This window comes from Neoarius graeffei, chromosome 25 (assembly GCF_027579695.1).
Source record: "Neoarius graeffei isolate fNeoGra1 chromosome 25, fNeoGra1.pri, whole genome shotgun sequence".
Classification (NCBI taxonomy): Eukaryota; Metazoa; Chordata; class Actinopteri; order Siluriformes; family Ariidae; genus Neoarius; species Neoarius graeffei.
The window spans coordinates 4,378,842-4,450,930 of NC_083593.1; the positions used below are offsets into that span (position 1 = coordinate 4,378,842).

A 72,089-nucleotide genomic window follows, 5' to 3' on the forward strand; every position below is an offset into this window, starting at 1 on the left:
GTTTAATTTTTCACCCGTGTTTCATGCTGACTCAGGAACAAGCCTCTATTGTTTCACGTCTTGCACTTCCTTGTTTCTCCCACCTATTTTATCATTCGCAAGTGGCAAGATCAAACAGCACCAAAGAAACGCTGTCTTGTGGAACCTGGGCGTGCTCAATATTTGTGAAAGAGATGAATAAGTTTCTCTGGCCAGAAAACGAGAAGTCAAGGAAACCTTCTGTGATAGGTTCCCCCCCCCAAACTGTAACAAGAAAAGAAATGAGGCTTAATGTTCTCCAGTTCTAACTGCATTAAGAATAAACAGGTACATAGAACCTTAAATTGCTCCGGTCAGGAAACAGTTGTACTGTTCTGTAAAATCTCTCAAATCACCAAGAGAATTAGACTGATTTACTGGAAAACTTAGAATATTGAACATGTTCTTTTGGTGGTCCATCTGATTTATGGAGAAGGGGAGGGTTTGGTTGTCGGAGGAAGTAACCTTTCAACACACAGGAAAAATACAGGAAGTTATTTTTTGGAAGGGTGGATCCAGGACTTCAAGTAAACACTAAATGACAAAAAGTTGTGGAATCTTGACTGCAGATGGAGGAAGAAACACGATGACTGAAACCAGATGCCTAGCGCATCTACAGTCTCTATCACGCCATCTTTGTAGGGACGTGTTGATAGAACACATTCCCTCACCTCTTACCCAAACCATTACAATTCCACTACGTTACAGGCATTTAGCAGACACTTCTGCAGAGCCACACACAACCTACCCAGAGCAGCAGCGCCTTGCTCAAGGGCACTTCAGGCATTCGTGCTGGAAGGAAGCCTGAGAGATGGAGAAATGCTCTGAAAAAAATGTCACCCTCAAAAGAGCAGCAGCTCCGTGGCCACAGAACTGACTGCTCCTGGTGAGATGGTTTCTCCTCGAGTATGTTTTCACAACGGCGTGTACACACACACACCAGCCTCGCAGGTCCAGCCAACTTTTTTTTTTTTATTCATCATAATTAATGAGAGGTCAGAAGAATACAAACAAAGCAATCAGATCTCCGGAACGTCAATGTTGACCATTTTCACTTCATGCTTTAAAAAAGAATTGTGCAGAACTTCTTCGGTAAATAATAAACATTTACATTTAGGTGTTTGGAAGTTTGACAATCTATTTACGAGGCGTCTCTTTGTTTGATTAAATGCCTCGATAAAATTCGTCGGATTTCAAAAGAAAGGCAGCGGCGCAGCTCAAATAAACGGAAAAGGAGTGTATTTACTGCGGCTCTAATGATGTATTTCCTCTCAGTTCAAACAGTCAGTCAGCAGAAGCCTCTCCATCTCTCTCTCTCTCTCTCTTTCTGACACTCACTCACTCACTCATTCTCTCTCTGCTGGGCTTTTGATGTCATCCATTCATTCCTGCTCTGTTTGTACTGCAGTCACGGGGACTTTTGAAGACACAAAGCTGCCTGAACAGCATGGAGGATGATGGTCCACATTGTTTACTTTTGGAATTAGTCACATTTATAATAATTGTATTATTATTGTTTATTATTATTATGAAGCACATCCTGTATAACCTCTGCTTACAATAACAGTATTTAAGGTAAAAATTGGACTCGATCTTCTCTGTTTTTGAGTCCAAACTACTGACTAGAATGACAACGAACCAGTTGAACGTTGAGATCAAAAGCAAATGGTCACTTGAACTCTGTGTGTGTTTAACTGACATGAAAGTGACTTTAATCATAAATGGTCCACTGTAGAACACACGCTGTTCTCATGTCACAATCCTGCGGCTTCCTTAATAAATGGCAAAAAAAAAAGCTCTTCGTTTTCAATAAACCAGGACGTTCGATTGAAATGTGATCCTTCTGTGATCCTTTGGAGTCTTCAGGGTCAGAAGTTGAGTGTTTGTGCTTCAGAAGAAATATTGAAGTGTTTTATTCTGTTTATCCGTCACAGCAGCGTATTTATAAACTCCAGGGTCCTGCGGAACGTTCCACCATTGACACTGGAGGCTCCTTCCTGTGAATGAGCTGTTGCTATAGAAACAGTAACATATCAGAACGAGGGTGTTAATTTGTGACCTGAAACTGTAACTTACAGCTGCATGACTGTCAGAGCTGCTTTTCTAGAAAACTAATCACCTCACAGCCAATCAGAATCCAGAACTCAGTGACGCTGTGGCGTAAGAAACACGCACGATAACGCGGGCTGGAAGAGACTCCACAGGTCAGGGTGGGGTTGAGTTTTTAGATCAGGATGTGGAAAGGTGATGTCTGAGCTCTCATGGTGTAGAAACTTCTGGAAGGTTCCATACATGCCAACCTATACGGAATGTCCGTATTGTATACGGATTTGATTCAATAAACGTAGTATACGGGCGTATAAATAAAGTTATACGGATTCTTTAAAAAAACTTCAATATTTATTTAGAACTATAATCAATTCCCACGATGATAAAAGAGCGGATAACATTTACAAACGTACTGTACACCACAGACAGCCAGTAAAGAGTCTTATGAAATCGCGCGTTATCTTGTGGTAGCCAGACTTCGTTCCACTTTTGATCATGCACACACCGCATTGCGAGAATCCCGCCAATCGTGAAGTCATAGACATATAAACATAGACACCGCCTTCTGCGTAGAATCATACGTCATCCTCGCCGCCATATTGGATGTGGCAAAGTGGAGATTCTTCAACCGTCTCGGCGTCTAGACAGTAGCCGAGAATAAAGATGCCTCATTCATGTGCTGCATTTAACTGTACCAACAGGTTTACCGTCCAAACGAGATCACATGGGATTACCTTTCACAGGTGAGACTGGAAAAATACTTTTCATTGTATTTGGTCATTATAACGTAATTTTACAAACAGATTTTTCTGACTTTGTGGCTAATATGAAGTCTCGTGCATAATAGCCGCTCGGTGAAACCTGTCTCCAAACAACGAAGTATTTCCTTCGTAACTACGCTGATAACACTGTGTTTTTGTCGAACATTGGAGCTTTGTATTCATTCTGAAGGTTTATTGTTATTAATATTGAATAAAAAGTAACTGGGATATATCATTTGTTAATTGTCATTCAAATTTTAGGTAAATTATTTTAATTTGCATCTTATACGGATTTTATAAGGGAAATACGGATTTTGGAGGTTGGTTATACAGGTTTGATTGACCAAAGGTTGACATGTTTGAGGTTCGAGCTGCAAAAGTCAGAAAAAACAAGTCGACTCACACTGAGACACACGAACCTCCTCAGAGAGCGGAGCTTAGAGCAGATCTGGAGGTTGTATGTTCAAGTGCTTTTAAAGCAGCAGGTTTAACTCTGTAGCTCTGTGTTAATGCTCTCGCCTTCTGTTCTTCCAGTCATTGCTTCAAATCAGGTGGTGGTGTGTTTGCCATAATTGTCAGGATGCTGAAATTATAAATATATCAAACACAAGTTTGCTTAGCCAGGCAGTACCTGTAGCCCAGGGGAATTGTAAAGGTGTATGTGGTGCAGGTGGGCTGGGTTTGAGTCCCAGTGGGGGGGCAAAAAGTCTCATCTCATCTCATTATCTCTAGCCGCTTTATCCTTCTACAGGGTCGCAGGCAAGCTGGAGCCTATCCCAGCTGACTACGGGCAAAAGGCGGGGTACACCCTGGACAAGTCGCCAGGTCATCACAGGGCTGACACATAGACACAGACAACCATTCACACTCACATTCACACCTACGGTCAATTTAGAGTCACTAGTTAACCTAACCTGCATGTCTTTGGACTGTGGGGGAAACCGGAGCACCCGGAGGAAACCCACGCGGACACGGGGAGAACATGCAAACTCCACACAGAAAGGCCCTCGCCGGCCCTGGGGCTCGAACCCAGGACCTTCTTGCTGTGAGGCGACAGCGCTAACCACTACACCACCGTGCCGCCCGGGGCAAAAAGTGTGATAGGAAAAAGAAAGGAGCTTATGTGGTAATTAAATGTGAGTGTCTTTCTTTTTCAAAGATGTTTGTTAAACTAAATAGAAATAATTAGTTTAGTGACATGTAGACTATATAATATAGTGTCGAAACAATATCTCATCTCATTATCTCTAGCCGCTTTATCCTTCTACAGGGTCGCAGGCAAGCTGGAGCCTATCCCAGCTGACTACGGGCGAAAGGCGGGGTTCACCCTGGACAAGTCGCCAGGTCATCACAGGGCTGACACATAGACACAGACAACCATTCACACTCACACCTACGCTCAATTTAGAGTCACCAGTTAACCTAACCTGCATGTCTTTGGACTGTGGGGGAAACCGGAGCACCCGGAGGGAACCCACACGGACAACATGCAAACTCCACACAGAAAGGCCTTCGCCAGCCCCGGGGCTCGAACCCAAGACCTTCTTGCTATGAGGCAACAGCGCTAACCACTACACCACCATGCCGCCCGTCGAAGCAATATGATAAAGTAAAATAGTGTGACATAATGAAATAATAAATGCAGTAAGTAAAATATATATTAATTAGTTAATAAATACAGAGACAAGAAATAGCCCAGAGCAGCATAACCCCTCCCTTCACCTCTCCAGGGGGCCCAGGTGGGCCATACTGGCCTTCACTCTCTTTCTCTCACTTTGCCAGATTTAGTGCCCCACCTGGGTCCAGCACCTTCAGCTCACCTGCAGGTGGTCTCGATCCTGTGCAGTTTGCACTGCAGAGGGACACACCCTTAGACATCTGAGCCATCAGTGCCTTTACATAACATTTTATTATTTGGACATTTGTCTTTCACGTTGCATCAAATCCAGGTCATCATTCTGTAAAAGATTACCTCATAAAGTATTCACCTCCAAAGAGCCTTGAACCCTAAACCTCAGGAGATGTTTCCTGCTTACCAGGCCTTCTACTCTCAGTGCCACCAGTTACCCAAACCTTTTTTTCTTCTCTTTTCTTTTCCCTCCTCCATCATAAAGGATTTCGCTATAACACTGATTGATTATAAACTAAAACCTGACCTTCAGCACCATATCCAGGACTGGAACCAAGAACCTCATCACAAGAAACCTGTTAACCTGCTTACTGAGCCACTGCTGCTTGAAAGTAGTAGTTTTTTTTTTTTTTTAAGAGATTTATCTTTTACATGACCTCAGCTGCAAACATAAGTCAGGACAATGTAAAACTTTTCTTTGGGGTCATTTTAGACAACTCTGAGCCAAGGCTCAAACCCTGATCCTCATACAGTGACACCACCTCACCACCCACTGAGCTACTGGTACCTAGTAGCAAACCCTCCTATTTTTTTTTAGACATTTATCTTTCACCTGACCTACAAACAAGCCTAATTATAATGTTAAACTGCATCTTTCTATCATCAAGGCTTCCTGAGTGCTTTCTTGAACCAGGACCTTCACCTCCTCCCCCCACTGAGCCAGCAGGGAGTTGACAGCACCCCATTACAGTGGCATGATGGTGTTGTGGATCACACTGTCTAGATGTCTCAGGGTTCCTGGTTCAGCCCTGACTCCAGGAGAAGTTCCACCTCCTCCACCCCCCCGAAGATCAGTGTTGGAATATGCAGTCATTTGAAATGAGGGCGTGGCTTATTCAATTAACAAAACACATAACGAGAAACATTTGGCGTGACAGAAATCGTTTCGTACATTCCACATTTTTACATCGGAATTCATCGGCTAATGGACAGTTGTGTAGGTGTTTTGAACTCTCGGATATGAACTCACCCCCTGGAAGCCCCACCCACTTCTGCTATCTTACACTTAAAACAAAAAAAAAACTGACAGCATCCTCACTTCCTGTTACAGTCAGTGGAGAATGTTTTGAGTTCTATCAGTGTGTTTCACTTCATTAACATTCAACAAAATCAACTAACTATGTTCATCAGGGAAACTTCTTTTTTAACTTCAAACTTGCTAAATGATGAATCAGGAGAATTTTCAGACACTGATGAAATTTAATCCCTCAAATAAAAGCGATGCCTTTTCACTGCTGAGCCAAAACACATTTCTCACACCAAGCGACCAGAGCGAGTGTGTGTGTGTCCACTTTAAACCTCCACGGTGCTCTGAGTAAACAGTGTGTGTGGCTTTGGGCTACGTGGCAGAGGAAGTGGAGCATCTGGGAGTCTGATGATGTTTGAGATAAAAGGAGAAAAGATCAGTGCAAAATATAAACTGTGAAGGTGATTCGTTGAAGAAAACCTAATGGTATTAAAACACACACACACACACTCACTCACAGAGACCCCCGTTACAAAATAAGCAACAATTACTGAACTGATTTACTGAATTGAGGCAGAAATTTTCCAGCACATTTGGACGATGTGTGTTTTCTTTCCATGAGTCATTTCGGCTCTGTAAGGCGTGCTGGCTTGCTTTGCCCCCTGTGAACTGGCCCAAGGTAGGGAGGGAGGGTGGGTGTGTGTGTGCGCACACTTGGCCAGTAGTACAAAGAGCACAGGAATTGAGAGCCTGTGTGTTAAAACAGCAGCGCAGATGCTTCATCGTGCTTCGGGTTCATCTTCAGCCCCTCGTGACCCGGTAAAGAGGTCTCAGCCTTTCACAGCTCACCGTCACTGGATGTTTCTCGCTTTCCTTGTAGGGACGCGTGTGGGTGTTATTTTCTCGCCTCTGTCCAACTTCACTTTCAAAACAGGACCCTTCGTCGGAGCAGAGACACTTTAAGATCCACAGAACTGAGCACTGGATCATCTTTAGATCTGTAACGATACGATAAGATACGATTTTATAAACACAGACCCAACATGGTGAAGCTCCACAGTTACATAGAGTGAAATAAATTAGCAAATGATTTTCCGATAATTGCACACACTCAGGTCCAGGGCCGGAGTGGGCCCTGTTTTCAGTCCGGGAGTTTAATTCACATTCAGGCCACTTTGAAATGGAGGAGGAATTTGAGTACATTAAAAAAGATAAAACAAATAACTGTTCTTTCACAATGCTTTTTATTTGGTTTAAATTCAGGTAAACTTCACTTCACTTTAACAATATAGGTTATAATTCAAATTAACATAAAACGAAAGATAAAAATTAAGAATAAAAGTTGTTTGTACAGTTATTTAACCAATCAAACTGCTGGTGTTCTACTGTAGCTTCACTACACATATTTAGGATGTTAAAACATCAAAAGCCTCTTCAGCAAAGCACATCTCTCTGCAAGTTTGTTGATCAAATCAAATCAAGTTTATTTGTATAGCGCTTTTAACAATAAACATTGTCGCAAAGCAGCTTTACAGAATTTGAACGACTTAAAACATGACCTAATTTTATCCCTAATCTATCCCCAATGAGCAAGCCTGTGGCGACGGTGGCAAGGAAAAACTCCCTCAGACGACATGAGGAAGAAACCTCGAGAGGAACCAGACTCAAAAGGGAACCCATCCTCATTTGGGCAACAACAGACAGCCTGACTATAATATTAACAGTTTTAACAGGTATAACCCTCAACTGTCCTCATGGGGCCGTCCTTCACAGGAGTGGGGCGATAAAACTCCGACCAGACACAGGGCACCAGGATGGATCAAGCAGGTCTGCTCTGGCTGGATGCTTGATTGGGTGATGGGAGCACACTCCTCGGCAATGATGAGATGCAGATGGGACCCTTAGGCCTGGCCAAGACAATTCAGTTACATTTCACCGGGTCTGGGACATGCGACAGAATGTCTGACGGCCGATTCCCTGCAGGCTACGATAGCCAGTCGAGGTCTCCACCCTCTCCACCAAAAGATTTCCTGTTGACTCCATGTAACTCAGAGGGACAGATTTGGAGTGGGGGGGAAGAGAAAGAAAACACAGGTGGTTAGGTATGCCCAATGTCACCTGAATAAGTAGGAACAGTATACATATTGCACCGAGTACAAGCAGGGACTCCGGCAACTAACTATGACAGCATAACTAAAAGGAGAGAGCCAGAAGGTAACACAGGCATGAGGGAGCCCCGGGACATAAAGCAGCCAGCCACTGCACCGTCAACAAACTCGAGTGAGCAAGCGAGTGGGGACTGACAGCATCCATACATCCCAGTTTACCAAAACACTCTGTCTGAGGATCCTCCAGATCTACACCTTTACCTCATAAACACCATTAACAAAAGGCTTGACTAAACAGATATGTTTTCAGCCTAGACTTAAATGCTGAGACTGTGTCTGATGACAATGATGACAATGTCAATTGAATTGACAATTAAATTATTAGCATGATTTATTCTACGACCTATCATGTTTTTCCCCTCTATGCTATATTTTACATTACAAACGTCGTATCTTAAATAGCCCAACTCTTGTTCATAACCACAATGTGCGCACGCCTGTGGAAATGCATGGTGTGACAGCGAGATGAAATAGGCTGGATGAGGAAATAACGCGCAACAGCACATTTGGGACCTGTTCATCTAAAATTGTTAATAACTGGGATGTAAAGCAATGTCCGGTTCTTCTTAGAATTAAGACATACACCACATCTATACCGTGTAAATTGCGACATTTCACATGACATCAAAAAGCTGAATTGACATCGCAAACTATCGACACATTATAGGCCTAGCATAGACTGATAAAATCGACAAACAGGGTTATCATACTCCATATCTTTCGTAACCTACCAGCTGGTCTTGAGAACATATCTGTCAATTTGGCACATTTTGCTGCCACCTCCTTCCTTTTTTTAAGCTTCGCCCTTTCGGTTCCACCTGGCCTCTTTCTGCCCTCCATCACTGACGCGCGCTGTTTCGCGCCAATGTTGTTTAAGTTCCCCGCAATACAGAGGAGGAGTCTTGGACCAAACCAACTGCAATAGAGGGGAGGGGAGAATTTCCTTATTTGGTAGCGCCTATTTAATCTGCTGCGATGCTGTCGGCGTCTGGGCTGCCATGTGAAAATGCAGAGTGCAGTTGAATTGATGATTAATGCAAGAATAAGATCAGTGACCAAAATTAGTGAAAATTATTTTCCCCATGCTCCAAGCAGGCCACCATTGATGGTTTGGGCCGGGGATGGTCCCGGCTAAATATAGGGCCACCCCGGCATTGCTCAGGTCTTTTATTCCTTTTATACCGCAGCAACGTGCAAATGATTACATTCGGCAACGTGTTTTCCTTTTACAGCTACAAAAACTAGACAGAGAGTGTCATTAAAGTCACAGTGATTTGCACTAGCTGTTACAAACTGGGACGTCTGGTCACCATACCCGATAGATCTGAAACAGTAAGAGATAGAGAACGACGCTTCATGAGGAAAAGTTGCGTCCTGCGGCCCTGAACAAAATAATATAAACAAAAAAAAACTGATTGAAAAGATTATGAAAATTGACAGAGTTATAAGTGATTTAAAAAATCCTGTTTTTCATGGATCATTCCGGATCGGTGATCCAGATCAGCACCAAAAGTCATCGCAAAGTAATTCAGCCCAGAGCGATTCTTCATGTGAAATTTGGTGATGACTGGTTGAAAACTGAGGGAGAAATAGCATCCTAAAAATGTTAGGAGAATAATAATAAAGTCAAAAGATCCTGAGTGAGAGAAACAGTTTGCACTCGCACTGCAAACACAAATGAACAAATTACTTCCTGTTGTCACTGATGTTATAGCAGCAGTAAAGAGTCGATCCCTCACCAGACTCTCTCCTTTATTCTATCCTGAAGTCAAAAAGACAAAAAATACAACGCAGCTTGTCATGTGAGCAAGAAAACGCAAAGCTCCTGAAAACAAAAAAGTTGAAGTTACAGTGCTGACACTGGAGACTCCGTCTGAGCAGGAAGGATACTAAAGCGTGTGCTAGTGCCGGGTTTAATATCCAGAATGTTTGTGGCGTGAGTTCAGCAGGTGATTCGGAACAACGCTGTAACGTCCATGTTTGAGGAGCTCACTGCTGCCCCCTGGAGAGAACAGTGAAGGAGTCAAGACGAAATGAAACAGCAAAAGTGAAACATCCTGAGTGTCCAAGATGGCGGCCGTTATAAATAACTTTCCAGCATTCAGCTACACGGTGAAGTTTAGTGTTTATAGGTGACAGGAATTCCAGAAGTCTCCTCGATTAATATTTAACAGTTATTCCACAAAATTGAGTTGTACATGAACTGATAGGTGACGAGGCACGTAGCATCCAGTTGTCTATAATCCATGTCCGACAAGATTGAGTGGAATAACTGTTTTATTCTATCCACATTCGCTGGATTTGGAGAAACAGAACATTTTTATTTTTTGCAAATTCGATAAATAATAACGATACAAAACATCCAACAAAATTATTTCCGGTTAGAATGTAAACAAACCGGCAAAATGACAGGAACAATTTGTGAAAAATGCGATAATAATTCTTGAAAAATAAAAAAGACACATTCTTACCATCAAATACTTTTATTCCATATTTTGTTGCTTTTTTTGTATTTTGGGGGGTTTTCTTCTTCTTCTTTAGGGCTTTTTGGCAGCTGGCAAACCAACTTAAAGGTGCATTACTGCCACCAACTGGGCTGGAGTGTGGAACAGGAGATATTGGGGGGGTATATATAGACCCCTTCGCATGTTTGTAAACAAACCGACCGTTGCCAGGATGCGCGCGCAGCCTGGACCCAGAAACAATGGCGCTGCCCATAGACCGGCATTATGAGCTGTCAGATTATGCCAAACAATTGTCGTTACAAGATCGAGAATGCTACATAAATAAGTTAACTCTAACAAGTGGACATCGCCAACCGGATCCGCATTTAATTAAAGAGTGGACGGACGATGTTAGTAAGTTCCCTGGTATACAATGGCCAGATATATACTCGTACCTTATTGACAAGACTTCAGTGTACACCCACGAAAAACTTCGTGCCTACAAGTCTTTAGACGCATATGATTATGTTCTGTGCGGGCATGTACAACTTGATTAACAATGGGACATTCATATTCATTTTGTTTTAATCAAATTATGCCAGTGATGTGATGGCAATGTGGCTTTAGCTACAACAGCAAATACCAACACTAAACAGCAATTTGCAGGAGGGAATGGCATGAAAGGAATGATAGTGTAAAGAGTGCAGCTAAGAGAAATCAGAGCTGCGTAAAAAGCGAGAGGCAGAAAGCAGAAATGAAACTGAACGGGGCGGGAGCTAGGTTAGAGCAGTCAGCGTAAGTTGGCATTTAGAGTGAGGGCACACAATTTTACCTTTCCATCCTTGCTTTAAAATTGTGATTTTCGGCATACACAAATAATGATGGCACAAAATCTGGACTGCTTGAGTCAAGCGAGACCTCTCCTACAAACAAAACTGCATGCTAAGCTAAGTTAACATGCTAACAGTATTCATTACATTGTGTAACTATGACCCAGCTAATCAGACAAACGTTACCAAAGTATTTTGCTACATCAATAAGCGAAGACTAGAAAGAATAAAAAAGAAAGATTTAATAAATAGCCTGATCTTACCTGTGATGAAGTGGCGCTGCAAACCCGCGCATTTTTGATGGTGCTTTCATCCCAGTCTACACGTTTGATGGCTTGTAGTCATAGACGTTGGTGATTTTTTTGGAATGGGTGAGATCCTGCTGGAATTCTGAACATTTTAACCCCATCACTGCTACGATTCTGACACCCGACAACACAACAACTAGGCATTTCTGAGTCTTTTTTGGGTCCAGGCTGCGCACGCAATTTCCACTTTCGTATGAATGACGTTTACTGCGAAGGGGTCTATATTCTTTCAGCTATTTCTGTTTCTTTTAAATACTCGATACCAATTTTTGGGGTTTTGTTTTCGAGTAGTGTTTTTATTTCATCCTTGGTTGGTTCAGCAACACACTCCACCATTTTGTTTTTCTCTACTCACGGTATACAAGCGGATATCCTAGTAGTAGAGTAGCCAACCAGAGCGCACGATTGCTCATATCCAGTGAATGTGAATAGAATAAGACATTTATTCCATACCTAAGGAATTCCTTTTTATCCCCATTAAAGACCGAGAGACCTGAACGAAGACTCCGTCTCAGTGATATGGAGAGACGTCGGTGTTTGAGATTGCATCGTGTGTGTCATGAGCTTGCAGCAGGACAATATGTTTTATTTGCTTTCCCATCGCTCTTGGGATGGAAAGTCAAACTCGGCTCTCGTTTCTCAATCCAACAAGATTAACCTCTGGGAGTCAAAGTTAGCAGGAAAGCAGGGGTCAAGCGATGCGGCCTCTGTGTGTGTGTGTGTGTGTGTGTGTGTGTGTGTGTGTGTGTGTGTGTGTGTGTGTGAAAGAAAATTTCTCCACATATCAATGACAATATTATGTCTAAATTTAACCCTCAAGTCAGAGAGATTGTTCTTGGATCTTAAAACGCTTAAATGTCCAAACATCTCGATGTGTAATAATGTAAACATGTGACACACGAGCATGTTTCTGCTCTGAAGTGAAGGTCATGCAAGGTCACTTTGGAGTCACTTTGTGTCAATTTCTGGAAAATGCCGTTCAAGTTGATTCGATTAACGTGAATACACAAGTGAGCAGCGAGGGTCTGGTCGTGCTGAACGAGTCCTCGTGTGCTGCAAGTTTTTTCTCCGTCTGATCAAAGACATGCACTGACCGACCCGGACGGCGAAATCCAATCAATTCGACACACCTTACATCAACATTAGTTCCAAACTCACAGACAGAAAGATCCAGTCTGGTGGTGGGTGTTGATTAATTTCCTTTCACAGCTTTATCAGTTCTGACAGTAGTGTAGTCGTGCTTATATTAATGCGCTCCTTCCTCCGAATACATTCTCGTTTCTATAGTAACAGCAGTATGGATAACGTATGCTTCGTGTCCAAACAACCTCTGTGTAACTGTTGATCTGGAAAAGTTTTCTGTAAATGTCTCATTTCTGGAAGGAGTCTCCACTCTCAGCCCTCTGTAACAGTCAGAAATAAAGCAGCAATTTTACATTTTACGACATCTTCAGGACAGAGGAGTTTACACTTCTGTGCAGTTTCTCGGTAACATACGTAACACGCTGTGGGTTTTTTTTTTGGTCTTATTAACTTCAAGAGAGGGGCGGCACGGTGGTGTAGTGGTTGGCGCTGTCGCCTCACAGCAAGAAGGTCCGGGTTCGAGCCCCGTGGCCGGCGAGGGCCTTTCTGTGCGGAGTTTGCATGTTCTCCCCGTGTCCGCGTGGGTTTCCTCCGGGTGCTCCGGTTTCCCCCACAGTCCAAAGACATGCAGGTTAGGTTAACTGGTGACTCTAAATTGAGCGTAGGTGTGAATGTGAGTGTGAATGGCTGTCTGTGTCTATGTGTCAGCCCTGTGATGACCTGGCGACTTGTCCAGGGTGTACCCCGCCTTTCGCCCGTAGTCAGCTGGGATAGGCTCCAGCTTGCCTGCGACCCTGTAGAACAGGATAAAGCGGCTAGAGATAATGAGATAATGAGATGAGATGAACTTCGAGAGAAATAAGAGAAGCTGGGGAGGGGACGGATGTTCATTGCTGCTATAATGTAACTCAATTAAATGTAACTAGAAACAGATATAAAGTACAAAGTGTCTTTCTTTCTTTCTTGATTAAGGAATAAATTGTAATAATTTGTCGATTACTGTGGTTGAAGAGGGAAAAAAAAACCTAACGAGGACATGCTGGAAGGAACAGCACCTCCGCTTCGTGATGCTGTGCAATTTTGCCGCTGTGCTCAAGGAAAATAGATTTGTTCTCGAATAAATTAAAGGATCAAATATTGAGTTGATGTGGAAACGATGTAAATCTGCATTTCTGTAAGAACCATAACGAGATAAGACTTTGGCTCTGTTCTGTGGAACGGGCTTTATCATTAGCGGAACTGTAAATCAGAGGAAACGCGAGCGATCTGAGAACGCTGTGACGTTTATAGCAGCGCAGTCGCTGTTAAACTGATCGTTACTTTCATGGTAAAAATATTAAGCGCTCCATCGAGTTAACGGTGTTACGCATGAACACACATTACAGAGGCTATTTTTTTTGTGCTGTAAAAATACACCGGGTTCTCAGCACTCGCTGGTTTCTGACTCGTTCTCTGTGATCTTATGGATCAATGAACTTGAAGCAGTGTTTGAAAATCAGGAGATGATTCGGCTGCAGTGAGCGACGCAGCAGGCCGAGGGGAATAATCCCATACCCACATCCGTCACTGAGCTCCATCTGCATGGAGCTGCTGTCTTAAACGTGGGTTAACACAAGGAGGAAGGGAACACGTGCTCTGAGAACCGGCGTGTTTTTACAAGACAGAGTGCAATCACGTTAATGAGGATGAGAATGCCTGGAAACTCCAGAACATACAGAGCTCACATCCCTCTCCGACTCTCCCTCCATCAAGCTGTTATATAAACTCTACAGTGTGCTTTATGAACATTATTAAACAAACAAACAGTCATTATTGTAGGATTTACAGAGTTATTATTGTTTTTAATTTTTTTTTACAAATTAATTCAGAAGAAAACTGCTGATTTGGGAATTAGTGGAATTATTATTATTATTATTATTATTATTATTATTATTATTATACACTGATTCAAGGTTAAAATGTGAGTTTAAAAGTTGATCAAGTTTTAAAAAGTTGAGCACTGAAGTCTCTCAGAGTCCATTTTATCTTATCATACACTTCTTATATTTACATTAATGTTTACATTATTATTGATATCGATTATTAATAATTAAAGTGCAGGGTATAAATATTCAGCTTTAAACTCACTAAGTAGATGTTGTTGTTTTATATACAGTACTGTGCAAAAGTCTTAGCCCCCCCCCCCATTTTTTTTCCATACAATCTTTGTTATAGATTTCTATTTGATGACTTCGACATGAGTGAGTCACAACATTACAAAAACATTTTAGAGTCCAAACGTTTTTTTTTTTTTTTTGGGGGGGGGGGGCGGCTTCCAGCACAAAATTAAATGTTACAGGGAAAAAAAATTGCATCTGAGCAGCATATTCCACAAGAGAGCACTTTTCAGATGAAAAAAAGAAAACATAATGAAGGCTACTGGTGCAAAATGAAGACGTGAGTGTGACGGTCAAAGTGTCCAGAAGAACTGTGGCTGGTTCTGTAAGATGCTCAGTAAAACCTACAGCTCATTTCTGCATAAAACTGCACTCACTGGACCTGATATATATATCATCTCATTATCCCACTTTATCCTGTTCTACAGGGTCGCAGGCAAGCTGGAGCCTATCCCAGCTGACTACGGGCGAAAGGCGGGGTTCACCCTGGACAAGTCGCCAGGTCATCACAGGGCTGACACATAGAACCATTCACACTCACTTTCACACCTACGGTCAATTTAGAGTCACCAGTTAACCTAACCTGCATGTCTTTGGGGGAAACCGGAGCACCCGGAGGAAACCCACGCAGAGAACATGCAAACTCCGCACAGAAAGGCCCTCACCAGCCACGGGGCTCGAACCCGGACCTTCTTGCTGTGAGGCGACAGCACTAACCACTACACCACTGTGCCACCCAGACACACACACACACACAAAGCAAAGGGAATTTCATCTCACACCAAATACTGACTTTGTTTAATTTATTATGGCTTACTGATTACTGTTGAGAGTATTTTTTTTTAAATGTTGAAACATTTCATTGCATTATTTTTTAAGCCATTTGTGGTCCACAGCATTTCTTTACACGTGCCAAGACTTTTGCACAGTACTGTACACACACACACACACACACACACACACACACACACACACACACACACACACACACACACACAGAGCATTTTTAAAGGATTTTCCACTAGGAGACCAACTGGTCTGGGCAATACAATCACAGGCCCCAGAGTCCATGCGGCTGCACCGCTGCGGCATATTCTGTGATGCAAAATGGTTCACCAATCACCGTACAGACAAACACACACACAGTGGCTACACAGCTATCAAGAGCAATTACCAAGCACAAATGTTATGTCAAAGACACTCAAAGTTACACAGTAATGACATCGGATTCTGACATCAGCCATCTCAGTAACCAAATTTTAGTTTTGTTTTTCTTAACCAACATGATCTTGTGTGTATATCTTATAACATAGATCTTCGTTTTCCTTGTTAAATGTAGACTTACATGGTACTTGGTTAATTAATTGCAACTGATTGAACCAAATGATAAGACATAACTTAGTTTAAAATCTGGTCTCCCAGTGAAGCTGGTTTGGCATTGACTAGGAGACCAAATCTGGCCACTGTAACTATGTTAAAAAATGCTCTGCACACACACACACACACACACACAAGTAATTTTTTTCTTGCTTTTGATTTGTTGCAACTTTCAACTTTAAATAAATCAATCAATCAAACGAACTGAATGAGTGAAAAAGCGCGCGCGGATGGAATCACAGGTCGCTGTGTTCCGCCGCCTCACTCACTTTGTTATGCAAATCCAGCGTGACGTCACGGCGAGATCAAAGCCAGGAGGCCCACACACGCGCGCGCGTCTATGTATATATATAAGTACGCGCGCGCTGTCGGGCTGCTCAGTACACGCTTTCCGCGCAGCGCGAGCGCGAGAGACAGAGACACACACACACACACACACACACTGCTCCACACCAGCGCGCGCGGCTCCTCTTCAGGATTTGTTGAATAAAGTGCAGACTGGTGTAACTGGTGGTGTTACTGGTGGTGTTACTGGTGTTTTTCTGGTGTTTGGTCTCCCGGATGTGTTGCTGTGTTGAATCCCGGATTAACGCGCGCGCACCGGCCCGGTTTCAGCCTGGGAGTGGATTATTAAAGCGGGTTTTATTTTCCTTCCCTGGATTTTGTGCACTGAGCGGATTTACGCGTCTCCTCCTCGCGCGCAGCTTCAGCTCCAGCCGCTCGCTGTGAGGTGAGAATAAAGCAGGGCTGTGTCCCAAATCCACACACTGCCTTCCTGCACACTACACTGTCTTATTCCTGCACACACACACACACACACACACGGAGCTCCACAGAGGAACAGCACAGGTTTCAGTCTCAAAGGGCAGCATGGAAGTGAACTGTGCTCGGCTGTGTCCCAATCGACCTCATCACACTCCACACACTGTCTTATTACCGCTTATTACCTGCTTATTACCATACTGCACAGATCAGACAACGCACTGTGTACAGTATATTAACTCTAAAAGTTAAGAATGGACAGTGGGCAGGAACAGTGCATGGCTGTGTCCCAAACCACAACTACACAGTGTCTTATTACTACTTGTTATTATCAGTTTATTACTAGAAACTAAATAATCAAACACCATTTGTCCAGGCTGGGTGTCCAATCTTCGAGGTGAGCGTTAAAGCTGAACTCAGCATGGCTGCATCCCAAACCACAAGCCTCCCTACAGACCTGCACACTCCTCAATTTATCTATGACCTCGCGGTATATTTATCCTGGACCCTCGGGGCGTAAAAAGGTGAGGATGAAAGGGAACGGTGCATGGCTGCGTCCCAAACCACATCCTGCCACAGGCTACTAAATAGTAATTTATAGGGCATTGCAATTAAACTATTACTCTTAGAGCTATTTATACTCCGAAGTGCACTCGTTTGTGGCTTGGGGTGTCAAAGACTGAAAAGTGAACTGTGCATGGCTGCGTCCCAAACCGCACAGCAGCGACTAACTAAATCCACTCAGAATGGTATTTAATGGCTTTTTTTTTTTTGGTGTTTTATGATTATACCCTTTGCATACTATTCATACTATTTAGCGTGGGAGCATGCGGTTCAGGACACAGCCGGTGCTTCTTCCCTTCAATAAGAGCTCATTTTTTACCTGCTCTGTCCCAAACCACACACTAAGACTACAGTAAGTGTACGAGTAACTTGCAAAGCTTGTAAAGCAGTTTCTTATCATACATTAAAGCATTCAGCAGTTTGGCTGTTTTTAAAGATTGATAAAATAAATAAAGGTGTGTGTGTGTGGGGCGGTAGGTGTTTTGCTTAAAAATGGAATCAGGGATGAGAACAGAGTGGAATAGAATATATTTATTGCTCATGGATGTCTCGTGAAATTTGGTTTTCTTTTAAAGAAAGAGAAAACTAGAAAGAAAAATACAGCTACAAATATAAAGATTTTTTAAAATACGTGTGAACAGAATATCATATAAAATCCAGACTCGTGTTTTATCACATTTCGCTCTAAACGTGACGAGAATTTCAGTGCATTTACAGCAGTTAAAAAAAAAACAACAACTTTTGTTTTATTTCGACACGTGAGCTGAAAATGGTAAAGAAGATATCCTGTATAATAATTTTATCCTCCCTACATAGTGTACTAGTAAGTGTGTAGTCTAAATTTGTGGTGCTGGATGAATGGTGCATGGACCCCTGAGTGAAGTTCATTCAGTGGAGAGAGAGACAGAGAGATTTATAGACTATCAATACTGTAAATATTATAAATACTAAAGTGATTAAAATGATAGTCCTGCCTGTTTTGGGGGATTAGTACACCTCACTAATATTACGTCTCGATCTGGTTTATTAATCCAAACCTAAATGTGTGTGTCACTGTTTAACGAGTCCCTTATTCACGGATTGAACCCAGTCAGAGACGGGTCTGTGATAAACGTCTTTCATAACAAGCTGAAAATGAGCCGTGATGCAGAACCGAGCTCCTCACATCTCTGTCCCACACCACCAGCTGCTGAACCATCCGGAGGAGTGTGTACGGAGTGTGCTCAGTGTGTGTACGGAGTGTGCTCGGTGTGTGTACGGAGTGTGCTCGGTGTGTGTACGGCGTGTGCTCGGTGTGTGTACGGAGTGTGCTCGGTGTGTGTACGGAGTGTGCTCGGTGTGTGTACGGAGTGTGCTCGGTGTGTGTAAGTTCCAGATTACTGTTCAGCAATTCACCTTAAAGCACATCTCTCACTCCCTCTGAATTCTTTACTGACTGCAGTGAAAGTGAGCCGACTTTAGGATTATATTCACTGTGCAATTTAAATAAGCGTAAATGCAAAATGATATATCTCAAATTTAAATAATAATTTAAATATGCAAATATGAACATCAGAAGTGCAGAAGTAACATTTTTTAATTTACTTTAATCAAACAAAGTTTTGGGTTTTTTTAAAAAAATCATTCATTATAATTTGAAGACATATAAACTCAAACAGTGCAGAATGCAGTTTTTATAGTTTTTTTGTGAATTTAAATTTTTTTAGGTTTAAACATGGATTTAAACATTTAAACATGGAACTGGTTTGAGTTCAGTGATCCTCGTTTCTTTGACAGTATTTATTTCCAGATTTAATTTCCACCCTTTTGTCCCTCTTTCCCTCAGAGTTTGAGCACTCACTTATTCATTCAGAGGTGATCTCTCTCTCTCTCTCTCTCTCTCTCTCTCTCTCTCATGTTCACTCCCATCACCGAGATCCATATCAGTGATCTATAGGCTGATAATCAGTTTCAGCTCCATGTTACATCACAGATGCTTCGGAATGTTTCCTGATGTGAGGAAACGTTATTTGGGGACGAGATAAACACGGCGTGCTGAGTTTTTGAGATAAGAGCGCAGTGTCAACTCTGATCAGATGATATTGATCTAAAAGGCAGGATTAGACTTTCTCAGAATTTAAACATCTGAACATTTGTGTTTTTCAGCAGGAGAGACTGAAGGAGGAGAAAGAGAGAGAGAAGGAGAGAGAGAGAGAGAGAGAGAGAGAGAGAGAGAGAGAGAGAGAAGCCGTCCGTGTCATGGCCTCTGGTCTGTGATCATCGTCGTGAGCTTCCTTCCCCGAGACGCACCGAAGTCTGAAGTGATCAGGATGAAGAGCGAGTTTGTGTCGTTTCCGCTGTGCGCCGTCACGCTGCTCACGCTGGCTCTGTCGCAGCACTGCGTCGCCATCCGATGGCTGTGAGTGTCTCCGGTTTCCTCTAATCACACGATCCTGTCCTGTTCTCACCACGGCACCTGTGTGGGTAGTGAGTGTGACGCTTACATGATCGAGGTTCCTGATTTCGGACGTGCTCCGTATCCCATAATTCGGAGATGAAAGACAACAGCGAACAAACTTTCAATAGCACGCACTCTCAGAAATAAAGGTACTCGTCCTTGTCACCATGGTGACACCAATGACAGTGGTACTTTTAGTACCTGGTACCTTGAATGATTTTTTCAAGTAAAGGGTTACAGGTACATCACCGGGTGCTCCGTAAATTATTTTACACACAAAGGGAACAGATCCCTCTGACTGAACCACAGCAGCAACAAGCAGGAGTTCCACTTGGTACCTTTAGTTCTGACAGTGTAGTACCACTGAAGTCACTGTAAACTGACACGATTTCTCTTAAAAGTTCACCTTCTGTCCTCACATCATGAAGCAAATGAAGTAAACGATAAACAGATCTAGATCTGCATGTTTACATGACATCAAAAATAACGGACTAAATCAAAAATCACCATAAACAGGGGGTCGAAGTGATAAATCCATAAACACTGAAAAATAATAACTCACGCTAAAGCAAATACCGAGCAGTAAACCGCCTGCTTTATTAGACATTCTTCAAGCAATTAATTAGACACAATATAGTGAACAAGGGATTTATTATTATTATTATTATTATTATTATTATTATTATTTCAGAGAAGATAAAATGTGATGTGGATTATTTTTTGTTTGTGTGGAAAAAAAAGTGCTGCAAGTTGATGAGATTTCACTTTGTGCAAATCAAAATGGTGAACATCTGGAAAGCATCTGATCGCCTTCATGATTTATGACGATTTATAAAAGCAAAACAACGTGAAAAGTTGTGAAGCGGAATGTAAACTGGAATGTTTGTGATGTGACGGGCATCAGGCTGCGAAAGCACTGAGCACAATACAAAACACATGCTGCCATAAACACCTGTGTGTGTGTGTGTGTGTGTGTGTGTGTGAGAGAGAGAACAGAGGAGGGGTGTCTGTGGGTCGCAGCTTATCATGGGGCAGAAAGTGGTGGCCCCTCACTCCTAATCCGAAACAGGCAAAAGGTGCGCGTGGAGCAGGCTGCTTCTCACGAACACTGCTCTGTGTGTGTGTGTGTGTGTGAGAGAGAGACAGAGGCATGGGGTATAAAACAAAAGCAACCATAGATAATGTAAATGATTCCTGTCTTAAGGGCCCTGAGTCGCTGTGTGTGTTCGTGCTGCTCTTCAGCATCCTCATCATTGTTATTCATGTCAACGTTTTTCAAAATTAATGTTTTCTAAATATCTACGCTGTGAGGCCATTTCACGAACGCAGCCGTAATTGTTCACAACATAATGAGCGCTTTCTAAACATTCCAGCTGTTTTCCCCGTCGTTAATTTAACCGCTCGGAATAGTAAAAGTCCTGTCGAGAGTTAAAGCTTTGGAAAAGATTCACATGTCGATGAATCGAAACCTCTGGCATCATCTCACAACCGTTCCGCCAGATCCGCTGGGAACGAGCCCTTCTTTCCACTGGCAATCAGCGTCCCATCCTCTTCCTGCCAGATCTCCCTGCTAACGACGCCAAAACGTTCCCGTTATTATCCCGTGTGCCGGTGACGCCACGTCCTCCTCCTCCTTCCTGCACTTTATCATCTCTCTCATGCGTGACCCAGAGACGTACCGAAAGCAGCTCGAGCTTCGTGTCACACCCGCGTTCGGTGTAAATCACATCTGGAGGATGTTAACGTGACGGGATGCATGAAAACACGTCAGCGTCGAAAACACTGATGAGAAACTAATTATCCATGGAGCTCGGCTTTAACCCTTTCATTAATTATTATCTGTGAAGAGGATTTTTGAGAAAAGATTGAACTTGACATGACGCCTGAAAGGGCGAAGCTTGATCCTGATTGGTTCATGAGTCACCTGTGATAACCAATGAATAAACAGCAGTGATACGTTTTTTTTTAATTAAAAAAAAAATCTGCGACAGCAAATGCGGAGTCATAAACAGAAAATATAAGTACTGTAATAAAATAATAAAACATGGAAAATAACGCTTGATTAGTTATTCGATTAGCTATCGACCAATCAGTAGATTTTCATTCCACATTAATCATATCTGATTTAAGATTAAATAATACTTGGTTTTATTTTCTCTCTCTTTTTTTTTTACATACCTCACTGTATACTGCATTTAATTATTAGGGTTTATTTATTTTTATTTAACTAGAATTTATATATATATAAAATATACAGTACTGTGCAAAAGTCTTAGCCCCTCTAATTTTTTTCATACAAACTTTATTATCGATTTCTATTTTATGACTTCAACATTGAGTCAAAACATTACAAAAAATTTTTAGAGTCCAAACGTTCATTTTTTTTCCAGCACAAAATTAAATGCTACAGAAAAAAAAGTTTGTATCTGAGCAGCATATTCCATAAGAGAGCACTTTTCAGATTAAAAAAGAAACCATAATGAAGGCTGCTGGGTTTTGGTGTAAAATGAAGAAGTGAGTGTGACAGTCAACGTGTCCAGAAGAACTGGGGCTGGTTCTGTAAGACGCTCAGTAAAACCTACAGATCATTTCCGCATAAAACTGACCTCACTGGACCTCAGACTACTATTTTTTTTTTTTTTTAAAGCAAAGGGAATTTCATCTCACATCAAATACTGACTTTGTTTCATTTATTATGGCTCACTGATTGTAGTATTTTTTAATGTCATTATTTTTAAGCTGTTTTTAATCTACAGCATTTCTTTGCATGTGCTCTGTACTGTATAAACATTAATTTAAAATAAAAGCTCATACTGTATTTGGTGTGTTTTTCTTTTTCACGTGTGTGTTGACGTTTCAGGGCTTTATCCCAGACGTTGGAGCACATTAATAAGACGCAGCAGTGTAAGATGCTCCCCGGCCTGGTGTCCTCGCAGGCTCAGCTCTGCCGCACTAACCTGGAGCTCATGCAGGTCATCGTCCAGGCCGCACGCGAGGTCAAAAAGACATGCCAGAAAACGTTCGTCGACATGCGCTGGAACTGTTCGTCCATCGACGCTCCCAAATACCTCCCGGACCTGGAGAGAGGTCAGAGTTACACACTGAATCCGGAATTCTTTCAGATAATACACCTGAGTTTATATTCAGTGACGAACAAAATAAAGAACCTGAGATCAGAGCTTCAGCTTCAGGATGATTATTAAATTCAGGACAGCTCATAAAAAAGACATGAGAGACATTTATATCAAAAAATTAAAAATAAATAAATAAATCATGATTGTTAATGATGTGATCATTTATTTCTGTGGATTTTTTTTTTTTTTGGATTTTGATTTCCATTATCCTTCAGTCTCAGCCACTCAACTGTTCTGTATAGTTCCTGTATTGGGTTTATAAGTGACGAAGAAAACACAGTGTGCGGCTGCTTATTTTCCCCGAACGGCACGTCCCTCAGTGTTTTATTCCTCTTACACCACAGCAATTTAAGAAGAAGAAACCTTTATTCGTCACATGCACACTTCAAGCACAGTGAAATTCATCCTCTGCATTTAACCCATCTGAAGCAGTGAACACATGCACACACTCAGAGCAGTGGGCAGCCACACCAGAGCGCCCGGGGAGCAGTCAGGGGTTCAGTACCTCACTCAAGGGCACCTCAGCCCAAGGCCGCCCCACGTCAACCTAACTGCATGTCTTTGGATTGTGGGGGAAACCGGAGCACCCGGAGGAAACCCACACAGACACGGGGAGAACGTGCAAACTCCACACAGAAAAGCCCTCGCCGGCCGCTGGATTCGAACCCGGAACTTGCTGTGAGGCGACCGTGCTAACCACTACACCACCGTGCCGCCCAACAATTACATTTACCAACATTTACCAACAATTACAAGTTTTCTATTTCCTAAACAATGACATCATACTCTATATCTATTCTTATTCTATCCACATTCACTGGATATGAGCAATCGTGTGCTCTGATTGGCTACTCTACTACTAGGATATCAGCTCATATACCAGGAGTAGAGAAAAACAAAATGGTGGATCGTGTTGCTGAGCCAACCGAGGACGAAATAAAAACTCTACTGAAAACAAAACCCTAAAAAATACAAAAAAAGCAACAAAATATGGAATGAAAGTGTTTGATGCTAAGCATGTATCTTTTTTCCCCCAAGAATTATTATTATTGCATTTTTCACAAATTGCTCCTGTCATTTCACTGGTTTAAAATGGTTTAAAATAAAAATAATGTTCTGTTTCTCAAAATCCAGTGAATGTGGATAGAATAAAACAGTTATTCCACTCAATCTTGTTGTACACAGATTATAGCAGCTATCAGCTCATGTACGACTCTATTTTGTGGAATAACTGTTCAACAGTTACATTCAGCACTTCCCATCACTTACATTATAGCAGCTATAAACACACATTCCCTCAGCTAGTCATAGCTAATCACAGGCAGCTAATCACAGCATGACCTCGAGTATGATATCACTTTTATATAACAGAAATCAATATTGAGTGACATTTTGGACGCAGTGTGGAGAAATGAAGAAGAAGAAGAAAGAAGAAGAAGAAAATGCTCTGGTTATTTTTGCTCCGCGAGTGTAAATAGATCCCGAAGAAGCCACACTCACGTTATAGCACATCGGCTATCTGGCTAGCTTGCGCTCGTTGATTTGTACATTCCTGTTAAAGGTGCTTCTGGTCAAATCAGCGTCTCTTCTCCCTTTTCATCTTCATCTGATGAGCTTTCACATTTTAAGTCAAAAGATATATTCATGAATATATTCATGAAAAGTATCGTTTGCAATGTCCACCGATGATGTCCCTAACACTACCGTAATAACCGTTTCAAACTAGGAAGTGGAATTTCCTCCCAGAGCAATTATCAGGAAATATCAGCACTCTTGGATCATCACTCATCCTGTAATATGAGTGGACTGTTCTCTAAATGACTGTTGTTTAAAGAAAATTAATCAACCCTTTCTGACCAATTACAATCCAAAATTAATTATTAAAAGCTTTACAATACAAAATCAATCAGTTTGAGGTTTATTTGTGGTTGTTTTAAAGCCACACTGTTTTTGACGGACGTCTGAATGATTGTAGTTATTGAGGGTCAATTTTTCATGATGATGGTCACCGATTCAGAGCCAGTTTCAAGGCTGTTCACTGAGGTGGCAGGTTTAAACCCACTCTTCCTCAGTGTGTGAATTCCCCTCAGCCTTCAGTAGGCGATTAAACACTTCTCATCTTTCGCCAAAGGAGAGAGTTAAAGCGTCTGGGCTCCGTTTGATGAAGCCGTCTTTCCGTTAAAGCGTCCTTGTTTTTCATGATGGTGAACAATAGTGTCCTTTCTGCTCAGCTGATCTGCTCTAATGTGGCTCAGATCCCACGCTGAGTCGCTTCGTTCCCACTTTCGGGAATTTATTTTTGTTTGTTTGAGGTCTGGATCTGGTTGTTGATGTATCCGTAATGTTCTGCACTACAGTCAAGAGCGAACCTTAGCACAAAGACACTGAAGTGATCTAACACCTGTACTGCAATCTAACAGAACTGTGATATTTAAAGTGTCACTTTCATGTCACCAAAAAAAAAGCCCCAGCAGGTCACAGTGATCTGACCTCCGTGATCTCAGTAATATACTGAAGTTAGACGAAGTTGAAGGATGAGATGGATTTTTCTCTCATTTGTCATGATGCAAAGCTGTTGTTAGATAGAACCCTGTGATATTTTGGTGGCTAAAATAACGTTCTGCTCCGCTGCTACAGTTAATCACATCATGCGATGTCCAGCTGTAGTGTCTGTTGGTCTCATTTCACTGAATTCAATTTATCATCTCGTGTTCAAAACAACACAAAAACACTTTGTGTCTCTTTCAGGAACAAGGGAGTCTGCGTTCGTGTACGCGCTCTCTGCCGCCGCTATCAGCCACACTATCGCCCGAGCGTGCACCAGCGGGGAGCTGAGGCTGTGCACGTGTGGCCCAATCCCAGGTGACCCGCTCGAGCCCGGGCACAGGTGGGGCGGCTGTGCTGATAACCTCCACTATGGCCTCCTCATGGGATCAAAGTTCTCAGATGCTCCTATGAAGATGAAGAAGAAAAGCGGGTTACACCCAAACAAACTAATGCACCTGCACAACAGTGAAGTGGGACGACAGGTACGAAGATCTCACCTGCTACACCAAACCCCACCTGCTACACCAAACCTCACCTGCTACACCAAACCCCACTTGCTACACCAAACCTCACCTGCCACCCCAAACCCCACCTGCTACACCAAACCTCACCTGCCACCCCAAACCCCACCTGCTACACCAAACCTCATCTCCTTTCTTTTCCTTTCGTAACCCTTCCCCGTGTTTCCCCTCAGGCCCTGAAGGATGCGCTGGTGATGAAGTGTAAGTGTCATGGCGTCTCAGGTTCCTGCTCCATCCGCACCTGTTGGCGAGGGCTACAGGACCTGAAGGAAATCGCTCAGGACCTGAAGACAAAGTACCTGTCAGCCACCAGAGTGAAGCACCAGCCTACAGGCACACGCAAACAGCTCGTCCCCAAAGACATTGACGTGCGGCCAGTACGAGAGAATGAGCTGGTGTACCTGCAGAGCTCGCCTGACTTCTGCACCAAGAATGAGAAGATGGGATCCATTGGCACTCAGGACAGGTGAGACGACCTGAGGAATCAATCGACTGGTCGAATTGGAGCGAAAAGATTTTGTTTATTCTTGAGATAAAGAGAAATGATAAGAGGATAACATTTGTGAAGAAACAGTTTGGCACTGGGATTGTTTTTAGCTTTTCGGCTGCATGGCTGTGTAAACATGCGTTTTTAATTTGAGTAGCTTAAGTATGAAAAATAATTCCATCTTCTGGAACTTTTTTCTGCCTTTTTTTTCTACAATTGAAGAATTTTCTTTTAGTTGTGAAGGAAATTATTCCCATAACCTGGACGTCCAGCTGTCAGATTTCACGTATTAGAATTAGCGCTTGGTGTGCACGTGCCTCTGACATGGCTGCAGTGACTGTGGCCTCTTGGTGTGTTATCTCAGAAAGTGTGTGTGTGTGAGTAATGTGGCTTTTCTTGGAGCCAAAAGCTTTCTGCTGATATGGGCCCTCAGAGGAAACGCCTGGCTGAGATTAAGGCGAGTAACACACACAGCGCATGCTGCCAAATTCTCCCCGGAGCTGTTTCCGAGGCCTGCGAATCAGATGCAGACGAGCTTCATTAATTAATTCTTTCATACATGCGTCCCGAAACCTTCCTGTTTGGTTCAGCGCTTGGTCCTGCTGAGACACTTTCATTTCACGTCGTTGCCTTGAACATCGTCTCACTGGTATAAATTTTTAGAAAATAAAACGGAGCCAGGCCCATAAAGATTCAGGGTGGAAAAATTATTTTTTAGTATCATTCCACTCTTTTTATTTATTTTTTCAGCTTGGCACAATAAATCTAAATGAGACGAACATGATGAAGATTTTGTAGCGGCTCTGTAGAGGTCAAAAGGTCTCCACTCTACATCTGAGCCAAAAAAATCAAGAAACAGTGCTGCTGATGCTGCAGAGAATCTACTGTATTGCTTTAAACATCCATGGAATAAAAATCCTATAAGAACCGTAAAGCATTTCATTTCACACTCTGAGAGTAAAAAATACACACTGTAAAGTGTGTCGCTTCTTTAAAGACATTAGAATGTTAGCACGACCAGTTAGTTCTTACTCGTTTTTTTTGCTTAAACAATCAATTCATATTTATTTTACTATTTATAATAATAATAATAATAATAATAATAATTATTATTATTATTATCTACGTTCCCTACACCTGTTTACGATACGTTTTTCTTTAATAGTCGGTTGGTAGAGTTGTACTAGGAGCTAATTGGTAGTTGTTTGAGTTGTTGTTGCCATGGAAACTAAATGACCCCGCCTTCAAGCCCTGTACATCTCTGAATCAAAGCAACTGCAGGAAGCGAACTGAACATGTTGTGTGTTTTGGGGTTGTTGTAGATTTGAACTAAAGCACAGAGCCGTAGTGCTGCAGCAATGCCATGAGTTCTGGACCAAATCAAGAGCAAATAAACTACACACTGGATCTGCCACACAAAATCTGTGCTCTCTATGTTCCTCCATGTTCTTCAAGTTCTCACTGTCCCTCCATGTTCCTCTGTGTTCTCCATGTTTCTCCATGTTCTCAGTATCCCTCTTGCATGTTCTCCATGTTCCTCCAAGTTCTCAATGTCTCTCCATGTTCTCCACATTCCTACATGTCCCTCTGTGTTCTCAGTGTGCCTCTTGCATTCCTCCATGTTCTCTGTGTCCGTCCATGTTCTTTGTACTCGGGTGATTTTTCTCGTAACTTTTTTCTTTCTGCACTTGGTAAAGCTTTGTGAGACTTTTTCTGTCACTATATATCTGATAAACAAATGAAAAAGAGTTTTACGAGGACGTTTTCCGCCATACACGCACCTCAGGAAACGTTTTTTTCTGGTGTTTTGCTTTAATTATGTGCCATGTGAAACCAAACTAAACAACAACAACTAAAAAAAAAAGGACTCAAAGGAATCATTTCACTCTGATTCAGACTTGAAACACACGGATTGTGATTCGGGGATCAATGAAATACACACAGTTACACACGACTACACAATACACACCAACTACACACTGCACACGACTACACAATACACAACTACACACACACACACTGCAGCCTGTCCTACACACTGATAAGTTCTCTCCCCATGTATATCTAGTCATGTGCTCTCAGTCACGTGGCGGTTCTGCCTTTCGTAACCGTTAGCGATGTGGACGGTGCGGCGTGTGACGGTGCGGCCGTGAGGGTGGTCTCAGGAGAAGCGAGACATTTGAAACCCATTAAGTCCCTGATTACACCCCGAAACACACTCCGCTCCCTCTCCTCCATCCTCCGTCCTCTAATTTCCTCTCTGTGTTGTGTTTCCATGTCTCGTTGTTCAAAAACAGGTCGCGGAGCTTCTTATCTCGGTGACTCTGGATAAACTTAGCGCCGGTGTTGCTTTAGTTCAGGAGATTGAGTGACGAGCTGAAGTGTGCACTTATCTCGTCTCTTCCTGACTAGCGAGCTCACTCACTCGTTCATGTCCTGTCTTTAGTACAAGGACAGAGTTTAAAGTTAAGCCTGAAAAACATCCCGAGGCTTAGTGATGATATCTCTAAATAAAAAACACACACACACACACACACAACAACAGGCGAAGAGGAACAGGGTTTTTTTTTGTTTTTTTTTTGCGAATTACAGCAAGAGTGCCCCGCTAGTGCACTAATTAGCAGCTTGTGTATCAGATTAGCGCTCTCCATTAACAAACACACACTGTCAAAAACCTGAATGAAAGAACAAGATGCTAAATGCTGCGTTAAAGCTAACATGCTAACAGTGTACAGACACTAAAAAGATGAAATGACCACCCTAAAATGGCGAGCTATGACGGATTTTAGCTTGTTTTAGTGCTAGGTGCAAACTTTAAAGCGTTTTTTTCAAAATGGACATTTGTTTATCTATTTAAAAAATAAGAACATTTTATCTGTATATACATTTAACATCCACAAAACAAGTTAGTTCCTGTTGTTAATTACGTTATAGCAGTTATAAACAGCCGTTCCCTCACTGTAGCTAATAATTACCATAGCTAATGCGCTAATTAGCAGCTTGTGTATGAAATTAGTGCTGTGTGTAAATAAACGCACAGGTAAAAGAATTGAAAGGAAGCACAGCGATGCTAAACACAGATGCTCTGTTACAGTTAAAGGAGCTGGCTTTATGTACATTTTGCTGCTCGGAGTCATTTCTCAGTGGTAAAGCTAACAAGCGAAGACTGTACAAGTACTCAAAATAATAATAATAATAATAATAATAACCACTTTTTAAAAAGTTTAGCGTATGCTAATACATTTGGGCTTCTTTTCCTGTCAGGACAGTAACTAGCTATGTGACAGAGCTTTTAGCTTCAGTAATAGCTGTACCAGTTTCAAATAACAGCATTCCTCCCTCTCTCCATCTCTCTTTCTCTCTCTCTCTCTGAGCACACAGGCCATTAACAGAGCACAATTATAAAACAATGCACTCATGGTGAAGGGCTCGAGAGAGTGATTTATGACACTGCTATTCTGTGCTCACTTTAGCTGCCTCAGGCTTTAGCGTAAATGAAAAGGCCGAGTGTAGAATGCAGTCCCGCTGAACCCGTTTCCCTGGACACCGAAATGTCTCTGAAAGTTTGTGGAGGTTCTGTGTCGAGGATTTCATGATACAACAGCACCGAGGAGGAGGAGGAGGAGGGCTAGCACCAGCTCATTGTCCAATTTTATCCAAGATGTCGAGCAAAATACAGAAATTTACTTGCCAATGCATTTTAAACATAGCTTATTATTAGCTCACAGATTAACAAACTGGTTTAGCTTGAATTCTTTTGTCTTTTATGTAGCTGGACAACTTTCTGTAAATTAGCATGATATAGTTAACTCTCATGTTATAATCAAGCGTCTAATGTTGCTAGTTTATAGTAGTATATTAGCAAGCTAGCTGACTCCCGAATACAGTTAGCTAATGGCAAATAAGCTACAGAACAAGCACATGCTAACATGCTTAGCGTTTTGAATTTACCATGAAAATGTTGCCTTGATTCATGGCTAGGTGCACATGCTAACTCTCATGATAGTATTATATTGTCTTTTCTTACGCTATTTAATGTTGAAGCTTGGGTACCGTAATTCCCAGCTTCTTACTTGAAATCCAACCTTCTGATTTGAAACAAAAACTTTCCATGAAGGCAAATAATTTCCATTTTCTGACTCAGAAAAAACTGCAATTGAACCCCACACTAATTTCCATCTTCTGATTGGAAAAAACTAACGTCTGATTCCCAGATTCGTTTGTATCGACCCCTATGTAGGAATTCCGAGTTGGGAGTTTTCCGGCACCCTCAATTTCTCTGACCATATATGGAAGTGAGGCATCTACATAAAAACATTCCATGTATCCAAGGAAATCAATTCTTAAAATAAGAATATTAGTTTATAATCCTTCATGTTTTAGAATGAACTCCAGCGTATACATGTCACCGCCCGCTTCAGGTCTGTTAAAGATTATGAAGATAGCTACATGCTAATGTTAGCTGACGGTAGATGAAAACTACTACACGGAATATCAGGAATTTCCCAGTATTCTCTTGCATGACACAGTAAATGTCACGGCAGCGTTCTAAACCTCTGCGCGACATCACAAATAACCACAGTAATCTGAGCTGTCGTATTATTTTCATCTGCTCTTCAGTGCAGCGAAGTGTAATTTGGGACGCAGCCCGGTGCTCTAGTGATGATGTCATTGTGTTGCTCTTCTTATGAGCAGAAGATGATGGAAATACTGAGCTGACAAACGTTTCAGACTTTGGCTTAATGTTGGGACAAAAACTTGGCCCCAAGACGATGTTTTCAGTACTGTATATTTCAGCAGCTTGTTATGGTGATATCTAACGACTCTTGTGTTTTTTTTTCTTCTCCATATCGCAGGCAGTGCAACAAGACGTCAAGCGGGAGCGACAGCTGCGATCTGATGTGCTGCGGCCGAGGCTACAATCCGTACACGGAGAAAGTGGTGGAGCGCTGCCACTGCAAGTACCACTGGTGCTGCTACGTCACCTGTAAGAAATGTGAGAGGACTGTGGAGAGATACGTGTGTAAATGAGTCTCTCTCACTCTCACACACACACACACACACACACACACACACACACACACACACACACACACAATCCAAGCTGGAATTCTACCACATATACAGCTATAACACTTATACTTTTCCTCATTTGGGAGTTCTGATTATCCGTCTTTAACCAAAAGCACTCAGCTACAAAGAAAGCAAACTGAAGCTTTTTTGTCTTTATATATCTATATATTTTTTTTCAAATAATTTTTTTTCCATTTTTGTTTTTGTTGGTATGAACATTGCTCATAACTCTGACCAACCCAGAGACTGGACTATTTTGCATTTTCCAAACTTTTTATTTTCACAATAATCAGCCGTCCTTTTTTTTTTTAAAGGCTCATATCTGGAGTTTTATTCTTGTACGAAACTCAAGGACAAATGCTTTTTTTGTATTAAAATTACAAAAAACAAAACAAAACAATGCAGTGACTGGACTGTTTTACATTTTACAAACAATTTTTTTTTAACCACAACCAGCTGGCCTAAAGAAAACTGTCATCTTTTCTTTTTTTTTAAAGATATTAAGATCTCATTTTATTATATGACATTCTAAAAGAAAAGGTTTACTTTTTTTTGCATAAATGTTGCAAAACACCCCACAACAACCCAGAGATCAGACTATTTTTCACTTTGAAAACATTTCTTTTAAAAAAAATCTGTGCATCTTAAAGAGAACCCTGTTATTTTAATTATTTTAATTTGCAGCTTATATCCAGAGTTTATATTTTTGTATGATACTCACAGAGAAATGTTTTTTGTTGTGGGGTTTTTTTTTTTGGTGAACCAGAGATTTGACTTTTTTTGCCTTTTCTTTTTGACTGAAGCCGTTCTGAGGAGAACTTGACTCCGTTTTTTTTTTTAAAAGCACATCTTATATCTGGATATTAAAAGTTTATTTTCTTATACAGTACTCAAGGAGAAATGTTCTTTGGTCAAAAAATCACAAAGTGGAAAAAAACCCAGAGATTGGACTATTTTCCCATTTTTATCCCATTGACCAGCTGTACTAAGAAGAACTTTGTCTTCTTTTTTTTTAATTTTGTAAACGCATATCTTATATCTGGATATGGAGAGTTTATTTTCCTGTACGATACTCAGCGTCCCTCTGTAACGGTGCCTTCTCACTCGTGTGGATCTCTCTTCTGGAAATGGACACGCTTCAAATGGACTCCAGTTTCAATTTCTGGGAAATTAGCATGCTTTGGGAGACGGTGCTTTGTTTTTTAATTTTATTTCTGCAAGTGTTTAATGGATGAATAAGAAGGACTGAACCAGACATGAACTTGTGAAATGGCTTCTGTCTTGGTCTGAGTAGTCCACAAATATGATTTTAATGGGAGAAAATAGTCGCATTTATATATTTATCCTCAGCACGATGGTTGGACTGTATGTGTTTTTTTCCTAGATTTTAATCCACCGTGCAGAAGTTTTAAAAAAAATCAACAAAAAACAAACTACAGCCAGCACCACGTCATGAACCACTTGTCTGTGGCTGTACATACTGTCCTTTTTGTATGCTGAATTTTTAAAAAAAGAAATATTTATAGAGTAATTAAAGATTCTTTACCAGAATTTTACTTACTTCTGCTTTTTTCTTGTATTTTCAGAGTGTTTTGTTTAGCTCACTAATGATTGAGTGCTTTGTGGTGGGTTGCAGGTTTAAATGGTCAGCATTACTGTAATCAATTTCAGTTGCCTCTCTTGAACAAATACAATTCATCACAATTTGGCCTGATGCTAGTATAAATCAGCTGAAGCTCGCTACGAGGCCACGGAGCGGACGCTTAACATGCTAACAACCCTGGGAAAGTGTTTAGAAACACAGTGGGAATGAGGACAGCGGGTATTTCAGAAAAGCTTTGCCGATGTTCTTGCCGTTCTTGATGTCTGTATGTTTGGTATGTTTAGGACATTCTTTCCTGGATACACAATTATAAATAATGTTCCACGCTTCTTTGGTTTGGTCCTCTGTGGAAATCCTCAGTACAAAAAAATGGGCCACATAAAACCTGATTGTAAATTTGAGGAGCATTTTTAATTAAGCAATGAATAAAAAGTTAACAGATAAATCAAGACTGAAGTACCATGCAACGTAATTTTATCCAGAATCACATTTCCTTTCGGGGCGGCACGGTGGTGTAGTGGTTAGCGCTGTCGCCTCACAGCAAGAAGGTCCGGGTTCGAGCCCCGTGGCCGGCGAGGGCCTTTCTGTGCGGAGTTTGCATGTTCTCCCCGTGTCCGCGTGGGTTTCCTCCGGGTGCTCCGGTTTCCCCCACAGTCCAAAGACATGCAGGTTAGGTTAACTGGTGACTCTAAATTGAGCGTAGGTGTGAATGTGAGTGTGAATGGTTGTCTGTGTCTATGTGTCAGCCCTGTGATGACCTGGCGACTTGTCCAGGGTGTACCCCGCCTTTCGCCCGTAGTCAGCTGGGATAGGCTCCAGCTTGCCTGCGACCCTGTAGAACAGGATAAAGCGGCTACAGATAATGAGATGAGATGAGACATTTCCTTTCGGTGTTTTCAAACCATCTGGGGTTAAACTGTAGACAAACCTGACTCTTAACATGCACAATCAAATAATCTGCAACACATTTGAGTCAAAAAGAAACACGTTTTAATGTTATGCACGAGATATTAAAGGAGAACTGAAGTAATTTTTAAACTTGCTTTATTTCTTAATTAATGTGTTATTCGATTACGTTTTCGGTTTTAGTAACCTTATATCATGACTCGTATTGGCAACTAATTGCAATTAAATATTATACTTATCGGCCTATTCGGTTTTTAGCCGTGTTGAATTTAGTTTGTTTGGTCCACAGCAGGCATCGCTCATCCGCGCGATCTTCACGAGACTTGTGCGAGACTTCGAAACGTGAAGCGTCAGCCAGGTGTCAGTGCCAACATTTTGAAAACTGTTTTCCAAACGAAATATTGCACAAAAACGAGTTTAAATGACGATTACTGCCTACTTTTTTCAACCTTTCCTGATTGCTATCAAAACAAACAAAACTTCCGGCTTGATTACATCAGCATTCGAAAGAGGGCGCGCGCGTCTTTTGACAACATTGGCAGATGTTGGTCACTTTGATTTCCGCTGTATGTTTTACTTCCGTCCTACGATGTCTCGCACAGGTCTCAATGAATCTCGTTTACGGCCATTGCTTTGACATATGGACTGATATATTACAGAGCATATTTCAAACACTCATAACTTGCTATAGCAGCGACAAAATAGTGATCAAAAATGCATTCCTATATTTAATAAAATGAGAAATAGAATTTTGATAATAAAAAATTTGCCTTAAGTTCCCCTTTAAGCTGCTGATCAAACGAGACTGAAGTAAATGAATGAGGCAACTGAGTCATGGCTGCACGTACAATACCATCTTGCAACAACAGCTAGTTATTGAAGTATCGGTAAATATTTCTGTTTTCATTTTAAATCTGGGACGACACACTATGCTCTTACATGCTATACCCTAATAAGATTAAAGTTTTACACTCTTGAGCTTTTATTTTTGCTCAGGATTTCAGCTACATGAGGCAAACACATGTCCAAATGTGTGGGAACAAAAACACTGCCAGGAAACACACGGACAACATGTGAGAGTGCTCGGGGAGCCCCGTTAACCCCAGCGCAATTATGATTACATTAGCAATTTGGGAGGTTTTATGGCTTCAGTTTGTTTACAACTCACTGGTACACACCAGAGAAACAAGTGTGGAGACAAGCTAGCATGATTAGCATGGTTTGATTCCAAAGGGGTTTTAATGATCAAAGTGTACCACAATACAACATATACTCATTCGACATACACTACTGGTTGTAAAGCACGTTCAGGAAAGTTTCCACACAAGCCAAGAACAATGCTGGGGTTTTTTGAATGTGGTTACACACCGCAACAGAAAATTGCTGGGAAGATGGGAAGGAAGCACCATCCCGGATCAAACACACCAACCTAAATAAAACTTCACAGAGAAGCTGCAAGAAATTTCAAACTCAACATGGAAATTTACACCTGAAAAAGTGGCAGCTAGAACAAGCAAATGAAGTTAACTGTCGATGATGCAACCACGTGCTTGATTCAAATACCTAGATCAGGTGGTGTTTTACAGGTTTGAGTAGTTTGGTATGGTTTTAGAAGGTTTTGGGTGAGGTTGAGAGTATTTTGAGGGTTTTTTGAGGATATTGGAGACTTTAAATGATCATTTTCGGTGGTAGATTTGGAACCTTTTGGGCCAAATGAAAAGGAAGCAATGTCAAAGACTTTCAGTGAGTTACAGTCCATATCTAACTCCAAAAAAGTAGATGCTGGAAACATCAAACTGTGTAGAATTAAACAAAGACAAGCAGAGTTTTGATGGGAGGATTTTGGACAGTTTTTACAGAAGTTTGGCAAAGATTGGAGACAAATGAGAAGGATGCAACCTGAAATCATTTACAGTCCAAATATAACTCCAAAACGTATCAGTTTTAAACTAAACTGAACTGTAGATGATTAGATAATTGGTTTGTTTCCAACCGCTAGACTGAGCAGAGTTTTGTAGGAGGTTTGGGGTAATTTTGGAAAACCTGCAGGTTTGGTACGGTTTCAGGAGGTTTTGCATTGTTTGGTTGGAATTTGGAAGGGTTGAAGGGTTTTGAGGGTATTAGTTAAAGACTTTGAATGCTTTAAAATAAGTTTTGGCGCAGTTTGGGAAAGTTCTGGGAAAGCAAGGAAGCAACATCAAGTCAGATCCATCAGATCCAGATGTAACTCCAAAAGGTAGCATCTAAAAACTTCAAACCTAATGAGGAAATTCACAGCCAGCAAACATGATTCCTACAGATCATGTCGAGATTTCAAAGATCTCTGGTGGAGCTTTGAATGAACTTGAAGGAGGTCTGAGGGAATCTTTTGCAGTTTTGAGGTGGTTTAAAGTTTAAAGCTCTTTTGAGTTTGGCGGCAGAGAATAAAGAAGCAAGGTCAAACACACCAAATCAGTTACGATCCCGATATAACTCCAGGTAGAAACTTCTAAACCTAACAAGAAAATTTACCATCAGTGAAACCGGAGCTGATGAAATGACACGTTTGTTTCCAACAGCATTGTATTTCATACCACATTTGACTTCCTCTAATTAGATTTGTCCTTTCTTGCTGTTGGAAACATGTTCAACTCTGGTGAAGAATAAAACCTTTCTCTCATGATGTCAAAGTCACTGTGCAAAGAATGGAAAGTGTCAAGGGTCAGGATGGTGGGAGACTGAAAGTATGTGTGTGTGTGTGTTCATGTCTGCATCAGGTACAATGATGAAAAAAGAAACTCAGCACTTAGAGCTCAGTCTGTCGACACGCTCAAGGTGGCATTGCAGCTGTGGTAGATCGAGAAAAGGGTAGCAATTTATAGAGGATACAGACGGGGGTTTTCCAGGGTTTGTTTTTTTGGGGGGTGGGAGGGGTAGTTGTCAGGTTGCTTGAAGAGCATCAGGGTGGTTTCTTTTGAGGGTTGTTAGATGGGATTTGGAGGTTTTGATAGATTATTACCTGGGCTTGGCTGGGGTTTTGAAAGGAGTTGGAGGGTAGCTGGGTGGTTTGGAGTGATTTTGAGCAGTCTTGTCATAATTGTCTTAACAAAACCAAACAAAACAAAAAGGTCTGGGGACAGGAGTTGTTACAATTGGGGTTCTGAGGTAGTTTCAGAGGGGTTTGGTAGTCATGCATTGGTCTGATGGGAGCTCCTTGAAGTTTTGGAGGCGCAGAACATCTGATGTCTTTCAGTGAACTTTGGATGAGTTATGAAGATGCTTGAAGAGTCACACTGTGATGGTCTGGGAGTTTTTGTGACCAACTTTGATAGGGTTGAAGACGGTCTGGGGGTTTTGAGGGTAATATTACAAATTTTGGAAATGGTTGGTATGGGGTTTTTTTTTTGGAGGTTAAGGTATTTGTGTTGAATTTTGTTTGGATTTCATTGAAGATTTAAAGATGATTGAAGAGGGTAATATGGGTAAGATTGGGATCTTGTTATGGGTTTTTGGAGCTTCGGGTCAAATTTGGGGAGATCTGTGCAGTTTTCTGGATATGTGATGAAATTTGGGGAGATTGGTTTTTTTTTTAGCTTTGGATAGAGTTTGTGGAGATCTGTATGTTTTTTTGGAGCTTTGGATTGAGTTTGGGGAGACTGGTATGGCTTTTTTGGAGGTTTGGATAGAGCTTGGGGAGACTGGTATGTTTTTTTGGAGCTTTGGATTGAGTTTGGGGAGATTTGCATGGGGTTTTTTTTGGAGCTTTGGATAGAGCTTGGAGAGACCAGTGTGGTTTTTTGGAGCTTTGGAGAAAGTTTTTGGGAGATCGGTATGGGTTTTTTGGAGCTCTGGGTTGAGATTGGGGAGATCTGTTTTTTTTTTTTTTAAACTCTGGGTGGAGATTGGGGAGATCGGTATGTTTTTTTGAGCTTTGGATAGAGTTTGGGGAGATCGGTATGTTTTTTTGGCGATGGGTGCAGAGTTTAGGGAGATTGGCATGGTTTTTTTTGGAGCTTTGTTAAAGTTTGGGGAGGAGATTCAGGAGGCTTCAATGTAGTTTTAGAAGAGTTTGGGGGACTTTTGGGTTATTCTGGGTTTTTGGAGAGCTTTGGTGCATTTCTGGGCTTTAATGTCATTCAGATGAATTTGGAGAATTTGGGTGGTTTGGGGTAGTTTCTAAAGAGTGTAACAGGGTATAGATAGGTTTTTTAGGCTTGTGGGGTGGTTTAGGGAGGGGCAGTTGTTCCTGTTGTACTTCCATCATCCGCTTTCAACAACACCGTCGTTCTAACGGACAGGATGCATGACTTTGTGTCTATTAACAGAGCACTGGATTAGAGCATTACTGAAGGCTGTGAAATGTCAAATCTCTCTCTATTTATCTCTCTCTTTCTCATCTTTCCTCTGTAACATGTTCTCCATGCTTTAAATACACTCAGCTGATTTATGTGTTTTCCAAGACTTAGCTCATAGGCATTCATGCTAATTTGTCAGCTTCAACATGAGATACTTTTAGATTTAAATTAAAACGCGTCCCTCTGTCCTTCTCGTCTTGTTTTCTCTCACCATAGAGGCCCTGCTGTGTGTCAAATATCCTCACTCCAGCTGTCTGTTTGATTTGTACGTTTTCCGAAGCCTGCCATATGGCACTTCGGCTAAATTGCTAGCCTGACCGGTAGCTGGTTTTATGTCTTGATTAAAAGTCTCTTGCATTCCTGATGATCCAGAGACTGGGATCCTGAATTATAGAAATCGAATGAATGCTGTCACTGATGGCTTTACCTGAAAATTTGGTCGGGTCCATTCCAGTTTAATTGTTCAAAGATGTTCGCAGTTGAGTCAGTTTTCAACATTTCCATTAAGGGACAAAAAAAAAAAGGGGCCAGTGTTGAAATGCAGTACAGCACAGTAATGGAGTAAGTAATGAGTACAGTATTGTGTATTTCTTTTCGTGTGTATGAATAGTGGTTTTCTTTTGATGTCAGAATGTAAAGGCAAAGTAAAGCACAATGTCGTGGATTTAGTTTGAAATCTCAAATCTCTGGTTTCTCCTGTGCTTATACATTAGATTCATCACTTCATTTTATTCGAGCCAAAAACACTTTTGAACTCGTTTTGTTTGTTGCTTCGTCGGTTTTTGGTCTTTTTGATCATTGCGCTGCGTGTTTATGGAATTGGCAAATGTAACTTGGAATAATTAGAGTCTCAGTGTCTGTGCACATGGCTGGTTTGTTAGCAGCTTGAAAAAGCTACTAATTAGTCTCAAAGACGAGTTCAGAGGATTTTAAAACGTTAAGTCAAATCAGTTGTGTCCACCCAGATAAAAACAGCTGTTTCTTTTTCTGTTTCTTCCTCCAAACCTCTAGGCTTTTGTCACTGAATCTACAGGTGAAATTTCTGATCCAAAGCCTTTGGTTTCGCTGCCCTGATTAGATTGACCTTATTTTGACCTTTTCTAAAAAGGCATGACTGAAAGTGAATGAGCATTGCTGAAAGTCAGCGTGAACTCAGCCCCCGTCTCTGCATCCTGCCTGAAAACCTCAAAGGCGGTGAAACGGAAGCGCAGCAGTGAGTTAATGGGGGCCGGATGACTCTAAAACCCAGGGATCGGCCTTTGTTACACACACTGATGTGCCTTTGGCGGCAGAAATTGTTAAGAAAAAGTATGCCTGATCATTGGGACTAATTACTGTGGAGGGCGTGTTGAAGACGTCACCATGGATGTCAATCTCATATCACGTGACTCACGAGAGAGAGAGAGAGAGAGAGAGAGAGAGAGGTTACATGAGCAACGTGTCAATCTAGGATATCTAAAGTTTTGATTGAATAGCAATATTGTAAAATTCAAATAAAATTATTTTATTAAAAATATTTTTGGTGAAAATGATCCATCTAGCAGTACCATGATTACTCAGAATTTAAGTAAGGAGTAACACACTTCATGCCATGCTGTTATCGGAAAATAATCCACACTGTTGTGGTGCGAGATGAATTTTTATAGAACAGCAAGGCTGAAGTGTTTTATTCCCTTTATACCACAGTGATTTCAATGTTTTATTTATTAAACATCATCACATCATACTATTTAACCATTTATTGTTACATTTAAATCATTTACTGTTGTGGAACGTCTGTGAAACAAGTTAGTTCCTGTTCTCACTTGAGTTATAGTCTGTTTATTAAATTTTTTTTTAAAAACCTGCAAATTGTAAACTGCAAAGGAGCGTAAACTCGTCCTAAAGATGTCGGAAAACTTAAAGTTACAGCTGGAGACTCCTTCCGTAAATATTACATTTACAGAAAATATCACCAAAACAATTTCACACGTTTTAAATTGGTTTATTATTAGTGGAACGTCTGTCGTACACGCCCCTGTGAGTGAGCTGTTACTATAGAAATGATAACGTACTAGAATGAGAACGTTCAGGAAATAACTTGTTGAATTCATGGAGGATGAACAGCATAATGGGTCATTCCGTGTGAAATCATCAGGTGCCTCCCAGGTCACTGACTTGGATTCTCATGATTTTTTTTTTTTGCAAGTACCTACATATGTCTGATGAACACATACAAAATATTTCTGCTTAATTCCAAGTAGTTTTTTAGATATAATTTTTTTAATAAGGGTACCCACAATCCTATTTTACACTCGCGAATGCATTTTGAGCTTTTTTTAAATTTTTTAAAGGCATTATCTCAGCTAAAAATGCAGATATGAAGCTCAAATTTGGAATACACCCTATTTGGGCACCCCAGATACAGTGGTAAATTTCAAAAATGGGATACAGAGCTAATTTTTCATTCTGTAGCATCACAAAAATGGCAGTTTGTCCATTCTCGCAAAAAATTACAAAATTTCAAAGAGCTGTACTAAAGAAGGGATTCAATGGATAATCTTCATATTGTAGAATACACATATCTGGGGTACTAGTTATATGTGTGTAAAACATTGTGGTCATAACTTGAAGGGTTTTTCAATTATTGACTCTTGAAAATCGAACATGATCGTAGAATGTCAAAAATAGGCCTCCAGTCTCTTTATGATTTGACCATGTGGGCAAGTGCTCAGCCACTTCATAATTTTTTTGTGGAGAGCATATTGATATACCAACTTTATGTCAAAATGTAGCCCTGTGATGACCTGGCGACTTGTCCAGGGTGTACCCCGCCTTTCGCCCGTAGTCAGCTGGGATAGGCTCCAGCTTGCCTGCGACCCTGTAGAAGGATAAAGCAGCTAGAGATAATGAGATGAGATGAGATGTCAAAATGTTTTTATCTAGCTCAAATGCCTTCATAGTGAAAATAATTTGCAAAGTAGGGTACCATAACATGGCGCGAACCAATTTTGGACCTGTATTTGCATATTCAGAAAGCAATATATCAGCTCTGAATGGAAGCATAAAGCTCAAAATTTGGTATTTACAATATTTGGCACCCCAAAATAATGGATCAACTTTGAAAGACAGATTACTGAGCTTATTTTTTCTTTCATGGCATCATAAATTTAGCAATTCAGTCATCATCGTAATATTCAATTGATATTATAGAAACAATATGCCTGGTAAAAAGAAAGGTTTTTTATTCTACAGTTAGCATAAAATAAACATTAGTAACCATCATCAGATTTACTTTGTATAATTACAAAAAACAGCAGAAATACAAAGTTTTTAACAGTACTTGACAGTACTTAAAATTCTTCACCTTCAAATCCATATCCAAAGCACTGATCAATATATATATACACAGTGGTGCTTGAAAGTTTGTGAACCCTTTAGAATTTTCTATATTTCTGCATAAATATGACCTAAAACAGCATCAGATTTTCATACAAGTCCTAAAAATAGATAAAGAGAACCCAGTTAAACAAATGAGACAAAAATATTATACTTGGTCATTTATTTATTGAGGAAAATGATCCAATATTACATATCTGTGAGTGGCAAAAGTATGTGAACCTCTAGGATTAGCAGTTAATTTGAAGGTGAAGTTAGAGTCAGGTGTTTTCAATCAATGGGATGACAATCAGGTGTGAGTGGGCACCCTGTTTTATTTAAAGAACAGGGATCTATCAAAGTCTGATCTTCACAACACATGTTTGTGGAAGTATATCATGGAACGAACAAAGGAGATTTCTGAGGACCTCAGAAAAAGCGTTGTTGATGCTCATCAGGCTGGAAAAGGTTACAAAACCATCTCTAAAGAGTTTGGACTCCACCAATCCACAGTCAGACAGATTGCGTACAAATGGAGGAAATTCAAGACCATTGTTACCCTCCCCTGGAGTAGTCAACCAACAAAGATCACTCCAAGAGCAAGGCGCGTAATAGTAGGCGAGGTCACAAAGGACCCCAGGGTAAATTCTAAGCAACTGAAGGCCTCTCTCACATTGGCTAATATTAATGTTCATGAGTCCACCATCAGGAGAACACTGAACAACAATGGTGTGCATGGCAGGGTTGCAAGGAGAAAGCCACTGCTCTCCAAAAAGAACATTGCTGCTCATCTGCAATTTGTTAAAGATCACATGGACAAGCCAGAAGGCTATTGGAAAAATGTTTTGTGGATGGATGAGACCAAAATAGAACTTTTTGGTTTAAATGAGAAGCATTATGTTTGGAGAAAGGAAAACATTGCATTCCAGCATAAGAACCTTATCCCAGCTGTGAAACATGGTGGTGGTAGTATCATGGTTTGGGCCTGTTTTGCTGCATCTGGGCCAGGACGGCTTGCCATCATTGATGGGACAATGAAATCTGAATTATACCAGCGAATTCTAAAGGAAAATGTCAGGACATCTGTCCATGAACTGAATCTCAAGAGAAGGTGGGTCATGCAGCAAGACAACGACCCGAAGCACACAAGTCGTTCTACCAAAGAATGGTTAAAGAAGAATAAAGTTAATGTTTTGAAATGGCCAAGTCAAAGTCCTGACCTTAATCCAAATGAAATGTTGTGGAAGGACCTGAAGCGAGCAGTTCATGCGACGAAACCCACCAACATCCCAGAGTTGAAGCTGTTCTGTACGGAGGAATGGGCTAAAATTCCTCCAAGCTGTTGTGCAGGACTGATCAACAGTTACCGCAAACGTTTAGTTGCAGTTATTGCTGCACAAGGGGGTCACACCAGATACTGAAAGCAAAGGTTCACATACTTTTGCCACTCACAGATATGTAATATTGGATCATTTTCCTCAATAAATAAATGACCAAGTATAATATTTTTGTCTCATTTGTTTAACTGGGTTCTCTTTATCTACGTTTAGGACTTGTGCTGAAAATCCGATGATGTTTTAGGCCATATTTATGCAGAAATATAGAAAATTCTAAAGGGTTCACAAACTTTCAAGCACCACTGTACCTATATATGTATTACATATACACATGTACATGTATATCATGTGTCTAATGGGAAGATTTTTCCAAGAATTTCACAGTAGTTGTCAACTTTTGAATTTCAGGAAAATATCTTTAACTTTTTTTAAGTCTGTTTCAGCAAGCTTGTATCGCCTGCCACTAGCGTCAGCTATCAGTGGTGCTTCTACGGGGTACATAATATGCTGGAATTCTTACAGCTGAGGGAATGTACAACTGGGCAGCCAGCAATGTGGACAAAACACATTTTTTCTTTGTCACAACTCAGAATATTCAGGACAATGCTTCAAATTTTTCACTTGACGAGTGCTTCAGCTCGACAAAGACGGTGGCAGGTACTCGATCACATCACTCCTTCATACCCCTATCTGCTAATAAAATGGAAATGAGGAGAGTATCTGGAGATGATATGTACACTTCAGTTTACATAGGGTCAGAAATTGAACAGTCAACCAGCCAGCAGACACAAGATCAGCTTGCCACTCTGCCTGTTGATGTTAATCTTTACCAACCTGGAAGATACATTGCTTGTATTTATGATAATAGTTGGTATATAGGAAACATCATGCAAAGGAATGATGATGAACAGGATGTTTATGTTAACTTTATGAAAGAACACAGAGGAAACAAATTTTCTTGGCCTCCAGAAAACCAAAAGGACGAGTGCTGGGTGCCATTCCAGCATATTATGTGCCCCGTAGAAGCACCACTGATAGCTGACGCTAATGGCAGGCGATACAAGCTTGCTGAAACAGACTTAAAAAAAGTTAAAGATATTTACCTGAAATTCAAAAGTTGAAAACTACTGTGAAATTCTTGGAAAAATCTTCCCATTAGACACATGATATACATGTGTGTGTGTATATATATATATATATATATCACATCACACATCACATTATCTCTAGCCGCTTTATCCTTCTACAGGGTCGCAGGCAAGCTGGAGCCTATCCCAGCTGACTACGGGCGAAAGGCGGGGTACACCCTGGACAAGTCGCCAGGTCATCACAGGGCTGACACATAGACACAGACAACCATTCACACTCACATTCACACCTACGCTCAATTTAGAGTCACCAGTTAACCTAACCTGCATGTCTTTGGACTGTGGGGGAAACCGGAGCACCCGGAGGAAACCCACGCGGACACGGGGAGAACATGCAAACTCCACACAGAAAGGCCCTCGCCGGCCCCGGGGCTCGAACCCAGGACCTTCTTGCTGTGAGGCGACAGTGCTAACCACTACACCACTGTGCCGCCCCATATATATATATATATTGATCAGTGCTTTGGATATGGATTTGAAGCTGAAGAATTTTAAGTACTGTCAAGTACTGTTAAAAACTTTGTATTTCTGCTGTTTTTTGTAATTATACAAAGTAAATCTGATGATGGTTATTAATGTTTATTTTATGCTAATTGTAGAATAAAAACCCTTTCTTTTTACCAGGCATATTGTTTCTATAATATCAATTGAATATTGCGATGATGACTGAATTGCTAAATTTATGATGCCATGAAAGAAAAAATAAGCTCAGTAATCTGTCTTTCAAAGTTGATCCATTATTTTGGGGTGCCAAATATTGTAAATACCAAATTTTGAGCTTTATGCTTCCATTCAGAGCTGATATATTGCTTTCTGAATATGCAAATACAGGTCCAAAATTGGTTCGCACCATGTTACGGGTACCCTACTTTGCAAATTATTTTCACTATGAAGGCATTTGAGCTAGATAAAAAAATTTTGACATAAAGTTGGTATATCAATATGCTCTCTACAAAAAAATTATGAAGTGGCTGAGCACTTGCCCACATGGTCAAATCATAAAGAGACTGGAGGCCTATTTTTGACATTCTACGATCATGTTCGATTTTCAAGAGTCAATAATTGAAAAACCCTTCAAGTTATGACCACAATGTTTTACACACATATAACTAATACCCCTGATATGTGTATTCTACAATATGAAGATTATCCATTGAATCCCTTCTTTAGTACAGCTCTTTGAAATTTTGTAATTTTTTGCGAGAATGGACAAACTGCCATTTTTGTGATGCTACAGAATGAAAAATTAGCTCTGTATCCCATTTTTGAAATTTACCGCTGTATCTGGGGTGCCCAAATAGGGTGTATTCCAAATTTGAGCTTCATATCTGCATTTTTAGCTGAGATAATGCCTTTAAAAAATGAAAAAAAGCTCAAAATGCATTCGCGAGTGTAAAATAGGATTGTGGGTACCCTTATTTAAAAAATTATACCTAAAAAACTACTTGGAATTAAGCAGAAATATTTTGCATGTGTTCATCAGACATATGTGGGTACTTGCAAAAAAAAATCATGAGAATCCGAGTCGGTGACCCGGGAAGATTTTGGAAAATCTGATGATTTCACATGGAATGACCCAAATGTAACTATAAACAGATAAAAAATACAATGTTGTCGTTTGATAAGTTAAACATTGTAATCGTCATCATATTGCTGTAGTCCCTGAGGAATAAAACACTTCTGAGTGGATTGAAATATCCAACATGTACCACGCACTCGTCATTGCTACATATTAAAGACATCGTTTTATCGTCAGTAAAAGTTTTAAACGTCTCATTTTCTCCCCGAAACATGACAAAGGGGTTACAAGAGAGCAACAGAGACCATAAACACCACAGGAGTATTGTTTTTGTGCTCGCTGGAGGGTTTGGTGCTCATTGTGACTGGAGACAAAGGAATCTGACTGCAGTGGTATGAAGCTATTGTGATGTAGTGACCCATACAGTAAACGGACTTTTCACCCACACGTCCCTCTGGGGTCTTTAGTCAAATAGCCCCGGTGTAGTGTATAGTGCAGTTAAATGCTGTTTTGTCATCAGTGTAGATGTTTTAGTTGCTTTATGCACGTTACCATGACAACTGATGCAAAAGCATGCAGCATCCATGAACATTATGTTCCCCGGGTTGCTTTTCCATCCATCTGTTTTCTTTTTCTTTCATTTGAATTTACATCAAATTTACAAAAATGACAATAACAGAAGCAGGAGCTGTCGCAGTTGTGTAAAAGTTTGAAAATGAACTTTTAAGCTAAAACATCTGACACAAAACTACTGTAATGAGTAACGCTCATCAAGAAAACGTAATATTGTGTGATTTGGGATGGTGTACAGAGATATCGTATCAAAGTCATCAAGAGTTGCTTGCAAAAAGAACATTACCCAGAAACTTTACTGATTTTTTTTTCGTATTAGTGATTCAGGACGTTTCTCAAATTGGCTAATCTGTGTGGGTTTTTTTTTTTCAATAAATACCACATTCTTTCATTAACTTCAAATTTGATCTGAATGTCTACAGGGTCCTCCATGAGTATTTACCCCCCCAAGAAAAAAAAAAAAGATTCGTGCAAAGGGTTAGAAAAAAAATCCACCTTTTGGTGAAGCCGCTTCATCTCACACTGAAAAAATGAGAAAAATCCAACCTTTAACTGGAATAAATTTATTCAGAGAACAACAAATCCCTCATCAAGAAATATATTTTCAACAAAAACACATGTTCCAATATTACTGGCATCCCTACATTTAATACTTTCCTGACCCCCCCTTTAGCCAGTAAAACAGCACGGAGTCTCTCCTGTAACATTTTATAAGGTTGGAGATCCAGAGCAGGGCATCTGAGACCGTTCCTCTTTACACAATCTCTCCACATCATCCAGGGTCCTCAACCCTCTCTTGTGCGCTCTCTCTCTCTCTCCCTCCTCTTCAGCTCCGCCCACAGGGTTTCACTGGGGTTCAGCTCAGAGGACTGAGATGGCCAGGGCAGAAGATCGATTCCGTGATTCTCAGTGAACCATTTTTGTGTTGATTTGGACATCGGCTCATTGCCCTGCTGGTAGATCCAATGGCGACCCAGTTCTAGTTTCCTCTCAGAGGAGCCAGATTCTGATTTAAAATGTCCTGGGATTTCATGGAGTTCCTCGGACCTGCTTGGTCCATCCTGGTGCCCTGTGTCTGGTCAGAGTTTTATCGCACCGCTCCTGTGAAGGACGGCCCCATGAGGACAGTTGAGGGTTATACCTGGAGGATGCTCTGGACTCTTACAGTAATGCTTTTATGGCTGAGGACTACAGTTGTCTTGCTAACTTTAGGACTGCAGTTATCATGAACAGTTTTGCACTCAAGTTTCCATCAATGAAGAGTTATAACATCAACGAAACTGTCCTCATGTTAAAACTGTTAATATTATAGTCAGGCTGTCTGTTGTTGCCCAAATGAGGATGGGTTCCCTTTTGAGTCTGGTTCCTCTCGAGGTTTCTTCCTCATGTTGTCTGAGGGAGTTTTTCCTTGCCACCGTCGCCACAGGCTTGCTCATTGGGGATAGATTAGGGATAAAATTAGGTCATGTTTTAAGTCGTTCAAATTCTGTAAAGCTACTTTGCGACAATGTTTATTGTTAAAAGCGCTATACAAATAAACTCTTCTTCAAACTCTTCTTCATGGAGTCCATGATGCCATGGACCCTAACAAGGTTTCAGGGCCTTTGGAGGAAAAACAGCCCCAAAACATCACAGAACCTCCACCATATTGTACAGTTGGGATCGGGTTCTTTTCATTATAGCCATCCTTCTTTTTACACCAAACCCACCGCGAGTGTTTATTGGGGGGGAAAAGCTCCATTTTTGTTCCATCAGACCAGAGAATACGGTTCCAGTTAAAGTCGTAGCAGCGTTTCACAAACTTCAGGTGCTTATGTTTGTGGTTAACTGACAGAAAAGGCTTTTTTCTGGAACCTTCTGAATAACCTATTGTCATGGAGGTGGAGTCTGATGGTGGTTTTGGAGACTCGGAAAACCCAAGATTTTACTTTTTCTTGTAATTCACCAACAGTGATCCTTGGGGCTTATTATTTTGCCTCTCTTACCCTCCTCACTGTACGTGAGGTAAAATAAACTCGGCTCCTCTTCCAGGCGAGGGTCTAACAGTTCCAGTCGGTGTCCACTTTTTTATTATTTTTGCCCCAACAGTAGAAATGGACATTTTCAGGCGAGTAACTTTTTTTTTTTAATAACCATTCCCTGTTGACTTATGAAGGTCAACACACTTCTCCCTAATTGGATTTGTGAGTCTCTTATCTTTCCCATGTTGATGGATGAGTAAGCGAATTTGGCCTCTGGGTCGCCTCATATTTGTTCCCCAGTTAATCGGGAAGTCATGGATTACAGAGTGAAAGTTCCTACACACTCCAATCAACTCAAACATGCTGTACAATTTAAATGGGAAACATGCTTCAGTTACACTGTGTTCATGAAACTTAGAGGGGTGTTTTTGTTGAAAATATATTTCTTGATGAGCAATTTTTTTTCTGATAAATTTATTTCAGTTAAAGGTTGGATTTTTCTCATTTTTTCAGCGTGAGATGAAGCAACTTCATGAAAAGGTAGATTTTTCCTAACCCTTTTTACTTATCTTTACAAGGGGGGAGAAGCATGGAGGAAACTGAACTTATTGCATTTATTAATAAAACAAAGACAAATTAGCGCTAGAAAGAAACGATCATATTTAATTTCCTGCACACCGATCAGAGGGGACAAAAACTATTTTTCTTTTCACAATTATTCCTGAATGCTACACCAGCTACAGTTTGGCAAAGAGCTACTTTTATTGGTGAGGTAACATCGCTAGCTAGCAAAACATGACACTCTTTTCTTTGCTAGCTGAAAGGACATCTTCACTTCGAGAACCCTGGCGTATTCATCATGTCTGAAGGAGGAGCGAGTGGATTTATGACGTGTCCATCCTGTGCACTGTGACAAAATATTCATCAGATCAAGTTCAGACCTTTTTACTGTTTTTGAGCCACAGACTTTGTGCAGAACTGAGTTTCTTTTGTGTAATCGGGTTGACTGCACATGTGGGACTTTCCTCTTTCCTTTCACACTGCTTCCACGTTAATTCATTACAGCGTGGAATGTCCGCATGTCACGCCGGGTTAAAAACACAGAGGTTTCAAATTCGTGAACCTCGCCACGTGTTGAGAAGAAAAAACAAGAATCGCTTAATTCACGCTTAATCACATTTAAAATATGTCTCCAAATTTCATTAAGATTACTGTAAGGACTCGTGTAACAGCTACGACATGAACAGAGACAGGTGTAAAAACATTTATTTTGAGCCGCTATTAGGATGATCGTCAGATTAATCTTCATTATACTGATCTGAAAAATAAAATGGAATCAGTGTAATGAAAATAGCGAGTGAACTTTCAGCTAATGAAGTGTTGGCAGTGATTCCTCCTGGCCTTCCAACCAGGCTGCAAAAAAAAAAAAAAGTCTGAAAGTATGTGCGAAATGAAGAGTGCAATAATGGCAACTCTGTTTGGAGAGGGAAGGAGGGGGTGTTTGGGAAAAGTCAACACAATGCCGCTGGAAATTCGGTAAACGTGATCAGAACACGTCCCCTGAGAGACGCTTTGACTTAAAGTCAACAAACACGGTGACGATCGCAAACTAATGAGTGTTAAAGTGCTTTTAAACGTCCTCTCTTTGACTTCATGTGTCCCTCCCCTGAATGTGAGCCTCCATTAGAACGGGATTGAATTTAATCACCTTTGGCTTGTGCTTGCGTTCGGTGATTGCTGCGAGTAATTGCTTTGGCCGGCTGCTCAGAATAACCTCGCTGCATTTCATCACCCTCGTCTACTTCTGCTCTCATTACTCAGGCTTTAAGAAGAAGAAGAGGCATAATAGGAATAAAAACATGCACGCCAACGGACGATGGAGCTCATGGCTTTGGCTGTGCTTGAGTACAATCCTGACGGCTACATAAACTGAATTACGGATGCTTTCGAATTGGGCTAACGTCAATAACATCATGGATTTGATAGCAGGCGTGTCCCGAACCTTAATTTTTTTTTACTTAAATGCATTCTGAATGAGAACAGTGATTTAGAAACCTTAAAAGTAAGTGTGGTTTGGGATGTGCCCAGACACTACAGGAGCCGCCATGTTGTAACTGCAGCGCTTGAGAAAGTCTGGCTTTCAGACGTAGTTTTTCCTTCCTCCCAGTTCTGACCAGATTCTTCGTGAAGAATTGTTTTAAGTGCGTTATAATCTTTCTCCTGCTCTGGTGTTGAGTTCTGGATTGTGCTTGATCATTAGGGGTTGATTAACATGCTTTGTAACTAACAGACAGAGGGAAAGCTGGAACTTTATGATTTCCGACATCTTCAGGACAGACAAATTTACGCTTCTTTGTGGTTCCTCAGTAACATGCGCAACAAGCTGACTTTTTTTGTCTTATTAAGAGACAAGAGAGAGAGAGAGAGAGGTAACGAGAGGCTGGTGAGGGAATGACTGTTTATAGCTGCTATAATGTAAGGGTGTATTCAGACCAGGATAGTTCGATAGTTCACTTGCTTTGGTCCGAACCAAATGTTTTTTTATTTTTTCATTTTGGTGCGGTTCGCTTTCACACTGTACATTTTAGTAAGCGGACCAAAATCTGTCAACAAAGCCACGCGCCCTGAGGTCGTTCAGCTATTGGTCAGAGACGACACGCGCACAAAGCGTTAAGTTCAAAAGTAGTCACAGAGGATAGCGCTGATGAGCGCACATCATGTTGTGACAGTTCTGGCTCTTCACGCAAGTCGCTAGTACCGCCACTTTTTGAAAGAATGTCCCTGATTTTAATGTAGGTCTGACGGAGTTTCTTCACTTTTAGCCGACATTGTTCTGGGGAGCGCGTGAACCCCTTCTCCTTCATTTTCTCGCTGAATACAGCAAACATGTCGGCATTTTTGTGTGTTCTCTCCAAAAGCTCAGATATGTGGACATCTGCCCATATATCCACAAGGGTACACGTTTCTTCCTCGGCCCACGTTTGCCCCCTACTCATTTTTTGTACTCTGTAGTCTAGCCTACCACTGAACGACTGTTGTAAGGTTCCCTTGACAACCGAAACAGTGTTTGCACTTTGCGGTGGAGTGTCAAGACTGTTTCCCATAATGCTCGACAAACGACAGAAACTCCCGAGGTACAAAAAAGCAAAACTGTCGGATTAGGTCCGGTCTGCTTTCACACCTCCAAAAGGTCCGCACCAGGGTTCCTTTAGTCCGGACCAAGTCCGACCTTGCAGCTCGGTCTCGGTCCGCTTGTTTGGTCCGGACCAGAGTTCGGTGGTTTATATTCAGACCAACCCAAAAGGTCCGGACCAAGGGAAGTTTGGTCGTTTGGTCCGGACCAAACAACATAGGTGTGAATACGCCCTAAGTGACAACAGGAACTAACTTGCTTCACTGACATAACTATAAATGGATAAAAATATGATGTCTTTTCTTTCTTTAGTAAATAAAAAGTGGTAAATTGCTGTGGTAGAAGACAAGTAAAACACTTGAGGATGGTGTGATAGGAAAATAATCAACTCTGTTTCTGATAAGTCCATCACTCTGACGTTCCGTGCGTGATGGATTGAGCGAACAGCCATCACGTTGATGCAAACTGATGATATTTCAATGCTCCAGTAAAGCTCTTGTAAATCAGCCATATGAAATTCCAACCCCTTATCCTGAGCCCTGGCGAGCTTTTTTCACATTTCCACATCATTTCCAAAAGACAAACGAGGCTTAACACTTTCACTGCGCTATTATCTGGAGCGGATTACAAAGCCGAGGCACTGAATGGAGTAAATATGAAACGGGATCAGTAATGAGGCGATGCTGTAGGGCTTTTATGAATGTCTGCTTCTCGCTTACAGTAAAACAGAAAATTTTCCTTCCTATTTTTAGGAAAATCAGGTTTATTGTTACAGCAGATTGACGTTTTATAGGTTTGGCAGATCCTCGGAGTGAGAAAGAATCCAGTCCAAGTGCAGAGCTGAGCAGCTCAGGGGTTCAGGGTTCATGAGATTTGAACTCACAACCTCCTGGATGCTCACACGGCGTTTTAACTTCTAAACATCTGACGCTGCAGGATGATGGTTCAATTCTGCAGCAGTCACATTTTACCATAAACTTCACGGACAGATCCGTCCAAATTTGGACATCGAGAGCTCGGAGGAACCAGAACAGATGTCAACCAGGTACCGCTGATACTGTGGCAGGGTTTATTGTGCAGGTCTGGTGTTTATAAACAGGAAACAGTTTCAGGATATTCCGTGATCAGCGCGATTAAAAGCATTACAGTTGTCGCTCTTGGGGACGTGTTAAACGGTTCGACTTGTAGTTCTGTTTCCACGTCGATCCACAGGACAATCTTTTCTCCTTCAGTGAGTGAACTTGTTTCTCCTGACAGACAAATTGTCTTTGCTTGAGGCCTGAGTGCTGTTTTAGCTGAAAAAGCAGGAAAGAATTGCTTTCAGGCGTCTACTATTATATCACCATGGCAACAGGTAAAAAAAATCCACATAAGTGCATAAGTGCTTTGGATAAAAGGTGGATGCTGACACGCAACTAAAGCGCACGGAAACAGATCCTGTGGTGTCTTTTCCCACTGAGGCAACAATTTGAAATTTGCGTGAAAAGGTAAAATTGTTTTATCAAGTAGCAGTTGCTATAGCAATACCAGTGTAGTTGCTATAGCGAAAGGGAACAAATTGGAGTATTATTATTCATATTATTATTATTATTTTAGCAGATATTTAATTATTAGCATAAATATGGAGGTGATTAGAGAAAATCACGCATGCTGATTGGTTGAGAAATTCAGACTATTTCTCGATAATCACCTCGAGTGACTCGGCAAAATGGCGCTCAATCACTTTGTCACTGTTAGTGAGGAAGAATTACAAATAATGAAAGAAAATGCTGTTCCTAAAAGCACTAAAGACGCTATGAAGTTTGGTCTAAAACTATTCAAAGGGAAGGTGGAATTGTGATTTATTTTATCGATTTCAAAACAAAGTATTTTATGTGACTCGGCATATATAAGTGACAAGTCTGCGCAGGGGCGCCGCCAGAAATTTTGGGCCCCATGAAAGATTAGAATTTTGGGCCCCCCAACTTTGCCCACCCTCGTCACAATTGCACTATTGTCATTATTTGACTTTTGATAGCCCATTGACCTTGAGTTTGTGACTCTGTTATTACATTTTATGTATTAACCTACCAGGGACTAGATGAAAACTGGTCCGTGACTAATGTTGGTGCAATTTGCTGCTTACCTCCTCCAAAGGGGGGTTCAGTGGTTTGGTAGGGCGGAGGTCCCCCTGAGGCTGAATCTGTGCACATTTAGGGCACCCCATTAGTTATGAAACTGGTTATTAGCACTAGTTATTAGCACCAGCATAATGTAATATTTCATCTTGTTTATCACACAAGTCAGTTCAGTTATTAAAATGGAAAAAATGTCACTGTACAAACTGTAAAAGTGTTCTCTTGATAGGCTAATCCAACCACGTTCATACTGTTCATTTACCATTCGCTAATATTTTGAACACACACGTGAGCGATAGCTACCTTTCTTTGGGAAAAACTGAGTGACCAGTTGCCTGCCTCTCCGGTCCCTCTCAGCTTTCAGCTGCCTTTCTTTACGTTTTTGACAGCCACTCTTCATATTTAGCGATCATAGACTGTACGCACTCCACTGCTGGCTGGCTGGCTGCTGCACCGCGACACAGCAGCAAGTAGCGTTGCACTGATCAGCACACAGATTTAACGCATCGCGCTTCTACCAGAACTGGACCGTACCATTTCGCAAAAGGGGGAGGGTTAAATGACAATATGTTGAAGAACTCAAGAAATAGACAACCTTGTTCAATTAGCTCATTTTACCAGATGGAATATTGCATTGTTGTTATTTCAAAAGTCTTATTAAAATCATTAAAAGCATATTATCAGCTCCTTAAAGGGCCCCATGGCAGTGCTGGGCCCCTAGAATTGTTCTAACCTTTCCCCCCCTGGCGGCGCCCATGAGTCTGCGCCACGCCGTTAATACATTTCCATGCTGCTTTTGAAGATTGAAATAAATGATTTTTTAATTTGATTTTTTAAAAATAAATCACCAGTGTATTTATACTAAAACAGTTATCCACATCAGGCTCAGTGAATATCGGAACCTCGACTTCATCTCCGTTATTATTCACTTCACCTTTGGCAGATAATTGTTAATTATTAGAAACATAACCATTGTAGTCCAACTCAGAATGGATTATATTTATTAATAACATGTGGATTTACCTTCTGGTCGATGTAAAAGGCCGTGTTTGGGCAGGAACCACAAAACTCTTTACACAGAAACACTAGTCACATTGTCTCAAATCTTTTAACACCATTAAGTTTTCATAACTCTAACTCTCTTTCTGGAAAGAAAAAACCCCACCGTCATATTCCGAGTGATTAGAGAGAAATTAAAAGTGCACACGCAGCCATTTACGTCGATTTGTTTTCGATTTGCGAGCGCGTGTGTAATTCTGACAGGGAGCCAGTCATCACGCTTAATTGCGTCCATATATTTTTTCACTAGATGAGGTAATGCTGTGTATTTAGTGCCAAATAACGCCAGGCCTGTTACACAGCACTGTGTGTGAGTGTGTGAGTGTAGATTTAGCCGAAAGCTTCTCGATTCACTTCTACCCCTCACTGTTTCATTTCCCGGAGAAAGGAATTCGCCTCAGTGTTGTTGTAGCTGAAGGATTTTGGGAGTTTGTGGCGGTGATTTATTCTCCGGTGGTGCGATCGCTCTTCAGCTCATTTTCAGCAGAGTGGAGTTTTGACAGTTCAGAGAAGTCCATCAGTCTTTAGGCAGCTTCGACCCCACTCACAGGCCACATACATCAAAAACCCCGCTTGATTTACACACACATATTACTACGCACATTTATATTCCTGCTCCGACAGGCACTAAACCTCCGAGTCACCGCCCCACTGGGACAAATCCGTCTGCGTACGGAGCTCCACAGCTCATTAATCCCCAGAGGAAATTTTATAAACATCTATATTCATATTAAAAAAGTGACAATTCTGGAAAAGAAAAATAACTTTTTTCTTTTTTTTCCGAAACAATTTGATTTAAAATTTCAATTTAAAAATTTTAAAATGCAAAAGTGAAAAGTTTTTTGAGCTCTGAGTGAAAGACTGAGTCAGAGAACTGTATCTTCATAAAAACAAACCAAAAAACATAAAAAATAAAGAAAAAACTTTGTTTTTGGAAAGACTGACAAATTAACTAGCCTACAAATTGTCAAAAAAAAGTGAGACCTTCCTGAAAATAGCAAAAATAAAATGTCTATATTTGTGAGAAAATAAGTTTTTAGAGGAAGTTTTTGAAAATTTTTCCAAAAAGAATGAGTGAGAGCACGATAAAAAAATTTCTTTTCTTCGAGAACGATACCAAAACGCTTCAAAATGTCTCAAGTCTGAGAGACTTTTTCGACATGGGAAAGATAACAGACACACAAACCCAGTGAGGGAGAAGTGTGTTGACCTTCATAAGTCAGAGAATGGTGATAAAAAACAGCAACTTGCCTGAGAATATCCATTTCTACTGTTGGGGCAAAAATAATAAAAAAAAAAAAAAAAAAGGGGGGACACTGACTGGAACTGTTAGACCCTCGCCTGGAAGAGGAGCCGAGTTTATTTTACCCCGCGTACAGTGAGGAGGGTAAGAGAGGCAAAATAATAAGCCCCAAGGATCACTGTTGGTGAATTACAAGAAAAAGTAAAATCTTGGGTTTTCCGAGTCTCCAAAACCACCATCAGACTCCACCTCCATGACAACAGGTTATTCAGAAGGTTCCAGAAAAAAGCCTTTTCTGTCAGTTAACCACAAACATAAGCACCTGAAGTTTGTGAAACGCTGCTACGACTTTAACTGGAACCGTATTCTCTGGTCTGATGGAACAAAAATGGAGCTTTTTTTTTTTTCAGTAAACACTCACAGTGGGTTTGGTGTAAAAAGAAGGATGGCTATAATGAAAAGAACCCGATCCCAACTGTACAATATGGTGGAGGTTCTGTGATGTTTTGGGGCTGTTTTTCCTCCAAAGGCCCTGAAACCTTGTTAGGGTCCATGGCATCATGGACTCCATGAAATCCCAGGACATTTTAAATCAGAATCTGGCTCCTCTGAGAGGAAACTAGAACTGGGTCGCCATTGGATCTACCAGCAGGACAATGAGCCGATGTCCAAATCAACACAAAAATGGTTCACTGAGAATCACAGAATCGATCTTCTGCCCTGGCCATCTCAGTCCCCTGAGCTGAACCCCAGTGAAACCCTGTGGGCGGAGCTGAAGAGGAGGGAGAGAGAGAGAGAGAGAGAGAGAGAGAGCACGCACAAGAGAGGGTCGAGGACCCTGGATGATGTGGAGAGATTGTGTAAAGAGGAACGGTCTCAGATGCCCTGCTCTGGATCTCCAACCTTATAAAATGTTACAGGAGAGACTCCGTGCTGTTTTACTGGCTAAAGGGGGGGTCGGGAAAGTATTAAATGTAGGGATGCCAATAATATTGGAACGTGTTTTTGTTGAAAATATATTTCTTGGTGAGGGATTTGTTTTTCTCTGAATAAATTTATTTCAATTAAAGGTTGAATTTTTCTCATTTATTCAGTGTGAGATGAAGCGGCTTCACCAAAAGGTGTGTGTGTGTGTATATACTGTATAAGCCCTGTATTATAAACGATTGAAAAAGAGTCATTTTAAAAAGTTTTGCTTTTCTAATTTTTGCAAAAAATATCCCAATTCTTAAACCCTTTCTTGCAAAGAGACAAAGCGTCCTACAAATCCTCCAAAAACATCTGAGACTTCGTAAACACAGATCGACGACAATATTCCAACAAAATTCCCAAATTCCGAGAGAGACAAAGCAGCACAAAAATTCAAACACAAGTTCCAGAAAGATCCGCTTTAAATTTCTGAAAGCTTAGAAAAGAAATTTGAAATGAACATTTCAAGACAAGGAAATGTTTTTGTTTAAAAAAAATCTGAGATTTTCAAGAAACATAAAAAGAAAGAAAAATCCAAGAGCAAAGAAAGCTTTGTCCTTTCTTGTGGATAAACTTTCCTTAAAATTTTCTCTAAAATCCGCTAAACTTCGGCACTCCTGCCAGCAGACCTCCAGCTTTCCTGTGTTTCTCCCCGTATTTTTCCTCTCATTCATGCTCCAGCTCTCTCTGCTCTGGACGCTCGATTTAAAGCAGCGTTCATTATCGGAGTTTGGGTCGTGATTAAGCCTCAGTGAAGGTTTCGGTCAGCTATAACAGAGTTTTTTTCCTTTGTGATAAGCTGTGTGAGGGTTTGGAAAGAAGGCAGAGCTAGGAGCTGGAGAGCCACCGGGACGCATCTCACTCACATTGTATAAAATGCTAACGCCATAAAGTGTGTGCATGTTGAGAAAAGAGTGAGTGGAGGTGAACTTTCTGAGCCCAAGCCAAGCTGTGGGTGGTTCACACCCTGCTGCTGAGCGAGGACGCTCGTCCATCATGATCTCACCATGAAATGTTGTGAAGGAGAGAGAGAGAGAGAGAGAGAGAGAGAGAGAGAGAGAGATATTCACTTTCGAAACAGTTTTTTTTATTAATAATAATAATAATAATAATAATAATAATTCTTCATTAAATCAAAGACCTCATTAATCTCATCTCATTATCTCTAGCCGCTTTATCCTGTCCTACAGGGTCACAGGCTGGCTGGAGCCTATCCCAGCTGACTACGGGCGAAAGGCAGGGTACACCCTGGACAAGTCGCCAGGTCATCACAGGGCTGACACATAGACACAGACAACCATTCACACTCACATTCACACCTACGCTCAATTTAGAGTCACCAGTTAACCTAACCTGCATGTCTTTGGACTGTGGGGAAACCGGAGCACCCGGAGGAAACCCACGCGGACACGGGGAGAACATGCAAACTCCGCACAGAAAGGCCCTCGCCGGCCACGGGGCTCGAACCCGGACCTTCTTGCTGTGAGGTGACCGCACTAACCACTACACCACCATGCCGCCCGAGCTCATTAATATTAAGCACAATTAAGAAATTTAAATAGATCCCTAGAGTTCCTGAAGAAATGAAAATGTCCGCCAGCTCAGCTAACAATTTTCAGTTTGCGCAATATTTTCTGAAGGTTATGATTCTTTAGGTTTAAAGAATGCTCGATGTCTCAAGCTCCCTGGGAGATACAAGTGATTTTGCTGCAACATTTTATTTACGCAAGTGACAAAGCGACAGGCGATGATCATTTTCTACGTACGTTTCGACGTATGGAGCACGTGGGCCGACGTTTCTTTGTTTCCCTGCTCACAACTTTAGTTCCGGTCTCTAATTAGTTCCCGTTTGGTTCAGAAATACGGAAGAGAAAATTACAACCACAGTTTGATCTGATCCTGTTACACTCTGTCTATATGTCTGAGTTCTCATTAAATTTACCAAGAAATTAAATAAAGCTTTGCAAGAAGTCACAGCGATCACTGATGCCTCTACTGAGTGCACATTGAAGTGAAGGGAGTACAAAGCAGAGCATGGAACATAAATCAAGCTTAAAGGGGCCGTCTCACTCTTCCCACAATCCAGTTTGATGTTTTTGTTTTGAAATCATGCGAGCTTTCTGTGCAGCAAAACCTCAAAAAAAAAAATCACAGTTAGTGATCTCTTGAACATTTTCTTCATCGACATGTCATTGTGGCAGTGGGGGCGTGGCCAAGCATCAGCTTGTGAATAGAGGGTGGCGCCAGGGAAGGTGAGTGGCAAAGTCAGGACACCTGTTGTCAAATAATGTTGTGTCTGGGTGTGTTTTATAGTGAGGATGGAAGGTAGAAAAGGAGGGAGAGAGCGATGAGAGAGGTTCTCTCCTGACCAGAGCCCATGTCTGTATGGTGTGTGTGTGAGTGAACAAGCAAAGTAGAGCTGAAAAGCTATGAAGAAAGTGAAAATAAACTTGTGTGTTCATATCATCTCCCACATCAGGGACATACTACAGTCATCCATCAAAGTTTTGAGTCGAATATGCCTGATATTTCTTTCCTTCGAGACGGCCGAGGCTGGATCTGAACACTTACAGGGAATTCGAACATCCTTCTGTGATAGCTTAATGAGACCTTAATAAACTTATAGCAGAGTCAAAGCGTTAGGAGTCAAAGTTCGCTTCTAGTTCTCTTCTCCATTACTCATTCGCCACCGAACAGCCAATCAGAAAGCTCCGTCACTCAGCACACTTCACCAGCCAAACGGACAACAAGGTAAAAAGGATGGAGCTGAAAGAAGGCCTCAACAAAGTTTTGCACGCATGAATTGATTCGTCCGAGTCGCTTAAAAGAGTCGTTCAAAAAGAAATGAGGAGCGCAGTCGGGTGTGATTGTTGCTAATAAATCCTGTAAAAATCCCTTTTGTGTCAGTGGGTGACGTGCGGACGAGGACGGAATGGAAAGACAAAGCTGAGGCTTGCAAACGGATTTGTTCTGAGTCACTTGAAAGAGTCATTCAAAAAGAATGATTCACTGGTTGAATCGAGCTTCCAAAAACATTCCTGAGTCACATTTAGCAGAAAAAAAGGCAAATTTGAGACTTTGAACCAAGTCTGACACATCTGTATCCAGCCGTTCAGACTTAAATACCAGAGAGAAGAGACAGAAGAGAGAGGGACGAGGAGGAGGAGGGAGAAAAAGAGAAGCAGAAGGAATTTTCATATGGAAGAGTTCTACAACAGGACGATGGAGAAGAATCTGATGTTTCGCTGCATGCCTCTGTTTCCTGATTAGAGTCAGACCAGTGAAGCTCCTCATGGAAGTCATTTCTCATCAACGTTTCATTACAACTGCTGCATGTTTCCTTCCTAATGCGCTCCATGTCCCGCTCACAAGAGCTTCCCAATCATCTCTGGATTTTTTTTCCTCAAGACACCATTTGAAATCGACGATCCCTTGGGATAACTCAGCTGGCCAATGTTTATTTTCTCTCTCTCTCTCTCTCTCTCTCTCATTTTACGCACACACACAACCATATGCAGCCCTTCATCACCATGACCATCAACTTTGACTAGCATCAAATAAATCACTTATACACAGCAGCAATAATAAAGAAATAATTTGAATGTTGTGCATTAAATGTTTCTGCTATTCTTTCCAATAAAACATGTGGCTAAATACGAATAGCAAAACTCACCGACCTGATCATGCTAAGCATCGTGTTTTTACTAACCTTTTCACTTGGGGAAATTTTTGCTAGCTAGCATTAATCCAAATACTGTAGATTTAAAGTATTTTAGGCTGAGACAGAGTTCCATAACTGTCCTACATTTTGCTAAGCTGACCGTCTTCCACTTTGGGGATGTTTTGACTAACTCATCTCATCTCATTATCTCTAGCCGCTTTATCCTTCTACAGGGTCGCAGGCAAGCTGGAGCCTATCCCAGCTGACTACGGGCGAAAGGCGGGGTACACCGTGGACAAGTCGCCAGGTCATCACAGGGCTGACACATAGACACAGACAACCATTCACACTCACATTCACACCTACGGTCAATTTAGAGTCACCAGTTAACCTAACCTGCATGTCTTTGGACTGTGGGGGAAACCGGAGCACCCAGAGGAAACCCACGCGGACACGGGGAGAACATGCAAACTCCACACAGAAAGGCCCTCGCCGGCCATGGGGCTCGAACCCGGACCTTCTTGCTGTGAGGCGACAGCGCTAACCACTACACCACCGTGCCGCCCTGTTTTGACTAACTAGGACTTATTAAACATAAATAGTGAATAAAAGTTTCTGATAACTAGCTACATATTCAGATAATCATCAAAGCACAGCTTTATTGGAACATTTAATATAGATTAAGATTTTCGCTTAGACAGATTTGACTCGCTGACATGATGCTAAGCACTGTCCCATAGCTAGCTAACGTTTTTCAACTTTGTGAAAGTTTTTTGCTGTCGATCTTACTGAATACATGTTTCGTCAATAAAAGCATAAATAGCTATCAAATTACAGTTTTATCCCAATGTTCAGATTTTGTATGAACATCCATATCAAGAACTAGCTTAAGGAATGATAAGCACTTGCTAGCTAAGGTGCCAGTTTGGTGATTTTTATGCTAGTTATCTCTTATTAAAAAAGTTGGGACAAAGTACAAATTGTAAATAAAAACGGAATGCAATGATGTGGAAGTTTCAGAATTCCATATTTTATTCAGAATAGAACATAGATGACGTATCAAATGTTTAAACTGAGAAAATGTATCATTTAAAGAGAAAAATTAGGTGATTTTAAATTTCATGACAACAACACATCTCAAAAAAGTTGGGACAAGACCATGTTTACCACTGTGAGACATCCCCTTTTCTCTTTACAACAGTCTGTAAACGTCTGGGGACTGAGGAGACAAGTTGCTCAAGTTTAGGGATAGGAATGTTAACCCATTCTTGTCTAATGTAGGATTCTAGTTGCTCAACTGTCTTAGGTCTTTTTTGTCGTATCTTCCATTTTATGATGCGCCAAATGTTTTCTATGGGTGAAAGATCTGGACTGCAGGCTGGCCAGTTCAGTACCCGGACCCTTCTTCTACGCAGCCATGATGCTGTAATTGATGCAGTATGTGGTTTGGCATTGTCTTGTTGGAAAATGCAAGGTCTTCCCTGAAAGAGACGTCGTCTGGATGGGAGCATATGTTGCTCTAGAACCTGGATATACCTTTCAGCATTGATGGTGTCTTTCCAGATGTGTAAGCTGCCCATGCCACACGAACTAATGCAACCCCATACCATCAGAGAGACAGGCTTCTGAACTGAGTGCTGATAACAACTTGGGTCGTCCTTCTCCTCTTTAGTCCGAATGACACAGCATCCCTGATTTCCATAAAGAACTTCAAATTTTGATTCGTCTGACCACAGAACAGTTTTCCACTTTGCCACAGTCCATTTTAAATGAGCCTTGGCCCAGAGAAGACGTCTGCGCTTCTGGATCGTGTTTAGATACGGCTTCTTCTTTGAACTATAGAGTTTTAGCTGGCAACGGCGGATGGCATGGTGAATTGTGTTCACAGATAATGTTCTCTGGAAATATTCCTGAGCCCATTTTGTGATTTCCAATACAGAAGCATGCCTGTATGTGATGCAGTGCCGTCTAAGGGCCCGAAGATCACGGGCACCCAGTATGGTTTTCCGGCCTTGACCCTTATGCACAGAGATTCTTCCAGATTCTCTGAATCTTTTGATGATATTATGCACTGTAGATGATGATATGTTCAAACTCTTTGCAATTTTACACTATCGAACTCCTTTCTGATATTGCTCCACTATTTGTCAGTGCAGAATTAGGGGGATTGGTGATCCTCTTCCCATCTTTACTTCTGAGAGCCGCTGCCACTCCAAGATGCTCTTTTTATACCCAGTCATGTTAATGACCTATTGCCAATTGACCTAATGAGTTGCAATTTGGTCCTCCAGCTGCTCCTTTTTTGTACCTTTAACTTTTCCAGCCTCTTATTGCCCCTGTCCCAACTTTTTTGAGATGTGTTGCTGTCATGAAATTTCAAATGAGCCAATATTTGGCATGAAATTTCAAAATGTCTCACTTTCGACATTTGATATGTTGTCTATGTTCTATTGTGAATACAATATCAGTTTTTGAGATTTGTAAATTATTGCATTCCGTTTTTATTTACAATTTGTACTTTGTCCCAACTTTTTTGGAATCGGGCTTGTATCATTCATCCACTTTGGGATTTTTGTTAGCTCGCTCTTATTCAATACACAGTCAGCTTTACTTAACTAATGATGTATAAAGATGACATGAATTTATTGAAGATATATTAAGAATTTGGCTGAGACGCACTCTGATAACTAGCTTGAGAAAGGCTAAGCACATGCTGCCCAATGTTACTTCGCTTGAGGGTGTTTTTTGCTAATCAGTTATCCCAGATATCGTACTCAGTAGCCAGCAAACTGTCAAATCACGATTCTGTTTTAATGTGTCTCTGTCACAGCTTCTTGCCCTTCTTGCATTTGTTGCAATGTTTTCCCAGATGCACATGCTAACGTTTAACATGAGAGTGATTTGCTTGTTAATTTAGCCTCATGAGGAGGAAAGGAGGATAAACAAGTGCCTTTTTTTAGCCGTATGTGCATATATGTGTGTGTGTGTGTGTGTGAGAGAGAGAGAGAGAGAGAGAGAGAGAGAGAGAGTGAGAGAGACTGTGTTTGAGCTATTGTGTGTGATTGAGAACCGTAGACTCTGTGGGAAAATCACAGGCTCCTGTGGGTGAAATTAGCGCGCTAACACCACTCAAGGATTGAAATTAATAACCTCAAACTTACTGCTCATTTTCAAACACAGTATTGTTTGTGTTGTCAAACAACTGTAGTATCAGAAGAATAAAAGACTTGATGTATTTATTCCTTAAAATAAAGCAATATTGCGAGCGCTACACTCGGGGGCTGTCGTTAGAATAGTTAGCGAGCTTGGAGGTTCGCTAGCACTGAAAAGATTCAACAAAATAAAGTATTGAATAACGTTCTGATCCACTTTTTTCACCAAATGAACTGGGGAAGCTGACAAGGCTGTGTTATAATACATCACTCTCGACACTTAAAAATGAAAATGTCCGTACGCATCAGGTTTCACGTCAGCGAGTCCATTTTGGCGTGACACATAATTAGCCCTCTATTGCCTTCTTTTCTTTCATATCAGCCTGCCAAGTGAAGATTAGCGCTGCGGGTAAAACTAGCCACCTTGCTTCACCCCTGGATGGAGCATTCCATTACCGGTCACATGTAGGGGTGTGTGAGGGGTTCAGAGATGAGCCGTGCCAACATTCCTGTCCTCCAAACGCTTTGTCAGAGGGATTTCCTGATTTCCTGCGGCTTTTTGTGCGTGCGCTAAACCCCTGTGCACTCGACGTCTCGTCGCTCCGATATGATGCCTCTTTAGATTTTACTTTTAACAAGCTGCAATTGATCGTCTCGTCATCTCAAAAAATAACATTACTGATCGAAAGTCACGGAACATGCTGGTGGAGAAGAGATAAAGTGATGACTCCAACATGTGAGTGGTGGTTTTTCCTGCACATTATTCCTCACAATGGGCTTAAAACTCACCTCAGAAACATGAACCTGATTTTATTAGGAAAACTGAGCCATGCATGGGCTGGAAAATCACAAAGAAATCACAAAAATATGGAATGAAATGATGCAGATCAGAATCTGAACAGCGCAGAGATATTTATTTATTTATTTATTTATTTGGACACTGACATCATTGTAGATAACACATGGAGTCGTTCCTGGCGTTTAACAGTGATGAACAGAAATATGTTCACAGCACTGGACTTTATGAGATTGTGCTGAATTAAGGGATTTATGAGCTGGACATTAAATCATGTTTGGAAGAGAAAAGATCATGAAGGTGGAGATCAGTTACAGAAACGCGAGCCAATACTCACCTGGCATCAAATCAGAGACAATTACATTCAATTACAGTAATGAGACTCTCCCTCCCCCTCTCTCTCTCTCTCTCTCTCTCTCTCTTTCTCTCTCTCTAATATCTATCTGCCTGTCTGTTTTTCTCCCTCAGTCTCTCCCTCTTTTTCTCTGTCTCTTCTCTTTCTGTCCCTCTCTGTCTGTCTCTGTCACCTTCTTTCTCTCTTTCTGTCTCTCTCCCTCTGTCTCTTCTCTTTCGGTCTCTCTGTTTCTCTCTCTCTCTCTGTCCTTCTGTCTGTCTCTTCTCTTTCTGTCTCTGTCACCCTCTTGCTCTCTGTCTGTCTCTCTCTCTCTCTCTCTCTCTCTCGCTCCTGTCCTTCTGTCTGTCTCTTTTTCTCTCTGTATCTCTCTGGTTCCCTCTTTCTCTTTGTCTCCCTCTTTCTCGCTCTCTCTCCCTTTGACTGTCTGTTTCTCTCTTTCTCTCTCTGTCTGTCGGTCTCTCTCTCCCTCCCTGTTTCCCTCTTTCTCTCTGTCTGTCTTTCTCTGTCTGTCTGTCTCTTTCTGTCTCCCTCTCCCTGTTTCTCTCTCTCTCTCTCTCTCTCTCTCTCAGCATAACCTTTGCTTATACAATTAGTAATAAAATTTTAATAAAATAATAATAAAATATTAACCTGAACATGTTTGTAAAAAAGGAGTGAAAGTCCATATTTCCACAGCCGCATCACTTCCTGCTGTGATTCCTTTCCAGCATGTTCAAATTTGTAGTGGGCAGGGCCTAAGGGGGTGGCGTGATCCCCAACGTCACAAAGTGAGAAAATAATTCCAAGCTCGATGATGGCTTTTTGTAAAACCACGCCTAAATGTTATCTACTTGCGTCAAACTACAAATGGAGGTGTGGCCTTGAGGGTGGGATCTAGGAGGCGGGGCAGAGTCAATGGAGCAGTGTAATACAAAGAAAAAAATTGTCCAAGATGGCAGCCTTCGTAAATAACACCCCAGTGTTCTGAGCCTTCGCAATGAGCAGTAGGGTATAGGTTCATGTACAACAGGAAGTCTCGCTGTGTTTTGAGTGAGAAAGACTTTCAGTGCTCAGCGTCATTAGAAATGAGACATGGAACATGTTACGATCTTGAGGTGATGCAAACAAAGGTCGCCAGAATCTCATCACGTCGTACTTTCAGCCACTCAGTGTATTCCTGTGATATCGAGTGTGTAAATAGTGTGATATTTACACAGTGAGGGTCGCTGCGTTTGCAGAACTGCACTGATGATGATGATGGAAGACCTGATGATATTTGGACACGGTTATGAAGCTCATTACAGGGTATTTTTTTTAGGTTGGCCCTAAAACGCTGTCTGTCTTCATGCAGATTTTAATTAAACCACAACAAAGCGGGTATAGAGACTGTGATTGCTCGGAGCTCTGTTTATAAGAGATGCTCTCAGGCTCGGATGTCTTTGAACCCCAGCTGTACAAAATGCGCCTCACAAAGCTGCCATTTGTGTGCAGAAGGGGAAGACGAGCGGACCGTCGATTTACACATTATCAAAAACACAATCGTGCAAAGCAAACAAACAATCAATCAAAGCGCATGCGGTCAAATTCCAAACCGACAGGAGGGGACAGAATTCTGCGGCCTCAGGATACAGTAGGAGACTGAGGCATGATTTACAGTGCTTTCAATGAGTGACCTGGTCTCTCTCTCTCACACACACACACACAACACACACACACACACACACACACACACATACGACCAGCTTGGCTTCTTTTTTTGCAAACTTGCACTGGAGCTACAAGGCTGATGGAAATCATGGAAGCTTGCAGCTTTGATGTTTAGTGCAAACAACTGCCATATGATCTCCCTTTAACTATTAAAATGAACATTTAATTCATTTGTCATGTTTGGCACTTTTTTTTTGGGGGGGGGGGGGGGGGGGGGGTTAACATCTGAATGAATTCCCAAAAGTTCATATTTTTCTGGATAGCATGTTGCAAGATTGTGTGACCAAAAGGAAGGCATGTGAAGTGTAAAACAAGCCGTCCGAGTACAGAGCCCTGAGGGACACCTGAGGGATTTTTTTTCTGCATGTCCTGATCTGTCAAAACATGTTCTGTGTCAAAAATATTCCTTGTTTAGTTTTGCACTGAAATTATGAATCTAATAAAGATAAGTCACAGAAGTGTATGGGCTCCAGGTTAGAACGGTACACTGAAGTCTGGAGTAACTGCTGACATTTGTCCCAAATGCTCAGGTGTTGCTTTCTTGTTTTTTTATAAACGCAGAGCTCTTGTTGGAACGCATGTGTGAAAGGTGTTGAATGTTTCATATGGTGTCCTGGGACACGTTTTATCTGAAACAAAATCATCTGTTGAGCAGACTTGAAAACATGAAAACTCGCTAATTTCCCCCCGAGGCCTTGTGCATATACAGCCCGAGAGGAAAAAGGAAGCAATCCGTTTCTCATCAGCCCACTTCCTGTTTATATGGGATTTAGCGATTGCAAGCTTTTCTTTCTCTCTTTCTCAGTGTCTTTCTCTTTATTGGCCTGACACACAAAAGTATACAGATATTGCTCAGGCTTATAAAATAATTGCATAATTAAAAAACAATAAAGTTGGTAATTTATGATAAAACATGGATCAACATTAATACAAAAGGATGTACATTTCAGAAATCAATTGAGATGAATTATGTTCAATTAAATTATTTTCCTGAAATCAATTTTTCGTTAAAATCCTGCTTTCCTGTATCGAGCCCAAGTTATTATTCTTCACGAAAACATTTTACCCACATCATTTTGCGTCATGACAGATTTCCATCCCCATGGATCACATGACCCCCCACTGTGAGGTGAACTGGTACGATCCGGCTAAAACATGGCTTTGTCCTTCTCTCTCTCTGTATGTGTTTGCATCATTTCCTGTGAGGCCCTCGTGTTTTTTTTTAATTTCGTCAGCTTTCAATCACTAATACACCTTTATCACATGTGTTGCTAATGTGAGTGTACTAAAGTGCATTCTGATTGGCTAAGAGCAGTAAGATACAGAGGAGGGAACTGGTATTGGGTGTTAGTTGTTAAGAAACAACAATGTAATATTCTTTTCACTCTAATCTCTCTGCACTGTATCTGCAAAAAAAGAACAGAAAACCTGTTTTCTGTGAACTCACGCAGAATGAACGTTTAGATGCAGAACTATCATGTGGCATCCCTCAAGGCTCGATTCTGGGGCCACTATTCATACTAATTTTTAAAAAACATTCTTAATAAAAAACTAGCATGACAACAAACCCCAAGTTTCAAACTCTCAATAATAAACATGTTCAGATGAGACAGATGTGAGAGAAAGACTTCCGGACTCTAATCATTAGCTTTCTCACACTGGAGTCATGTGGTAAAAAGTTTACATTTGAAGATGTTGTGGTGTCCATACGCCAGCAGACAGACACAATTACACTCACAATTCTTCCCTCAGGAAAAGTAGTCCCATCGCTGAAAGGACCGATTTTACAGCTTCATTTATTTATAAACATATCCGACTGGAACTTGAATGTGTTCTACGAAGTCACCCAGGATCTTTAGCCTAAATGCCTACCTCAAACCACAGCCAGATCTACAGTGGTGCTTGAAAGTTTGTGAACCCTTTAGAATTTTCTATATTTCTGCATAAATATGACTAAAAACATCATCAGATTTTCACACAAGTCCTAAAAGTAGATAAAGAGAACCCAGTTAAACAAATGAGACAAAACTATTATACTTGGTCATTTATTTATTTTGGAAAATGATCCAATATTACATATCTGTGAGTGGCAAAAGTATGTGAACCTCTAGGATTAGCAGTTAATTTGAAGGTGAAATTAGAGTCAGGTGTTTTCAATCAATGGGATGACAATCAGGTGTGAGTGGGCACCCTGTTTTATTTAAAGAACAGGGATCTATCAATGTCTGATGTCTGATCTTCACAACACATGTTTGTGGAAGTGTATCATGGCACGAACAAAGGAGATTTCTGAGGACCTCAGAAAAAGCGCTGTTAATGCTCATCAGGCTGGAAAAGGTTACAAAACCATCTTTAAAGAGTTTGGACTCCACCAATCCACAGTCAGACAGATTGTGTACAAATGGAGGAAATTCAAGACCATTGTTACCCTCCCCAGGAGTGGTCGACCAACAAAGATCACTCCAAGAGCGAGGCGTGTAATAGTCGGTGAGGTCACAAAGGACCCCAGGGTAACTTCTAAGCAACTGAAGGCCTCTCTCACATTGGCTAATGTTAATGTTCATGAGTCCACCATCAGGAGAACACTGAACAACAATGGTGTGCATGGCAGGAGAAAGCCACTGCTCTCCAAAAAGAACATTGCTGCTCGTCTGCAGTTTGCTAAAGATCACGTGGACAAGCCAGAAGCCTATTGGAAAAATGTTTTGGGGACAGATGAGACCAAAATAGAACTTTTTGGTTTAAATGAGAAGCGTTATGTTTGGAGAAAGGAAAACACTGCATTCCAGCATAAGAACCTTATCCCATCTGTGAAACATGGTGGTGGTAGTATCATGGTTTGGGCCTGTTTTGCTGCATCTGGGCCAGGACGGCTTGCCATCATTGATGGAGCAGTGAATTCTGAATTATACCAGCGAATTCTAAAGGAAAATGTCAGGACATCTGTCCATGAACTGAATCTCAAGAGAAGGTGGGTCATGCAGCAAGACAACGACCCTAAACACACAAGTCGTTCTACCAAAGAATGGTTAAAGAAGAATAAAAGTTAATGTTTTGGAATGGCCAAGTCAAAGTCCTGACCTTAATCCAATGGAAATGTTGTGGAAGGACCTGAAGCGAGCAGTTCATGTGAGGAAACCCACCAACATCCCAGAGCTGAAGCTGTTCTGTACGGAGGAACGGGCTAAAATTCCTCCAAGCCGGTGTGCAGGACTGATCTACAGTTACTGGAAACATTTAGTTGCAGTTATTGCTGCACAAGGGGGTCACACCAGATACTGAAAGCAAAGGTTCACATACTTTTGCCACTCACAGATATGTAATATTGGATCATTTTCCTCAATAAATAAATGACCAAGTATAATATTTTTGTCTAATTTGTTTAACTGGGTTCTCTTTATCTACTTTTAGGACTTGTGTGAAAATCTAATGATGTTTTTGGTCATATTTATACAGAAATATAGAAAATTCTAAATGGTTCACAAACTTTCAAGCACCACTGTATAGTGATGTCACCCCAACGCCTTGATGTGGTTGAGGACACACATCAGTGGAACTTCCTGTCATATATAAACATGAACTCAGCTTCACCGCCAGGACGTTATCGCAGCTGCCATTTTGGTGAACCGCAGACTATTTTATACTTAAATTGATTAACGATGTCACTTGAAGAAAGGATTCTGGGTGAAGTAGATGTCTATGACTTGTTTAGCCTCTTTTGCACCGTAACTACCTTTGCCATAAAGGGGAAATGTTTAACTGAGCTTGTATGTCCCCATTTTGTCTTTGAGATATAAAATGCTCATCAGTGTGTGTGAATCCTTCTGCGCCCTCAAAGCGAACGCCTGGCTTTCTAACACTTCCATGTGCACAACCATAAATGAAGGCATTCCGTGACTTTTCGGGATTACTCCGCTGTTTAGCGGCTGTCATACGTGAATTGAAATGTCAGTGTGAAACACACCGTTCAGCTGTGCGAGTCTTTCAGCCAGCTGTTGTCCCACAACTGCACACTTCATTTAACACACATGTTCTGTACCGGGTCAGAAGGTCACACTTGTGGCGTGATGCTAAACAGAATTTTCCCAACATGAAACATTACATACCCAACACAGTTTCTCTCGTAAATATGTTCTCTTGAGTGCTATGAAAAGTTCCGAACTCAGACCTTGGTGCTGTGCTTCAGTCCTACACTGGTTCAGATCTTATTGACTGCTCATGAAAACAATGTAGCACTAGCAACGCCAACTCAAAGGACTTTCACCACCATTATCATGTGCAGTCCCTCAGGGTTCTCTTCTGGGGCCACTGTTATTACATTTTTACTCCTAAGCAGCACTCAGAGGTTACAAGCAAAAAGTTGTTGTTTTTTTCTTAAATCCCTACACTAAGGAACTCTAAGCTAAGGGAAAACACATGTTTTAGATTATTTGTGATTCGATCTTATCGACATAAGTCTTGCCAAGATATAGCCTAAGTTTTTGCAAGTTTAGAAGCTACTTTTAGCTCTAAAATACTTTGTGAAGTCCTAAAATTAGGATTAACACTGCTGTGTGAAAGAGTTTTACCCAAATCTGTCATTGACAGTAGAAGCTATTTCTAATCTTAACTTAGATATTTTTAATCTTAATTTAGACATTTTGAGCTACATTTAGTCTTGTCACTTTGAGCTACTTTTAGTCTTAATTTTGTGACTTTGAGCTACTTTTACTCTGAATTTAGACATTTTGAGCTACTTTTAGTCTTAATTTTGTGATTTTGAGCTACTTTTAGTCTTAATTTTGTGATTTTGAGCTACTTTTAGTCTTAATTTAGACATTTTGAGCTACTTTTAGTCTTAATTTAGTGATTTTGAGCTACTTTTACTCTTAATTTAGACATTTTGAGCTACTTTTAGTCTTAATTTAAACATTTTGAGCAACTTTTATAGTCTTAATTTAGACAGTATTAGCTACTTTTAGTCTTAAATTAGGACATTTTGACTTACACTTAGTCTTAATTTAGAAATTTTAAGCTACACTTATTCCTAATTGTCACTTTGAGCTACTTTTAGTCTTAATTTAGATATTTTGAGCTACTTTTAGTCTTCATTTAGACATTTTGAGCTACTTTTAGTCTTAATTTAGACATTTTAACCTACATGTAATCTTAATTTCATCATTCTGAGCTACTTTTAGTCTTAATGTGGACATTTTGAGCTACATTTAGTCTTAATTTAGTCACTTTGAGCCACTTTTTGTCCCAATTTAGATATTTTAACATTTTTTTTAAAACATGAAAGCAGAAGGGTGATGTTCATGTCCCATTTGTTCTCTTTTTTTTTTCCAGGAGTCCTGAGCCCATTTAAACCATCTGAAATCATTCAAAATAATTCATTAATATAGGATTGTTCATTAATTTTGAAAATGAATGAAGAGAATGTATACAGATTGCCTTCCTTTTCATCAATGCTTTTATACAAGTTCAGTGTAAAGCATTTTTTAATGTTGTTTTTAAATCATTTATCACTATATACAGAACAAAATTTATACTTTTTTTGGCAAAAAGGAAAGAAACTTCATTTCCATATGAACTGTTAATATTGA

The 72,089-nt window shown here is 41.0% G+C and overlaps 1 protein-coding gene across 1 annotated transcript; it reads left to right on the top strand.

Moving 5' to 3' along the window:
- Positions 1-16,471: 16,471 nt before the first annotated feature.
- On the top strand, positions 16,472-33,146 carry wnt11 (wingless-type MMTV integration site family, member 11). The gene is made up of 6 exons (XM_060909242.1): positions 16,472-16,800; positions 19,542-19,794; positions 22,694-22,920; positions 25,716-25,996; positions 26,209-26,501; positions 31,379-33,146. The coding sequence occupies exons 2-6, from the start codon at positions 19,706-19,708 to the stop codon at positions 31,551-31,553; spliced, it is 1,065 nt and encodes a 354-aa protein (XP_060765225.1). The 5' UTR covers positions 16,472-16,800; positions 19,542-19,705; the 3' UTR covers positions 31,554-33,146.
- Positions 33,147-72,089: the final 38,943 nt, after the last annotated feature.

What these genes read in the sequence shown, in the direction of transcription:
- wnt11 (XM_060909242.1), top strand. Translation starts at nt 19,706, where the DNA reads ATGAAGAGCGAGTTTGTGTCGTTTCCGCTGTGCGCCGTCACGCTGCTC. An exon ending in TGCGTCGCCATCCGATGGCT is followed by an intron (nt 19,795 to 22,693) that starts GTGAGTGTCTCC and finishes TTGACGTTTCAG; the next exon opens with GGCTTTATCCCAGACGTTGG. An exon ending in CCTCCCGGACCTGGAGAGAG is followed by an intron (nt 22,921 to 25,715) that starts GTCAGAGTTACA and finishes TGTCTCTTTCAG; the next exon opens with GAACAAGGGAGTCTGCGTTC.